Source organism: Canis aureus, chromosome 14 (genome assembly GCF_053574225.1).
Source record: "Canis aureus isolate CA01 chromosome 14, VMU_Caureus_v.1.0, whole genome shotgun sequence".
NCBI lineage: Eukaryota > Metazoa > Chordata > Mammalia > Carnivora > Canidae > Canis > Canis aureus.
The window spans coordinates 50,164,851-50,235,788 of NC_135624.1; the positions used below are offsets into that span (position 1 = coordinate 50,164,851).

A 70,938-nucleotide genomic window follows, 5' to 3' on the forward strand; every position below is an offset into this window, starting at 1 on the left:
AGGGTAAGAGCAAGAATGTAATGAAAAATGAAAATAGGAGACCAGGAGAAAGGATGGGGGAAAGGGAGCTAATTCATACCCTGTCTCTTTGAGAGTCTCCTTTTCATTACTGACTATGCAGAGACAAATAAAGTTGAATAAGCACCATGCCTGAATTGAACGTTGTAGCGCGCGCGCACACACACACACACACACACACACACACACATTTGTGCTCAGATTCCCCCCCTTTTTAAAAAGATTTTATTTATTTTTGAAAGAGAGCGCATGAGCAGAGGGAAGGGGAAGACAAGGGGTAGGGGGAGGAGCAGACTCCCTGCTGAGCAAGGAGCCCCATGTAGGACTCAATCCCAGGACCCTGAGATCATGACCTGAGCCAAAGGCAGGTGCTTAACCGGCTGAGCCACCCAGGCGCCCAGGAATACTGTCTATGTGAGCAGGGCAGCAGGGAGACATCCAAGCCTTGGTGGGCTTGATGGGGATGTCATGCAGCTGTGATGTGTTTCTGCTCTTCTATCCCCAGTTTTCATTTTGGGGCAAAGGTGATTGTGTTTGAAGTTAGAATGGACAAATACGTTCTGATTTTGTTAGCACCAAGCTGGGCTGGCAAGAACAAAAAAATTCAAAATAAGAGACTCCATGAGAATGACTAATGATTTCATTTTTTTCCAACATTTTCAAGAAGACAGTAGGTAGTCTTTCAGGGTGTTTGGAGCTTGGGAGGTCAGGGGGCCTTCCATGTATTCCACCATCGTGCATGGTTTCCATTTTCAAGGTTGCCTCACAGTCTAAGATGGTTGCTGAAGCGCCAGTCATAGGTCTGCTTTCCATCTGGCCAAAAGACCAGGTCAAGAAGGATGTGCACTTTACTATTAAGGACATTTGTTGGCAGCTGCACCCATGACTTCTGCCGATGTCCCATTGACCAGAGCTTTTTCTTTATGACCAGATCTAGCTACAAGAAAGAAAAGTTGTGTCCCAGGAAGAAAAAAAAAATCAGAGGCTTAATTACGGGGAGAAGGAAGGGAGAATGATTACTAGGGGACAATATGTAATCTTTGTCACTGAAATCTTACTTTTTTTTTTTTGTCCCTGAAAGTAAGCCCTGCCTCAATCTTTCCAGTGCATGGGTGCATGGTGAGGGGCCAGGAGTGAGGGGTAGAGAGCTAGTACTAGCGCTTGAGTATCCTTAGGACAAGGATCTGGCTTCAACCCCACTTGGGTCTTTGGGTGATTTGATTCCAAACGCGGATACAAATGTGTATTTAAGAGTGTGAATGACAGAAACAGTAATCTGGTAATAATTAAAGTTCTCATAAAGAATGTGTATCACCACTTGAATTCAAAACTACCCGATATGTCTGGCCACAGTTTATAGTGCTGAGCTTAGATGGTAAGTGTGGACAGCGCTTCACAATTAACTCCCATACAACCCATTGTATGGATTCAGAGATGACACCTGAATATTCAGGAGATAAAGATTCCTGGCTCTTCTTTCTCAGCCTCTTCTCTGTCCCCCGGGGGTGGGGGTGGGGTGGGGGTGGTGGTGGCGCAGAATGCCGCTTTACCCACAATTCTGTCCTGGATTTTCTCCTCGTTTGACTCTTGCCTTCGGAAGCGTTTTCCAACATATCATTTTAAGACCGGGCTCATCATTTTCCTCCCCAACTTTGTGTTCCTTGTGTCCCCCACCTGAGCACCAGCACCAGCGAGGGCCTGAACCTGGGACTCCATTCTCCCCGGGGGCTCCCATTCAGTCGGGAAGGGGAAGGGTGTGCACTCTACTTTCTCCTTTCAGATGCACTTTCTCCCAATCCCCCCCACCCCCGCCCCTGCTGTGAGCCCTGGGGCCATGGAGGCCTCCACCTCAGCCAGTTGAAACCAAGGTGGGGGGCCACCCTGCCTCCTGGCACCTTTCTCTAGGATCTGGCCTAAAATCCAACTCTGCCCCAGTCTTGTCCTTCCTTGAACCAATTGTGGAGCTTCCCTACAATGAAGTCCAGACTCAGCACAGCCTGGAAGGCCCCATGATCTGGCCTCCCTCTTGCTCCCCCCCATCTGGCTCTTTCCATGTTCCAGCCATTCCAAGCTTTTTTTTTCACTTCTGATGACCTTGTGGTCTCTCTCTCTCACCTCCAGGCCCCTGCACAGGAGATTCCACGCCAGCGAGACTGTTCTCTCTCTTAGGTTCAAAAAGATGTCCCTCTCCTCTAAGAAGTCCCCTGCGATGCCCAAGTTGGGTTAGGCTCCTCCTACGTGATCCACATCACTGCACCCCTCTAAAATTTGAGTATAGCACTATGTAGTGCAACTGTATGTTTAACTGATTGATTGTTTAACCCGTCTGTAAACTCTGCAGGCAGGGCTGTATCCTCACCACTTGGCACAGAGTCTTGGGCATCGTAGGTTCAGTAAGGATGCCTTGTATTGAACTGGAGCGCCTCCCAGCCCAGGCTGGAGATCCCAGTTGCACACATTCTGGAAAGTTTGGGAAGGTCCTGTGGCCCATGATTCAAGACTATGCCCGGTGTGCCTTCGCTAGCCATCTTCTTCTTAAGAGTCTCACAAAGCAATGATTGTTGCCCCAGTGGGTGCGCTCTCAGTGCTCTGCAGTGAGGCTACAATGGGGGAAACTTGGGTGGCCAGACAAGAATCTTCTAGCCACTTCCCCGAAGGCAAGGACCATATCCATTCTGCTTACTGCCGTATCACTAATGCCCATAGACAGGAGGCTTAATGAATGTTTCTTGACTCAATGAATCACTCTCCAAAGTTGAGAAGAAACTCTGATTGGCACACACCATGAGTTTTTGATGAATTAAAAAATGGCAAAAGAGGGGAAGTCTGGTGGGGGAGGGTAGCCATGCCTGAGGTGCAGGCCTGGGGACACCTTGCCCTACCAGGTGCATCCTCTCAAAGTCAGGGCGTGTGGTACACAGCCCCATAAGACAACCAAGGGGTTCCCTAACTGATCCCTACCCCAAACTCCACATGCTGAGGCCTCCTCAGCCTTCCTTCTTCCTGGCTCTTGTGTAGCCCCTCTGGCTGGTGAGGCCAGGCAGGTCTTCTCATTTTCAATTCCTTTCTTTACCCTTCCTGGCTCTCCCTCCTCCTGCCCTCTTGCCTGGGGCTCATTTTCTTTTCTTTCTTTCTTTCTTTTTTTTTTTAGAAGGGCCTGAGGCTTTGGGGAGTAATCGCTCAGAATCCTGACACCACTGCTCCCATCCTTACTTGAGAATATGAAAGAGAAAGCTAGACTGGCTTTCCCCCAGCACTTGAGGTCTGTCCAAGGGAACTGGAGATGAATGTGACAGTAACAATGTCTGTGGAAAAGCCTGAAGAAGTGAGAAAAGGATACCATTTATTTAGCTCTTTCCTGGGCTTCACATGCCTCATCTCACCTGATCCGCACAACGATCTGGGGATGCAGACATCACATCCGGGGATGCAGACATCACACGCATTCGTGTAGGTGAGGAAACAGAAGCTCAGAAACATGACCTGTCTTGACCAATCAAGCTGTACCTGGCTCCAGGACACGGTGAGGCAGATGGAGGCACTGCTCTATGCAATTTCTTAACCCCTCTGACTTTGCTCACAACCTACAGGGTTGCCTTGGGGATTAAATAACACCCCGATTAAATAATGGGGCCCCTATTCAAATTTATGTGCTATGCTTAACGCAATTGTGGAACACAGGTCCCAGTGGCTTTCCACTTCACAACGCCTCGGCTGGATTTTTTTTTTTTTTAAACATCACAGAGCCTTGCTGTACTCCTGGGACTTCCACAGGACAAGGCCCTTTCTTCAGTCAGGCTGACCTACACGCAGCCAGCCCTCCCAAGCCACAGCTGTGTGTTGGAAAGCTGGCTGCTCAGGCCCCTAATAAAGAGCAGACCTCCCAATCTCTTCATTCCCTCTCCCTCCCCTCACGTAGGTTTTCAAATTAAAAGTAACCCAAAGCTAAATCCTTAAGAGAAGGCAAGGGGGGTAAGAGGCCCCAAATTCTGGGAGATGGAGAAAGTTCGGCTCTCTCAAACAGGATCCTGAAAATCCAGACCCAGAGGGAGTGCAGTCCTACCACATTTTTTCCCAATTCTGAGGATTGTGGGCCCACCTGGGCTGGGCCGGGCCCCAAAACAGAGTTCCCAGTCTCTGGTCCTCTGGGAGGTCTGTAAGCAGGCTGCGCGGTTAGGGACCCTAGGAGACCTTGCAGCTCCGTCTCCAGCCACAGGAAACTGCTGCCTACCTCTCCCTGGACACAAGTCCGGGGAAAGAAAGACCCAAGGAACCCAGAAGAGACGCTGCCCCCTTAGCTAGCCAGCAGCCGCCAAGGAAGAGGAGGTGTGAGCGGAGTCCTGGACAGAGAACCGTCACCCCAAGTCACACACTTAGCCAGTCCGGACCCCTTTGGAGAACCCTTCCTCCTGCGCTGCCAGGACTTGGGCCTCTGCATCCTGAACGTGCACAGAGGCTCAGAGCAAGTTTCCGAGCCTGGGCTGGGGCAGACCCGCGGCAAGGGCGGAGTCCGCCCCGCTCCCCTGCCCTCTCCGCGGGGACCCCACATCTGGGCGCCACATCCACACGCCTCCTCCGAGCCTTCCCTAGGAAGGTCCCTTTGCGAGGCCCAGGGAGGCGGCTCTTCCAGGCGCAGGCAAGTACGGAAGAGGTGGGGGGGGGGGGGAAGGGTAGTTAGAGCCGCTTTCTTTCGCCAACCGCCAAACGGTTTGCATTTTCAAATTGTGAAGCTAGAGATGGGCCCCCACCCCATCAACTTCATCTTTGGGGCGGGGGGCAAAAATATCACAAGTTTGTTTCACTGCGACGTGCACAACGAAGGGCTATGGTAACCGCTGCAACCCTAAGTCTTCTAAAGCAAAAGGACCTTCTGAATTCTCCAAGGAAAGCAGAATTGGGGGTGGAGCTGTAGAGCAGGGGAGTAGGGAGAGGAAACAAAAACCCCCAGCTCAGCGGGGAACGCCCCCCCCCCCCTCGCGAGTGCCAAAGGTGTGCGGCCCGAGCTGGGGCTCAGGGTGTGGAGCAGCGGGGGCCGGCGGGGCGAGCCTTGGAGCAGGCCGGGGTGCAGGAGGGGCGGAGATTTTGTTGTTTTGGGGGGCCGTTTTGGCTTGGGTGTACAAGGCTTGCGGGGCCCGCTCTTTGATGGCTGGCTCAGCTTCAGGGCTTTGATGCCCTTGCATCCACTTTTCTGTCGCCCGCGGGCCTAGACGAGCGAGGCCACCACGCCCGAACCGCCGTGCCCCCTGCGGCTCTCCCCAGACCTCTGGGCGCAGCCCCGAACTCCGGAGTTAGGCCTCCCGCCCTGAGGGTCGCAGCCCCCAAGACTCGCGGTCTGGGGAGGAAAAAAAAAAAAATCCTCCTTTTTAACCCCGTGAGGATTGCTCAAGGGAGAAACGCAAGAGGTTAAGATACGAGGCGGGGTGCGGGCTGGGAGCTCCACGTCGGTGAAAGTCACTCCAGGGCGCGCACGGGTGGCCTGGTCCCCCGCGGTGCCAGGGGCCGGAGCCGGGGGTGGGGGTGGGGGTGCAGGGGGTGGGGGTGGGTGGGTGAAGAAAGGACCTCGCAGTCCCCTTGGCCAGCGGCGCTTCCAGCCCCTGGCGATCCAGGACCACCCAGGACCCCGGGCGCGCAGGGAGCAATCTGGAAAGATCTTAGAACAACAAGGGAAGAGCGCGGCTGCCCACCCCCCCCCCTCCCCGCCCGGGCCCGGCGCGCCGCAGACCCGTCCTCTCCCGAAGGCTCGGACCCGCGGCGGAGGGCGGACGGCAGGATTCAAACCCGCCTATGAGCCGTGGGAGGCGCGGGTGGGTGGTGGCTGCCGGGGCAGGACGGGTGTCGAGGCACGAACCGCCTCTTTCCAGGGCCTCCAGCCCCCAGGTGGCTCCCGACCACTGGGTTTATTTTGCTTTTGCAGGGGAGGCAGATGTTGACCTCGCTCCGTCTTTGCTCGGCCCAGACTCGGCGAAATCGTCCCCCGCCCCCCCAACCATTTGCTTCCCTGCGCCACCCCCCACCGGTGCGCTGTCCCGGGAGTCAGCATCCCAGTCCTTTAAACCTTCTGGAATGTCACACATGGAAACCTTTAGCAAATGTTTGTTAATGATCATAACAAAGGCATCATTCAAATTAGGCAGGTAATTACTACCAGAAGGACAACTGGGTGCGCGCTTGCTCATCCATTCTCCATGCTTCCAAGTCGAGAGGAGTTACGACCCGAAGACACCCCCCTCCAGCCCCCCCCAGCCCAGCCCAGCCTGCTTTTCAGGCCCCTTTAAGCATCTCTGAAATGAACTGTGAAGTTACCATTTGTGGGCGGGGAGCCCAGTGTTCAGGAGACCCCGGCGCGACTGGGCTGGCAGTTTCCCAGAGCAAAGCAGGCCTTCCTGGGTAGGCTTTCTACCTTGCCTCCTCGTCTTTGGGGTATTTGATATAAAAACTCAGATCTCAGCTTGTCTTTATTAATAGCATGAAAGCCAGCCCCCGCCTTTTCCTATTATTCCGCACGCTGAATTTTTTTTTTTTTTTTTTTTTGGTGGGGGGAGAGGGAGGTGCCGCGCGGGCCGGTTCATTATCTACAAGCATTACGGTATCCTGTTAGCATTCCGAACAAGAGGCTGTTCATATATTTGCCTTCAATGATTTCCTGAAGGAACATGTGGAAGTAATAGTGAGCAGTGCAGTCACCCGGACTGAAGATGCACGAGAGGCGGGCGCGCAGAAGAGCTGGGGTGGGGGGTGGGGTGGGGATGGGGCCCCGGGCCCAGCCCCGGGCGTCTTCCCGAGCCGGACACCCCAGGAGCCCATCCCGGGGCGGCACAGGACCCCACACTTTTCTGTGTGACCCTCCCCTGCCGGCTGCTCCTTGTCCCCCCTGCTGATGCGGGAGGAGCTGACGGCTGTCCGACGTTCCAGGCTCAACCTGGACGCCCTGGCCGTTCCGAGAGTGCGGAGGTGGAGAGGGGGTGGGGATCAAAAATGACCCCTTCCACCCCACCGGAGAAGGCGCTCCCCTCCCCCTCCGTCCCTCGCACGCCCCACTCGGCCTCCTAGCCCGGTTCCTGGAGCGTCAGCGCCCCCTTTCCTCCGCGAGCGGAATCGCGCCCTCCCGGTACCGTGTCTCGCCTCGCGCGGTGGGGGGGGGGGGGCGGGCAGAGGATTTGGGGTTCAGCTCAAGCCCTAGGGCGTCGGTAAGCTACGTGCTCCGTGGCGGGGGGCGGGAGGGGGGTGCGCGGAGGTGCACCTTCCCCGGGACGCCGAGGTGGCCAGGTTGGCCGCAGACGATTCCTCCCAACGCCCAACCCTGAGCCTTATTTCGTGTGCAGGATAGAAGCCAGGGCAACCTCGCCCGGGTCCCCCCGCCCCACCCCATCCCCCCAAAACAAAGACGCGACAAGGTAAGTGGCTCCGAGGGAGTAAAGGTCGTTCTGTCGGGGAACGTTCCAAACCTACGCAGACCCTCGAGTCTTTGCACCTTCTTTCAAACCCGTTTACAAAGCAACACAAAACAAAACCGAAAACAAAGACCATCATCTTCCCACTGGACCCAACAGTTTGCCTGATACCATTAAAAGAGTCAGCGACTACCCGGCACTTTCCCTTAAAAGACCCCCAAGTTGTAAAGACGCAACCGCTTGGGGAGCTCTCCGGACGGCCCCCCAACTAACTAGCAGTTTCTACGGAAGGGACATTTCTCGATTCCAGATGTACACTCCTCCCGGGCATTAACTGCAACTTCGCGAGTTGTGTTTCTTTCCAAGAGCATGCAGAGCAATAGGGCAGCGTAGGAGACTATGCCCCTAAATCAGGAGGCCGACTCCTTCTGGAAGTGATGGGCAGTTGGTATTTTCACGGACCTCTTTCCCGGCAGAGCATCAACACCTCCCCCCTTCCACCACCCCCACCCCATCTGGTCTGCTTCTCCCCGCCCCCCCCCGCCCCCCCCCAGTTGTTGTCGAAGTCTGGGGGTTGGGGCCGGACCCCCTGATTGCGTAAGAGCGAAGAGCGAAGGCGCAATCTGGATGCGTGGAGGCTCAGAGCGCACGGAGTTCGGGAGAAACTTTTATTTTGAAGAGGCCAAGGAGGGGGGCGCTTCATTTCCTGACAGCTATTTACTTAGAGCAAATGATTAGTTTTAGAAGGATGGACTATAACATTGAATCAATTACAAAACGCGGTTTTTGAGCGCATTACAGTTGGAGCTAGAGAGAGAAAAACAGAGAAGGGGACTACAGGAGAGAGGACTGGAAGCCGTGGACACTTTTTGCTCCCTATGTAGGATTTTCATTACGAATTGACATAGGAGGAGAAGGTAAGAAAGGAGAAAAAAATAATGATTTTTTTTGTTTCTAAGAGAAGTCCTTGATCAGGCCCCTTTGGGCTGGAAGTGAAGGAACTTCACTCAAACTTTGGGCGATGAGAAAAAAAAAAAAAAAAGGAGTGGAATTCCAGCTGTGTGTCCAGAGAGTCATTTATTTTGAATAAACTTCACTTGGAGGAAAGATAACCATAGAGTTAGAAAGTCTAGGGATTAAAAAAAAAAAAAGAAAAAAAGAAAAGAAAAGAAAAAGCACACATTTTCCAGGCCTATTTTTAAAAGCAGTGTTTTTCTAACAAGTCCATAGCCTCCCGAAGAAATTTGTTTTAGGCTTACATTTTTGAGGTTTCTTTTTGGGGCTGGGGGGGGGGTGGTGGTATTCGTGTATACCGGGACGGGCACCAAGTAATGCTGGGAGTGGGGGCAGAGGTGTTTGCCCTCTTCTTGGCAGTAGGTCCTGGAAGGCGACAGGTTTTTAATGAGTATTTTCATTCCTCGCCCGCGGTTTGGCGGGACAGCGCTGCAGCCGGCGGTGTGGAGCGCGGCGGGGGCCCTGGGTGGGGGGTGGGGTGGGGGGAGCGGGGCGCCGAGTGGGGCGCGCGCCGGGCGGCGAGGAGGGGAGGCGTGAAGGGCTCGGCTGGAGCGGGGCCGGACCTGGGGTGCCAGCCGGGGGCGCTTGGCGCCGGCCGAGGGCGCGTAATTACTGGACGGCGCAGCGCCGGGTGCGAGCCGGGGCCAGACACAGCACCGCGGCGGCGGCTGCGAGGCGCGCGGAGGGGGCGCGGGCGTGGGCGAGGGGTGGGGGGGGACACCCCGGCGGGGTGCGTGCCGGATCCGCGGGGCGGGAGCGCGAGCGGGCGCCGGTCCCGCAGCGCGCGGGGGTCGTGCGCCCCTGTGCGGGGGCGCGGGCGCGGGCGGCGGGCGGGCGGTCTGGAGTAATGACAAACACATTTGGCCCCGAGTGAAGGAGTCGTCGTCGCCTCGCATTCCAGCGAGTGGGATTTGAGGAATTTCGAACCGCGCTCCGAGGGGCCCTCATTGTGCGCTGGGGTCCCCACCTCCACTCGTCTCCGCGCGCGCCCCCTTTCCTCGGTGGAATCGTTTTGGTTTTTTGCTTTTTTTTTTTTTTTTCTTACACCCCCGCCCTCCCCTTTGCAAAGTCCGGGACTCCTCTGCTGCCCGGTCCCGGCCACAGGAAGGAAAGAAGGAAGATCGCCAGGAAAGTGTAGAACTTCTCTTGGGGGAAGTTAGGGACGCCTCGGAACGGAGAAACTGGGTCCCTAGGTAAGAGGAAGATGGTAGGCGAACCGTGCTCCCCACCTCCCGCCGGGCACCTGAGCCCAGGTCCGCACCCCCCCCCCCGCTCGCGTGTCCCTTTCCTCGCGGGGATGCGTGGCACTCGCCGCCCGCGCTCGCCCTGCGCTGCTGGGGCCGCAGTGCCCGGGTCTGCCCCACTCTCTGCGCCGGCCTCCTGGGCGGCTTGGGGGGGGGGTCCCCTCCTCGCGCCCCTCCCTCCTTCTCCGACCATCCCCGTGGAAATCGGCTTTTGCTCGTGAGATTAACTTCTCCCCCGGCAGCGCCGGGGTGGGGGGACCGGCGGCGTCCACTTGGCTCGGAAGCAACTGGGCTCAGCGGTCCTGGTCGGAAAGGGTCGCAGCCGGCTGGGAGCCAGAGGGACCCGAGGACGGCCGCCCTAGGGGCCGGGAGCCGGGGGCGGGGGCCGGGCCGCCGGGCCAGGTGTGCGGGAGCTGCAGCGTCCTGGCCAAGCCCTCGGAGCGGGAGAGGCGCTGGCTGCCTGTGGGTTGGCCGCGCGCCCTTCCAGCGGCCGGAGCGCCGGTCCCTCTCCCCGCTTCCCTAACCCTGCGAAGACCTCGGGCTTGCAGAGCGGGCGCCTGGGAGGGCCGGCCGCTCCCTCCACCTCCCAGGGTGAGGCCGACCCGCGCCGAGCGGGAGCCTGGATGGCCTTTAGCGGGTCCGGACTGCCCCGAGCCCGGCCCAGCTGCCTGGAAAAGCCCCGGGCTGCGCCCTGTGGGAAATGGCTTTTTGGCTCCGCAGCCGAATTGCTCAACGTTTTGGAGCGACTCGTCTCGCCGCAGTCGCTCCCGAGCAGAACTAAGGCAGCTTTTTTAGGGCCGGGGACATCCGGGGCACACGGGCACGACAGCCAGGCGCAGGGCTCCCGGGACCCACACCCCCGAGCGCGGCGCGCGTCCGGGCTGCTGGAGGGAGGGACAGGCGCTGCCGGCTGGCGCGCCTCGCCCGCACCCCTGGTGGTTCTGGTTTTAACACCCCCCACCCCTTTCCCTGCGTCTGACCCGCTCCCACTCGGACCCTGGCGCCTGTGCTTCGCATCCCTTCCCAGTTTTCCTTTCCTCCTTCCACTATCTTGGTTTTCCTCCTTCCACTCTCCGCCTGCCTCGCTCCCCGCCAGGCGAGGGCCCGTCCTTTCTCGCCTTGACACCCCGCGCTGTCCCTGCTCCGAGGCTCCCACACAGTCTGGTTTTTGGTTCGACCCAAGCGTAGCTCGAGTGAGTCCCCACAGCGGGGATGGGGGTGGGGGCGGGAGGCAGAAGGAGGAGGTCGGGGTGGGCGTAGGGGGGAGGCTCCGGGAAGGAGAGGGTGGGTGACCCTCGGCCCTCGCACCAGCCCTTAGGGGGACCGAGAGGGACCCAAAGCAGTACCCCGGCTCCCGGCCCCAGGGCTGCTTTCTTCCCGGGACGCGGACTGGGGAGGGGTGCAGGGGGAGGAGCATCGGGCCAGGCTTTCCAGCTGCAAACGCGTCTGGCGCCGAGGCGGGCCCGTCCTGTGCCTCCTGGGGACCGGCCGTGGGCGGCGCGCAGCGCCTGGACGCGTCCTGCGGACGTGGTGGCCAGCGCCTTCCTGCACACCCCGCAGGGTGGGACCCCTCTGGCCTGCGGGGAGCTGCGACCGGGTTGCATGTTGCCGATGGACGAGCGGCACTTCTGGGGGGGGAGCCAAAGCCTGCTCGGGGACCGAAAGGTGCGGCTCTCCGCGTCCCTGGAGTGTGGCCGGCGGGGCCCCCGCGCAGCACCAGCCGTCGGGGTGCGGGGGGGAGGCCCCGCGCGGTTCGCGGGCTGCGGCCAAGTGGCTGGTCCCCCCTGCGCTCCGGCCCGGGCTTTGCCGGTCCACGCCGCTGGCCGAAGCGGCTCTGCGGCGTTTCCTTTTGTTTTAACCTGAAGAGGGAACCCGGAATCGGCTGGGAAAAGAGATTGGGGTAGCTCAAGGGGACCTCGGGGTTGGGGCGCTCCCCGCCCAGCCAGCTGCAGCCCTCCCGTGCCCCGAGACACGCAGGCGAGGGGCGCGAGGGTGCGCCGGACGGCGGGGCGCAGAAGGGAGCCCCCGGCAGCGGGGGGGGGGGGGTCGCAGCCTGCGCGCCCCGGGCCTTCCCCCGCCGCCCTGCCGCTTGCGCGCCCGTAGGAGGCGCTGGCGCGCGCCTGTAACCCTAAACCCCCGGGCCCGCGTCCCTCCGCCCGGCCCGGCCCCCTCCCGGGTCTCCGCCGAAAACAATGCAAACGCGCAGCGCCGTGCCCGGGGCGCCGCGGCCGCTGCAGCCAGGCCGGGAGGGCGGCCCTAGTTAGGGACGCCACACTCCACGAGCGGGAGGCCGTGGCCGCCGAGCCCGGAGACCGAGCGGGAAGGGAAGGGCCGGCGCGGGTTCGCGCCCGGGGTGGGGGTGGGGGGCGGAGGGGGGCGCGGCGGGGCAGGAGGCGGGGCCGCGCGGACCCGCCCCCGCCGAGGTGGTGGAGCTGCGGGGCCCGGCTGCGCTGTCGGGGACCCGGAGCCGAGCGCGCGAGCCGGTAAGATCCGCGGGGCTGCCGCGCCCTCTGGCGGCCTTCGGGGGCGCGCGCCGCGGGCTCTGCGCGGGGCTGGGGCGCTGCGTGGGGCGCGGGGGACCGGCCCCGGGGTCGCCTCTGCGGCCGCCGGGGGCCTCGGGGAGACGCGAGCGGGCACGGGTGGGTGGCTCGGGAGGCGCTGGGGGGCTGCGGGGATGGACCGGGGGCGTCGTGGTGCCCGAGCGGGGGACGAGCGGAGGGGGTAGGGCCTCGGGCGCCTTTGGGGGTGGCCGCCGACCCCTGGCGAGGGTCGCCCCTGGGCTGCCTGTTGTACGAGTCTGCGCTATTGAGCAACGGAACAGTCGTTTCCAACCAGCCAGCGGTTCGCGGCGGCGCGGGTGACGCGGGGGTGACAATGGGCTGCGAACAGGTCAGGCTCCAGGTCCCCCCCCCGCCCCCCCCCGGCGCGGCCCCAGGTGGCTTCCCTCCTGCAGGTGGGCGCCGTCCCCGGGGCGGGGAGGCCGCGCGGGAAACGAAGCCCGGGGCCGACCCTCCGACCTCCTCTCCGGGGGCTCCCCCGGGGTGCGCGCGCCGCCCTCGGGGCTCCCGCAGCGGACCCGCTCGCCGCGACGGGCCTGCTGGCTGCCCCCCGCCGAGTTCTCCCGGGGTCCCCAGGACGGCTAAGCGTTTGGGGCAACAGCATCGTCGCCCTATGGCTTCCATTCCGTGGGGTCCGAACTGAGGTCACCCCGAAGCCTGAAAGTACGATCCTAGGGAGGAAGAGATTGGAAGCTAAGATTTGGGACATTTTAGCGCAGAAGGTCTGAGAGCTGCATCCGCGTCTCCGCGGACCCGGGGACGCACGTCCTTGGACCAACACTGGCACCTGCTGGCCGCGCCGGGGAACTGCAACGACCCTCCGCGGGACCGGGCTTCGCGGAGATTCTAAAAAGCGTGTCGTGGCGCGAGGAGGATGCCTTTTCTGCCCGGCAGGACCAAGTGGAGGATGATGGCAGGTTCCCTTTTTACGCTAAGGCTGCCAGGATCGTTGGGCCGATCGCATTTATTTTGTGGACCTTTGTGTCGGGTTGTGCGGCCGAGCTCGTTCTTTGCAACCGTGTAAGGAGGGAAGCGCAGACCTACCGCCCCAGTCGGGGCCCGTCTGCGTGAACCCCGGGCGGACACCTGCGGATATGGCTTTGTGAGTCCACGCTCTGCAGCTGGGGAGCTGGCCTGGTGACCTTGAGTTCAAGAGCACGCCCAGGGTTGTCTCCTTAGGAGTCACACCAGTTTGGTGACAATCCGAAAGGCAGTGTCATTTTAGTCTTCCGTGGCTAAATGTCTGGTGCAGGAAGAGCAGAAAGGTTTACGAGCTCGGATTGTCCCATAAATGCTCCCATGTTTAAAAAAAAAAAAAAAACAACAAAACTCCAGCCACCACCCATCCCTGGAATGTCTGATGGAGCTCAGGGAGAGATCAAAACAACACAGCAGCCTGTGGTGGGGGGCAGATCCTGGGAAACACACCCTCCGGGAAGTCGCCACCCGTGTAGGCCGGCGTTGGGATTGCAGGGGGGCTTAAGTTAGGAGACTGAGTGGAACGTTTTGTCACAGGGAGAAAGCAGGGTATGTAATTTTCACAGTTAGAATTAACTTCGAGCTGACATTTAACCGAACCTCGGAAATCTGAATCTTGGAGTTGTCGGTGGCTTTGGGGACTGTGAGAGAGTCTCCCGTGGCCTCTAATCAGGCCAGGGCGGGGTGAAATCCAACCTCCAGCGGCTCCGCGTGCCTGCGTCGAGCAGTTGGCAATCGAGAAGCTGGCTCCCGGCCTTCTGGGAAGGCCAGCGTGCTCCCACTTCTGCAAAAAGTGCCCAAGCTCCGTTTCCTCTCTAGCTTCCTTGCCATGTTGACTTTGGGTATGAAGTTGCCCTTCATGGCTCTTCACTTCTGGGTGCGGGGCCGGGGGTGGCAACCCATTACGAACACTGGCTGCAAACAGACTTCTTTTTCTGTTGTGCGTGACCGTAAACATTGGTTCACGTCAACAGGGCCTTGGTCATTCGTCAGGCCTTCGTTGAACCTGAGTCGAGATCTCCCTCTCCAACATGCAGGTGACGAGGGGCAGGTCGGAAGGCCTCCCCGGCTGGGCCTTGACTTTCTCGATAAGAAGTAGTTGAAGAAGTTACTCTGACATCCCCGTCATCCGAAACGTCTCAGGGGGGGCGCCTGGGTGGCTCAGTGAGTTGACCGTCGGACTCTTGATTTCGGCTCAGATCATGATCTCGGGGTTGGGAGATCGAGCCCTGCAGCGGGCTCCCTGCTGAGCACAGGGTCTGCTTGGGATTCTCTCTCCTTCTCCCTCTGCTCTCCCCCCCCTTCTCTTTCTCTCTCAAGTAAATAAAACCTTCGTAAAACATCTTAGAGTCTGCAGGGAGAGAGTCCATCTGAAAACCAGTGGCTGCGGTTTCCAAAACACTTTGGACTCAACTGTAACGCAGTCTTTATAACAATGCGGTGAGGCGAGCCAGGGAGTCAGGCGTTATTAGTCCTCCTTTCTAGAAGAAGTGGAGGTTCAGAGAGACGGACTAAGCGTCCCATAGGGCATGAGCCTCGTCCAAAGCGATTTCCATCATACTTTGGAGAGAAGGGATGAAAAAGCCAAGAAAATGCCCAGGTCACTTGCCTGGGAGTGAATGTGGCAGATATCTTTCTCCTGATTGTTTTTTTTTTTTTTAAAGATTTTGTTTATTTATTCATGATAGACACAGAGAGAAAGAGAGAGAGAGGCAGAGACACAGGCAGAGGGAGAGAAGCAGGCTCCACGCAGGGAAACCAACCTGGGACTCGATCCCGGGTCCCCAGGATCACACCCTGGGCCGAAGGCGGCGCTAAAACGCTGAGCCACCGGGGCTGCCCCCTGATTGTTTCTCTAACTCTGTTGCCGCGTTTTTTGCTTTTTGCGTTGTGGTCTTGGGGACTGAGGCTGAAAACCAGCTTGTCGCTGGCACGAGAGGACACGATCATGATTTAAAAAAAAAAAAAAGAAAACCGATTTGGATGATGTCCGTTGCTCTCCTTGCAGAGTGATTCGCTCATGCGGGCTCATGGCGTGCAGGGTGGCCCTGAACCTGTAACCTCTGTTACAGGTTTGCACATCTGACTTTTGGGATGGGGGCTACCGAGTAAGGATGAGCGGTTATGACCCCCGAGCAGAGAAGCCCCCCAGAGAAGCCGGGGCTCCTCGAGATCCCCATGACGTGGCCAACGGGCCGGGGGGGCTTCCCTCCTCCCCTGTTGTGTGATGATTCCCGAGTACATTGTCCCGAGTACATGTCCGAGTAGGGACAGGAGACCTCGCCAGCGCACCTCGGTTTCCAGCCAGGGAACTCCCCTTATCAGAGAAGGGAGCTGGACATCTCAGGCAAACACATGCTGATTCGCAGTCTCCGCATCATTATCGCTGGCTCTGAGGCCCTGTTTTCGTTGCCCACTTTGTGTGTCAGTAAATAATCCTCCCTGGCAGCAGGTCCCCCGTATCTGCGCGCACAGAAGGAAATCTGGCGGGGCTGGCCCAGGGCAGAGCGCTCCTCAGAGCCTGCCCTGTAAAAGCAGCCGAGCCCTTCTCTTAAAGCTCGGGAATGCTTTAAAGATGCATCGTTGGCAAGCCCCGCTGAAGAAATACAGGATATAAATGTGATAAAAACCCAAGACATCAAGCTGGCTCTGGAGGGCTCCTTTGAAGTTGGCTAAGTGGATTATCAGTGGGAGGCTGATATTTATATGTACAAACACACAGGCCGTTACTGCTAATTGTGGTAAATCAGGCCTGGGGCCCGCTGTGCCCGTCGCCACAGCAGTGAGGAAACCCTGCAACCCCCCCCCTCACCCCACACTCTCTCCCCGCCCCGGGGGCACATGCCAGGAGCCTCAGAAGCCCTGGCGAGCCAGCATTGTGCAAATTGCATTTGGGTTCACAGCACTGCCATTGTACTCCTCTCTCCCGGTGGTGAGCAGAGAAGGGCAGCGGGGGCCCCATTTGCATTAGGAAATAGTGCAGGGCGGGGGAGGGAGGGGGCACGCAAGGCTGAGGCCCTGACCTCCCCTTGAGGGGGACCATATGGTGAGCTGGAGGGAGCATGGCTTTTGCATCACACAGACTTCGTGTCAGAATTCTGGCTTCCTCGCCTGCTGTGTGACTTGGGTGACTTGCTAAACGTCTCTGAGCCTCGCTGGCACTGCCCCAGATCAGCTATGTCTCGGGGTGTTGGGGAACAGACGCGGGATCCATGGGGAAAACTTTGGCCTGTTAGTTCACACTGGTTTCTCATCCCTGCCTTGGAGAAAACAGAATTACCATGATCTCCCCCTTGCCCAACCCGCGCGCCTCCCTGGGGCCCCGCATTGTGCCTTCCGCTCTTTCTTCCTCCTCCCTTTTTCCTACTAGAATTCAAGGAAGCAGGAATCCGATTCGTGCATATGGGCCAACTTGCCACCTTAAAGCAAAAATGCACCACCAGGGGCGGAACACGGGCACACACACACTTTTTTGTTGCGTTTTCTTGGTGTGTTTTAGGCCAATGTACTCAGGACTCACGAACGCACATCTTAGTTTCCAAAGCTAGTGGTGAAACCAGTGAAATCCACGGATTTCTTCGCTTGCATGTGTGAAGGTTTTGAGTATGTCAGGGACCCAGGGCATCCCGGGGCCGAGGCTTAGGTGATTTTTTTTATGGGGTATCCTAAAGCTTGCACCCCTGCAAGCCAATAAAACTGGGGTGCTTAGCAGCGTCCACACCTGCAAGCCGGTGCGCGGGTCTTTCATTGACTTCAGTGAGATCACGTTGACTGAAGGGGCCTTTTCAGAGGATTGACCAGAACAGACTGTTTCGTGGCTTCGCCCTGGAGGCTCCTTGGGTCCGCCTGTATGCACCCTGTTTGTGTCTCAGGACACTCGGTTTGGGTTTTGGTCTCTCTCCCCAACTCTCTGCCCATCTTCAGATTTTGTGGCAGGAGAGTGGAGTGGAAGACTCGGTTTCTCCAGGTCTCTACTAGACCCCCCGGGTGGCCTAGGGCGTCCCTGGGACCACGGACCTGCAGGCCCACTTTCCTCCCCGTGTCCTCTCCCTGCTTTGTTCTCTGCTGCTCTGTCCACGGCCGTGCCCTGGGCTCCCCGGGCCCTGCCCAGCGCAGCCGTGGGTGCAGCGGGCCCAGGCCCAGCCTGCCGTACATTTGCAAGAGTGACTTGCCCCTAAGTGACAGTGCTTGGTGGGACTTTCAGAAACTCCAGATCAGAATGGCTTAAGGTCACTAAATAAAATCAAGAGATGGTGAAAAAAAAAAAAAAAATGAAGCTATTTGCTGTAGCCCAAGCGTCTTCGCCAAAGGTCATGGAGGATGTGAACTTGGTGTGCTCTCTGTGTGGTGAAACACAAAGCAAATGACAACCTGTTTTGGGGTGAAAACAGCTCCAGTTGAATAAGTAAAGACGCATGCTTGTTTTTCACGTTCTTAATTTCAAATGGTTTAAAAGGTAACGGTTCTCTTGTACTCTTGGATGCCTCCTGAGACCATGAAAGCCAGACTTTTTGGAATTGGAAAGCTGCATGCAATCCAAGAGGGTTTCAGCCTCACATGGCTCTGGTCAGGATCTTGGGGTCCCATTGGGCTCCGGGATTCTTTTTTTGAGGTATCTTATTGCTTGAACCCTAAATCTTCAACCGAGGTGTTTTTGACTGAAATGATGCTGTTAACATTTTCCGTATCGCGAAGCACGAGAAGAATGAGGCTCACCTGTTGCTTTATTGGCTAACATCGCTTCTGTTTGACTTTTGATTTTTCCAGTTTTCCGGAACTATGGGGACTTCCCTTCTGGCACTCCTGATCTTAGGCTGTCTCCTCGCAGGTATGGATCCCAATACCCTCTGAGTTCACTCTTCTGGGGGAAGCCTTGCCTTCTAGAACAGTTCTGTGCTCCGGTGTGTGTTCCCTGTACTCTGCAAACACAGTCTAAAGGAGTGAGAGGAACTCGGAAAACTGAGAAGTTATCTAGAATGACCACAGACCTTCCGTTCCCTTTGCCCTTTGGCACTAATTCCGACTCGAAGAAGAATGCTCACCAGCGGCATTTTTAGTGTATGTGTAATCCTGGCACTGAAATGTGGTAGGAATAATAGCCAAAGTTTACCCATCGCTCTTTTCTTTTTCCCGGGACATGGATTTCCAGAGACATTCGAGAGTGTTCGAAGGAAATAAACGGTGGAAAAAATTCATGTCCTGGGAATCATAGCTGTCGTAAGTGGAAGATGCTTAAATTGCTGGAAAACCCTAGAGCCACCTTTTCCCTTGGAATCTAGTTGATTTGACTCTTGGGTAATCTTACTAGTGTTTTTCTACCAGGAGGATACTACTTGGCCCATTTGTGGAAATATTTATTGGTATTTTTGAGTTTTCATCCAGATGTTTATATGTCTCAGATGCTCCCCAAGAACCCCGTGGTTTTCTGGTTTGAGGAGTGACTTAGGTCTGTTAGGGCTTACTTTTATGGGCATGTCAGCAAGGGCAGTGGTTTGGTAGTTCCAAAGTCCACCAAGTCTGTCCCGCCTGCAGGAGCTTAGTGACCAGACACACTTAGGACTTTGGCCTTCAGCTGCAGGAGTCGTAGCGTAGCGGGTGCATGGTAAAGTGGGCTGGGATTCCCACGTTGGGCTCCAAAGGAGATTAGAGACCCTGGATTAAAAATTAAGTTATAATATATCTCTTTTGTCGCTTTTACAGGCAGGGAAAGCTGGACTGAAATTTTAGTTTCTAAGATGATCCTGGAGGCTTCACTCTGGGGCTTTAAGGCATTCTTACTTTTAAAATTAAAATCCAGGGACACTCGGCCAGCCCAGGCGGTAGAGCACACGACTCTTAATCTCAGGGTCATGAGTTCAAGCCCCACGCTGGGTAGGGAGCCTACTTAAAAATAAATAAAGAAATTAAATTAAATTAAAATCCATTATCATCCTGCTTTGGTTTCTGGGAAGCCAGGAGAGAGAAGGCATGCCGCGGTGTTGCAAGAAATGGAAAAGATGCGATTCTTGGGCACCAGTCTGCTCTGTGCTTCATTCAGTCTCCCCGCCCCCGTTCTCATCCCATCTCTTACTGCGGGAGGCATCGGCAGAGAATGTGGGCAATAAAGAACCCACATGCGCTCGCGTCTGTGCCCTCTTGGGATATCTGATGGTCACACATGAGAGTCTGAAACATGGAATTGGATGGAATCAGGCGTCTTCTCTCCATCTGAGTGTTGGGAGGGGTGACTCTCGGGGCTTGGGGGGTGGGGGGGCTTTTGAGGCCTTTGGAACATTTGCTGCTCTCAGCAGATGCAGCCCCTGTTACAATGGGGGGCCTTTCACGGGCATCCAGGCCAACGGATTTTTGCGCAAAAACGGTCATTGTTCACGTAAGCTGCTGCTGCTGCCTCTCTCGGCTCGCTGGGTGAGACTGTCCTTTCTGGCTGCACCCTATTCAGAGCGTGTTTCTTTTTCCAGGGCCCAGCCTAATCCTCTGCCAGCTTTCATTACCCTCGATCCTTCCAAATGAAAATGAAAAGGTCGTGCAGCTGAATTCATCCTTTTCTCTGAGATGCTTTGGGGAGAGTGAAGTGAGTTGGCATTACCCCACGTCTGAAGAAGAGAACCCCAATGTGGAGATCAGAAATGAGGAGAACAACAGTGGCCTTTTTGTGACCGTGCTGGAAGTGGTCAACGCGTCGGCGGCGCACACGGGGCTGTACACTTGCTATTACAACCACACTCAGACAGACGAAAACGAGATCGAAGGCAGGCACATCTACATCTATGTGCCAGGTGAGCTGGGGGGGTCCCCTGGCCCAAGCTGATTGTACCCTCTCCCGTCGACTCTGTTACCGTTTGGAGGAATGTAAAAATAAGACGCGTGTATTGGAGAAAATGTGAGAAATATAAGAGAGGGCCCAACAGTAAATCGAGGTCGCCTGGGATCCCATTAGCAAGACCTATGTATTGGTAACGTTTTGGAGCTGTGTTATTTTTTTTTAAAGATTTTATTTATTTACTCATGAGATACACACACACACACACACACACACACACACAGAGGCAGGGACACAGGCAGAGGGAGAAGCAGGCTCCACGCAGGGAACCCAATGTGGGACTCGATCCTGGGTCCCCTGGGCCGAAGGCAGATGCTCAACCACTGAGCCCCCCGGGTGCCCCTTAGAAATCATTTTTATCATGGCACGTTTTATTGGCATTGTGCAGAAGCTCTGGAATGTACTAATTTCTGTTCAGTTCAGCCAAGTTTGACGAGTATTTGCTGTTTGCTTATTTGTGTCAGGCACTATGCTAAGTGTTGGGGACCCGAAAAATTAATTAGGTAGGTCCTATCTGGGAGCTGCTTATAGTTTATCTTAATAGGTTCCCAAATAACCATACTCTTCTTCAGATGGCATGAAATATGTATTCTTGATTAATTAGGGGGCTTTTTTTCTTTTTAATTAAAATTTGGGGGCAAGTTCCGTACTGTGTGGGAAGCAGATGCCAAGATAGGAGTAAGATAGGATGAAGCACACCAGGGTTTGATTGCGGGGGCAAGCCTGTGAGAGGACGTGGGCAGGGATCCAGCGGAACCTGGGAGCACTGGCTGCCTGGATTGTCAGTGTGACCTTGAATGGAGGAGAGAGGGATAGAAGGTGGAGTAGATGAGTCCTAGAGCTCTGTGTCAAGGAGGTCTGGGAGTCCTGCTGCCTAAGGAGCCCCAGTGTCACACAGTCCTTGGCTGGTGGCACCTCTGGAGGGTGTGGCCTTGGGGGGTGATGGATTTCAGAACCTGCCCCTAGAGGAGAGGACGGAGTGGTGCTTTCTCCCGGCAGCTCAGCTAGTCAGCTAGGCTTAGCCACCAGCTTGGGGTTCATTTGGTGTAGCACCCACCGAGCATTCCCTGCGCACTCCTTGCAATGATCTAAGTCTACATCTGTACCTATATCTATATCTGAATCTGTATCTTTGTCTATATCTGTCTCTATTTTTTTTTTTAGATTTTATTTATTTATTCATGAGAGACACAGAGAGAGAGAGAGAGAGGCAGAGACACAGGCAGAGGGAGAAGCAGGCTCCATGCAGGGAGCCTGATGTGGGACTCAATCCCAGTGCTCCAGGATCACGCCCTGGGCCGAAGGCAGGTGCTCAACCGCTGAGCCACCCAGGCGTCCCTGTCTCTCTTTGTATCTAAATCCATATCATCTCTGGGCAGCCCCAGTGGCACAGTGGTTTAGCGCCGCCTGTGGCCCGGGGCGTGATCCTGGAGACCCGGGATCGAGTCCCACGTCGGGCTCCCTGCATGGAGCCTGCTTCTCCCTCTGCCTGTGTCTCTGCCTCTCTCTGTGCCTTTATGAATAAATAAATAAAATCTTAAAAAAAAACACTTAAAAAATAAATAAATCCATATCATCTCTGTGTGTATCCATGTATATCTGTATTTATCTATATCTGTGTACATTGGTTTATACCGAGGACCCTTGTTTAACGAAGGGCCATGAAGTTATTTAAACATTGCAGAGATAGTGCTTAATGGTAGGGATGACTTGCATGTTAAAGGAAGCCCTGGCCGATGTGTGACAGATATCAAACTATATTTTAGCCTGAAGTGAATTCGTAGCTTTGTTTGCCCAAATCTTTACCAACAGAGTCCAAGGATTTGGAACTCTGAACACAAATTCAAGTAATGGCAATCTTCGTGCATAAATGGAAAAGGGCTATAGCTAGAGTACTTGGCTTAACACAAACAAGCACAGACCTCCTGATAACGCTTGCCATCCTGTTTTGGCAGCGGCGAGGTAAGGGGGTCTCTGAAGCATGTCTTCCTATCTTTCTGCCTTTTCCTTGTAAATATTTGTAAATCAGCCACTCTTCTTGTCCTCTGTAACTGTGGGTGCCCCGGGGATCTAGACCCTCTTCATTCTCTCATGACATTCTTATCTATCTGAACCCTCCTTCCTAACAATACAAGATTTTTTTTTTTTTAAAAGGGGAGGCATTTAGGGTGTCACTCCAGCTTTGTTCATACATAAATGCCTCCCGCTTTGAAGAGAACGGTAGGAATATGGGCTTGTTAAAGGTATATGAGGTCTGGTGTTTTGATTGTCTTGAGACTGTCAAAAATTCTTGTTCTTCCTCTTTTCCCAGCACAAGCATCATCGGAGTAGGCTCTGCACTGCTGTCAGAGATCTTTTTATTTGTAGCCATGGAGAGTAAGGGGCCCTTTGGGAACTGCTTCAGACTCTCTCCTCTCTCTTTTTTTTTTGAAAGATTTCATTTATTTATTCATGAGATACACAGAGAGAGGGGGAGAGAGAGGGAGAGAGAGGCAGACACACAGGCAGAGGGAGAAGCAGGCTCCATGCAGGGAGCCTGACCTGGGACTCGATCCCGGGACTCCAGGATCATGCCCTGGGCCGAAGGCAGGCGCTAAACCGCTGAGCCACCCAGGGACCCCCTGCTTGAGACTGTCAATACTGCTTACTGTGGTAGCTTCCATAGCTGGCTTTCTTTTGGAAACAAAATTCTCAGGCTATGGAACTTTGTAATTCTATTTATTACTTGACAGATTATTTTTTAATAGGTTTCTGTACTACTTTTCAGTAATATGGACTCTAGGCAATAGGAATTTTTGAAATTATGAAAATGTTATGTTTTGAAAAGATTTGATTATTGATCACGTTTTTTAGTAGTGCTTAAATTTTGATATCAGTCTCTGGCTAATACTTATATTCATCACTGGTCTTTTTTCTTCTTTTTTACTAGGGTACAGGCATTTTGGTGTTGTTCATACCTTAAAATAGCCTTCTAGTGCTTACAAAGATTAATGTCAGCATGGTGACAATTCTGGGTATCATATGTGAGGGTATCATTCATGCCTAATATGATTAATGCCCGTGTTATGCTTTTTCTGAATATATGTGTAAAGGTGAAATCAATGCATAATGTGTTTTTCTTTCTTTTCTAAACCACAGACCCAGATGTCGCCTTCGTACCTCTAGGAATGACAGATTATTTAGTCATCGTGGAGGATGATGACTCTGCCATCATACCTTGTCGTACAACTGATCCTGAGACTCCGGTCACCTTACTCAGCAATGATGGGGTGGTACATGCGTCCTATGACAGCAGACAGGGCTTTAATGGGACCTTCAGCGTTGGGCCGTATATCTGCGAAGCCACCGTCAGGGGCAAGAAGTTCCAGACCATCCCATTTAATGTTTATGCTTTAAAAGGTACTTTTGCCTTCTCTCTCCTTCTTTAAGTAAGATTTAAAGGCAAAAGAATTAGATGTACATAGAATTTTTTTTTTTAAATCCTCGCCCCTGGTGATAGGGAGACTCTGAATATTTGGGGATTTAGGACCTCACCTTTACCATACAATGTTAGGCTGCCCTCTGTGGCTTTAAAAACACTAAGCTTAGCATTACTAAAGGCAAATGCTTCTTTACCCCTGTAAGATTTCATATTTCATCAGTGGACTTCGAAATACTGTAAGGAATTCGTTTCTTGCATATAAGCCTCTTACTGTTGTACCCACATTCCTGACTACAGAGGCCCTGAAGACAAACACACACCTGTGGGGGTTGGATGCCTCAATTAACTTTAGTAACTTAAGAAAAGTGATTTTGATTTTGAGAACAGCTTGTTATAGTCCTTCCTTTGATGTGAGTGGCTAACGGGAATGGGAAAGTATAATACATGTTTGGGTCAGCAGACTTACTAAACACTCACGGGCAGGTAGGCAGCCTCAGAATGCCACTGAACACTTGGTAAGGGCTTCTTTTGTGCCAGCACTGTGCTCGGTTCTAGAAAAGCGCTGAGAATAGCTGGGTAAGAGGTGGGAGAGAGAAGGAGAGAAATAGGAGGGTAGCAGCAGAGTGCCCAGAGCAGTGCTGCTCAGTAAAGTTTGGTTAATTAAATGAATAAATCCATCCATAAAGGTGATTACAGGAGGCGAGCCATCATTAACCCACATGCTCAGGAATGTGGTGTTCTGTTGAACTGGAAGTTAGTTTCACCATTGTTGCCGTTTTGTGTGTAGATATTTGTGTGTGTGTGTGCTATTTTAGAACTATGTGCTAAATTATGTATGCCAACACAAAATCACAGTTTCTGAGACTTTACAAATTTTGTCTTGATCACAGTGGTTTGAAGATTATTTTTCTGTGGGGCAGCGTGGTGGCTCAGTTGGTGAAACATCTCGCTCTTGGCTCAGGCCGTGATCTCAGGGTTGTGAGATTGAGCCCTGTATCGGGGCTTAAGATTTTTCTCTCTCTCCATCTGCCCCCTCATCAAAACAAAACAAACAAAAAACTTAAAAAATATATATTTTTTAGGGTTTTAAAAAAGAAAGCAAACCCAAACCCTATAAGGTTCTAACTATACTATAGATATTGAGGCCTTTGTGTTTTTCTTCTTTCAAATAGCAACGTCAGAACTTGATCTAGAAATGGAAGCTCTTAAAACTGTGTATAAGTCAGGGGAGACGATTGTGGTCACCTGCGCCGTCTTTAACAACGAGGTGGTGGACCTTCAATGGACCTACCCTGGAGAGGTGGTAGGTACCTTCAAGGCTCCTGGTGGCATGGAGCGGAGCACAGCAGGGCTCAAAAGATCTGTCACTGACAGGGCGTGACACCAAGTTGCTCCAGAGCTCAGCTCCCCGTCTCTGCAGTGAGCCCATTTGCCTAGATGACTTTATGGCTCCTTGGGCAATGGGAGAGGTTGAGAGGCTAGCTGGACCAGGACCTTCAGAATGTCTAAAGCTTGGGCAGCCCAGGTGGCTCAGCGGTTTAGCGCCATCTTCAGCCCAAGGTGTGATCCTGGAGTCCCGGGATCGAGTCCTGCATTGGGCTCCCTGCATGGAGCCTGCTTCTCCCTCTGCCTGTGTCTCTGCCTCTCTCTCTGTGTCTCTTATGAATAAATAAAATCTTAAAATTTTTTTTAAAAAAAAAGAATGTCTAAAGCTTGAACAATGAGCCTTCTTTTTCAGAAGTCGGAAAGAAATAGAAAGGTTTTGTACATATGGTCTTTAAAAAATATATATATATATATTTCTAATTTTTTCCTTTCATTCCTATTTTGCAAATTTCTGCTCCCTGCTCTTTGTTGGCATCTGATAGCTTCTTTCCTTTTATCCATTTTTCTCCCCTGTGCTCTTGGTGCCCCTCTTCGTTTCTCTCTGGGGCATTGATTGGAGGTTGGGCATCTTCACACATGACCTTATAGACCTCATGCATTGAAGAGACATTCATAGTCCGACGTGTGTACATCTTCCCTGAAATATGAGGCAGTTTGGTCTTACTGTTCATATTTGATTGCCCTTAAGCCTTAAAACATAAACATTTCTTCTCATTTATTGGAGATAGACATTTTCCCCCCAAGCCACAGTATATGCTATTTGGCCCCCAAAATATATAATCAAAGTATTGTTTTATAAAACAAAGTTTCCATCAGATGACAAAAATAATGCAGGTTTATTGTCCTAATGTTATCAAATGTAAAGAAACAGAGGAAAAGTCACTTCCTAGGATATCACCGTTAATATTTCAGGAAGATAAATCCTTTCAACACTTTGTATACAAAATAAATGTGACCGCTAATAGGTATCATACTTTTAAATAGTACTTTGTCACATCCTTTTTCCTTTGTCAGTATAACACAAACACCTTATTATGTCATCGAATATCCTTTTAAAACATGACTTTCTAAGGAGTTAGCTTAAATTTTTTTTTAATTAGATTTTTAAAAAATTTATTTTAAAGATTTTATTTATTTATTCATGAGAGACACACAGAGAGAGGCAGAGACACAGGCAGAGGGAGAAGCAGGCTCCACGCAGGGAGCCTGACGTGGGACTTGATCCTGGGTCTCTAGGATCACTCCCTGGGCTGAAGGTGGCGCTAAACCACAGAACCACCCAGGCTTCCCCCAGATTTTTTTTTTTTTTAAGAGCACTTTTAGGTTCGTAGAGAAATTGAGTGGCCAGTACAGAGATTTCCCATTAGCCTCTACCCTGTGCATGCATTATCAACAGCCCCTGGGGTGGGGGTGGGGTCATTGCAATCTAGGAACCTATATTGGCACCTACTCCCCACCCACGGTCCACAGTTTATGTGAGCTTTTGCTTTTAGGAGCTAGCTTTTTCAAGTTGGTTTTCCTCCCCTTCTGCTGTAGAAAGGCAAAGGCATCACCATGTTGGAGGAAATAAAGGTCCCGTCCATCAAATTGGTGTACACTCTGAGGGTCCCCGAGGCCACGGTGAAAGATAGTGGAGATTATGAATGTGCTGCCCGCCAGGCCACCAAGGAAGTCAAAGAGATGAAGAAAGTCACCATTTCTGTCCATGGTACATTCTGCTTTCTAAAATGTCAGTCGTCCCTGCTGCTCGGGATCCACTGTGTGGCCATCATTACTTAATGGAAACTCTTCCCCGTACAGAGAAAGGGTTCATTGAAATCAAACCCAACTTCAGCCAGTTGGAAGCTGTTGACCTACACGAAGTCAAGCATTTCGTGGTGGACGTGCAGGCCTACCCACCTCCCAGGATATCCTGGCTGAAGGACAACCTGACTCTGATTGAAAATCTCACAGAGATCACCACTGACATAGAAAGGACTCAGGAAATAAGGTAAAACAAAAGACACCCTTCTCAAGTGTGCCTTTCCTTTTTACTGTGTCTCTCTAGGTGGACTGAGGTTTATGCATGTCTTACAGCACAGGCCAAGAATCAATCTAGAAAATGAGCAATCTGACACAGGGGATACTTGAAATCAGGCACCTTTAATGGTAATGTTGCCATGTAATACCATGTTGATAACTATTTCATGATAGAATAAGAAGAAAGAACTAAAGAGCTCTGTTCCCAGTGAGAGACAGTTTCCTGCATCCAGGAAGGGGTGGAGGAAAGAAAGTAAAATTGGACCCACTTGGACTAAATAGAGTCCATGACATCCACTATCTGTATGGCAAGTACACATGTATGGTGACCCCAGTTCCAAGGCAATTATCGCATAAGCCTACGTGAAACACAACCTCATTGGTTTAATTCACAACACATTTGCCCCCATGAGGCGTCCACAGGAAAGAAGAGTAGCATCTGGTTAGATGGATGTGGTTTGGAGAAAATGCACAATGAATAGTTTGGTTCCCCTTCCTCTCATGAGACCATCTGCAGCTCTCATCTCTTAACTAGGGTTGATGTAAGTTACCTCGGCCTCAGTTTCCTCATCTGTAATGTGGGGTTAATAATACCATATGTCCTTTGAAGGTAAGGAATTGGACCAGATAATATTTTGAGGTCTCTTGCAGTTTTAAGCTCTGATTAGAATCCCAGAGCAGAGAGTGCATCTTGAGCGGCTAAGTTCTCCGGGCCTGCGCCCTCATCAGAAACCGTCCCAGAGAGACATGTGTCAGTCCTCTCCTTCTTGCTTTCAAGAAAGAGGGACAGAGCCTATCTCATCAGCTCACTTAACCTTGGGATTTGCTTGCTTCTTTCTGAACTAAGTCCCGTGTGTAGTTGAGAAGTAGTATCTGAGAAAATGGAATTTTATAGTCTCTGTAGAAGAGCGGTATAAAAGGCGTCAGGTTCTGAATCTGGAAGGCTTTTCTGAAGACACGAGATGAAGGTGTGCAAAGAGGTGGGCAGTGCCAAACTTACAGTCAGGCTGTGAGGCCAGAGAGGAATGGGGTAATCCTGGCCCAGCTAACACTTCGGATGCTTGTGTGAGCCCTGTACGCAAGCCATAATCAACAGTAATGACAAGATGAAGCTCGCCAGCTGAGAGGTTCTGGAGAGCTGCCTGGGCAGGTGATTCAGGAGTTCCTCTAGCACAGATTCTTCTAGTTCCCATTGTGGGACAGGGAACATAAGGATGAATATGACGGACAAGTGGATGTGGCTTCTTGAAGCTTAGAACTAGTGGATCTGCCACTTTTTTTGGCTGAGCAAGTGTAGACAATGAGTGGCAGAGGGTCGTTTGGTGACCAGTAGCTGAGGGTGCCTGTGGGGACTGGCTAAGAAAGCCCGGGCCTGAAGCACGTGCAGTGTGGTGCAGCAGAGGAGAAAGCAGCCCCCTGCCCTCTCATTACACGGGCCGGTACCTGGCATGTTGGGCTAGAAGACTCTACATTTCCAGGGTACTTTTGAGCCTTCAAAATGCTTTCACAGAAGTCAATTGGAGAAGGACAAACATATGGTCTCATTCATTTGGGGAATATAAAAAGTAGTGAAAGGGAGTAAAGGGGAAAGGAGAAAAAATGAGTGGGAAATATCAGAAAGGGAGACAGAACATGAGAGACTCCTAACTCTGGGAAACGAACCAGGGGTGGTGGAAGGGGAGGTGGGCGGGAGGTGGGGGTGACTGGGTGACGGGCAATGAGGGGGGCACTTGATGGGATGAGCACTGGGTGTTATTCTATATGTTGGCAAATTGAACACCAATAAAAAAAATAAATTTGTAAGTAAAAAATAAATAAATGAATATAAAAAAACCAAACAAAAAACCCAAAATGCTTTCACACTTATAATTTCATTTAGTTAATTTCTGAAAAGGACACTGTGCTATTGCATTTGGTTATCCCACGCGAGATATAAGAAAGCTGAGGCGTGGAGAAATGCAGTCACGCCCAAGCTCTTCCCTTCCATCCCATTGCTTTTCGGCGCTATGGTGATTTTTTTTTTTAATAAAGAAGGGCAATCAAATGGGCAAATACCTTATTGGTGGACCCACACAAACACCCAGAGCCAAATGCCATGTATAATCCCTGGAAGAAATATTTAGGGGAGATTTAATAAAGTATGAAGAAATAGATTTTTCTAATTTATTTTATTATTTTTTTAAAAAAGATCTTATTTATTTATTTGAGACTGAGAGAGAGAAAAAGAGCAAGAGAGAGATCATGAGCAGGGAGGAGAGGGAGAGGGAGAAGCAGACTTCCCCCTGAGTAGGGAGCCCATGCAGGACTTGATCCCAGGACCCTGAGATCATGACCTGAGCTGAGGGCAGATGCTTAACCGACCGAGCCACCCAGGTGCCCTGACTTATTTTTTTTTAATAGGTGATGGAATCTTATGCTTTATAAATATTTAAGCATCAAGAGGGTGTGTTGTAAGAAGCCTCGCTTGATTCCTGCCACCGTTTACCCCAATCTCCCTGCCTCCTCAGGTGGAAGGAAATACTTTTATTAGTTTCATTAGATTCTTCTGAAACCTTCCAGAATTTCTTTAAGCAAATACCAACAAGTAGGATTGTTAACATCCTGGCGACCTCTCCGTGTCAGTTTGTAGACTGTGTCTTCATTCTTTCTAACAATGGTGTCCCATCCTTTGGCTGAACCACCTAAATGGTGCATATTTAGGAGAAACAAGTATTTTTAGAAAGGGAAAAACCAAGATTTTTTTTTTTTAAAGGAAGGTTGGTGAGATGTATCTGCTTTCATTCAGAAGTCAGTCCTTACTAGACCCATTGCTGTTCTGGCCACATAAGCTGTCTCGTCTCGAGATGTCTGGTCTTCTGTTTAAGAATTAAGTATTTAGGGACACCTGTGGGGCTCAGCGATTGAGCCTCTGCTTTCGGCTCAGGGCATGATCCTGGGTCCTGGGATCGAGTCCCACGTCGGGCTCCCTGTGAGGAGCCTGCTTCTCCCTCTGCCTGTGTCTCTCATGAATAAATAAAATCTTAAAAAAGAAAGAATTAAATGTTTACAAGTCAGACCTTCAACATGTAGAAAGTGCGTTGCAAATCTCAGAAAAGTGATGGTATGGACAAGAAAAAGGTGTTTCTACTTTTTACAAAAACAATTAAAAAAAAAACAAAATTTAAAGTGAACACGGTAACAGCTTGAACGATTGGCATCCCTTGGGCTACGACTTGCTGAAACAAAGGCCTGTTCTTTTCAGGTATCGAAGCAAATTAAAGCTGATCCGTGCTAAGGAGGAGGACAGTGGCCATTACACTATCGTCGTTCAAAATGAGGATGACGTCAAGAGCTATACTTTCGAACTCTTAACTCAAGGTGTGTAAGGGAGTATAAAGGTAATGTCAGCTCGGTGATGAAGTGAAGGAGTGTCCCCCAAGGAGAGCCTGGCACTTTTCTCCCAGGGCTTGGAGAGAAAAGCAACACTTTATGGGGAGAAGCAGTGGGTGTCGATGTCACGCATCAGGGAGAACTTTGTTAATAAATTCACATCATTCTGGGAAGTTCCAGGTTGCTCTGAAGCATTCTGGGGAATTCCTAGGTTACAACACCACCTGCTTCTCAGTCTGGCACCTCCAGTTCTTGGAAGAGTAAAGTGATGGTTTTTTGGTCCAGATGACCTTAGGTTGTTCCAGAAAGTTTTGGCCTTTTTTCCTTAGCTTCCCTCATAGGCTTTGGACAGCGGCCCTTACCCTTACCAGGAGCGGGTGCCCCAGTCTGTCTGCATTCAGGTCCAGCACCTGTTCCCTGGGTACCCACCATGCGCCCGGGACTGTGTTAGGTGGACCCATTTGACCCTCACAGTAAATCTGTGTGATACAAGTATTAGCATATTTCTAACTTATTTGATCATGGATTTAAAATAAAAATCTTTAAAACCTAGTCGCATTCCGCAGATGCACTTTGGTAAATGCTGCTTTAGATTATACTCTAGCTGAATCCATTAGTTGAACCCCAAGCTGCAATACAATTTTAAGAGCCTCCTTGCCTTTCAAGCCAAATAACCACAGGGGCTTTTTGCTTTTCTCGCTCCAGATTTAGAACACCACAGGATACAAATCCCTAAACACTGAAACTGTGAAAATGCTCTTAACCAAGTGGGTCTGCCCAAACTGGAGCATTATTATTATGCACATAATTGCTCTCGACCCCTCCTGGGGAGATTACTTGCTCGGAAGGTCCGAATGCTACGTGGACATGTTCTGAGCTTGTAGTTCACAGGAGTTCTGGGACACAGACCCTTCAGTTCTGATTTCTTTCACCTCTGACAGTTCCCTCGTCTATTCTGGACTTGGTCGATGACCACCACGGCTCTACTGGGGGACAGACCGTGAGATGCATCGCTGAAGGGACACCTCTTCCTGATATCGAATGGATGATTTGCAAGGATATTAAGAAGTATGGAAACGAGAGTTTTCTTTTTCATTCGTGGTCAGAATGTTTCTTCCTTGGTACAAAGAACTTCAAGTGCATTTTCTTTCTTTTGCTGGCCCTTCTTTTGTATTTGTGATTCTCATGGGGCCAAAGTCTCATAAACTATGGGTGAGGGTTCTAAACACGGGCCTGCTGTGCATGCGTGCATGGTATGTGTGCATGAGCACTTGTGTGGTCATGAAGAGTTGTAAGGAGAAGGTCCATGGCTCTTGCCAGATTCAAAGGACTGCAGCTATAAGAGGATTTTCACTACCCTGGCCCACTTGACCTTATATTTCTTACACAGTGAGCTTTATTTGGTAGTGAGACTGGCATGTGAACATAAATGACAATATTGCCCACGTGACCCTTTGTCTCACTTGCCTACCTGCTGTTTGGAGGGAGTTAACTCACCAGTCCTCCTTTACCCCCCATTTGTCAACCTTCTCTGGTGGGCACTTGAGTGACACGCTCATGCTTCCACCCCTGTGTTCAGAAGCCTCAGTTGTTTCTCCTAGAGGCTGAGAGTCCCAGACCTTCCCCTTCTTGGGGCTGAAGGACCAGACCTGGATCTTGACAGGAGCTGGAGTCTAGGTCTCGTAACTCAGCCAGGAGATCACTCCAACCCTAGTGACACCTTAAGGGCTCTCGACAGACAGTGCAGGTGGGGAGAAAAGGAGGGAGCCAGGCTTTTCCAAGGGTGGGAACTTGGGATAGTTAAACATTCTTGAAGCGGATCTGTTCAAGGCTTGGCATTGGCAGTTATATTTGATTGAACTTCTTTCTACCTTGCTTGCTTCATAAACAGTTAACTTTCAATTATCTACATACAGTTATGCCCTATGGAGTGTGTACAAGCAGGTTTCAATGTTAATATGCACAGAAAGTCAACCTGTAGCACCCCCAAGATGTAGGCAAGGCCAGAACTGCTTGCCACCATAGATGATTCTCACTGCTTCGCTCACCTCCGTTATCCCGATAACTGGCTCTATATTTCTGTCCTCTTTCTCTCCAGATGTAATAATGAAACCTCCTGGGCGATTTTGGCCAACAATATCTCAAACATTATCACGGAGGTCCACCCCCGAGACAGGAGTACTGTGGAGGGCCGGGTGACCTTCACCAGAGTGGAGGAGACCATCGCCGTTCGATGTCTGGCCAAGAATCTCCTTGGGGCCGAGAGCCGAGAGCTGAAGCTGGTGGCTCCCAGTGAGTTGCTCCTAGCCATCGGCCAAGCCCTTCCTCTCACAGGCAGAACCTTGAGTCCCGGATGGGGTCCCAGAGGCAGAAACTTGGCTCTGAATGCTCTTGAAGGGCCTTCTCGGGGCATCCACGTGGGAGCCCTTTCTTTCAGATTCTGACCCCGAGCTGCACCTTGCACAGGCATCCTAGGCAGTTTGCTTGTCTAACAGGATAGCTACTCAGTCTCTTTAGTGTGAGAGTGGGGATGGATGATGGGGAAGGAGGATCTTCGGCCTTGTTGCTCTTTACAACTGTCGAGACAGGCTGGCTTTTTTTAAAAAAAATTAATGAAGCCCAAAGTAATATAAACAAAATGCAACCTTTCAAAATAAACTGAACCCCTGTGGCTCTCAACCTCCTTTATCAATCTTTACATTCCAGTCCACGTTCTGTCTAGAAGGTTAATGTTGCAGCACCGTTAGGGCCAGTATTGCATTCCCCTGATTGAGTTTTGTCCCTTTCTCTTCTAAGGGAAGAGCTGGAGTAGTTTCGCGTATGTAGATGATTGAGAGGTGGAATTGCCCATCCTTAAAACAAGCCAGGCAGCCTTGCTGCTTTTCCACCAGCAGTGAGAGATTTCCGACCCAGACACAACTACGTGGCCTTCTGGGCCTCCTGCATGTCTGAGCAAATTCCTCATCAGGCCTCTTTCTCCTTCAGCGCTGCGTTCTGAGCTCACGGTGGCAGCTGCAGTCCTGGTGCTATTGGTGATTGTGATCATCTCACTTATCGTCCTGGTTGTCATTTGGAAACAGGTAGGTCTTTTCCTCAAAGAACTAAAAATCTTCGAGGCCAATAAGAAGAAGAAGAGCAAGCAACCCAGTTCAGTGCTTGGGCAGAGAGAAGGCGCTCAGTAATTCTGTGCTGAATGAATGTGTCGATGCGACTGTGTCTGGTCACTTTGCTGGGGTCAAGCTTTGGTGCGTCTGGGCTTTGATAATTCACCAGTTACCTGTCCTGGTCATTTATAGAAACCGAGGTATGAAATTCGTTGGAGGGTCATTGAATCCATCAGCCCTGATGGACATGAATATATTTACGTGGACCCGATGCAGCTGCCTTATGACTCAAGATGGGAGTTTCCAAGAGATGGACTTGTGCTTGGTAAGCGCCTACTGGGGTGATCTCCCAAGACTCCCCTTTGATTTGTACATAACTTAACTTTTTATAACCTTGTGCAGGAATAAGGGATCTGAGATTGTGTTTGGTTAAGAGCTAGGCAATAGAAATTGGCTTTCAGAAATATTTTTCTGTCTTGAAATGGAAGTTAATTGCATCACTGCAATGGTTTTTTTAAAAAATCTCGTTACAGGGGTGCTTGGGCAGCTTAGTCGGTTAAACATCTGATTTCGACTCCGGTCATGATCTTGGGGTCCTGGAATCGAGCCACGTGTCAGGCTCCGCCCTCAGCCTACTTGTCCCTCTGCCCCTCTCCCCCTTGTGCTCTCTCTTAAATAAATAAATAAAAATAAATAAATAAATAAATAAATAAATAAATAAATAAATAAATAAAATCTTTAAAAAAAAAATCTCGTTCCATAACCTTTCCTTTAAGGTTAAGGAAAATTTTGTAAGAGAAGAGAATGTGAGGAGGTCCTGCCAAAGATACTCATTGAAATGGCTTTGCTTTGGGAGTGACACAAATTGATGAGATGAATTTCTGTGACTCAAAAGGAACCGAATGACGACAGCCACAAATGGTATTTTAATCCAGTGCATTCTGAGGATGTATTAGATGCTTCTTAAAATACGTATATTTAGAATATAAAAATACAGGTACTTTTCAAAGCAAAACATGTAAAAATAATATCCGGCCAATTTATCACAAACTTTTAAAATATTTCAATCTTGGGTGGAGACTCAGTACATGAGTCCAAGGAATTTTTTTAAAAATCATATTCTGAATGAATGAAAACAGGACAAAGACCCAAAACAGATGAATGTAGGGGAAGGGAAGGAAAAATAAAATAAGGCGAACATAGAGAGGGAGGCAAACCGTCAGAGACTTTTAACTCTAGGAAACAAACTGAGGGTCGCTGGAGTAGAGGTGGCTGGGGCACGGGGTAACTGGGTGATGGGCATTAAGCAGGGTGTGTGATGTAATGAATGCGGGGTGTCGTATGCAAATGATGAATCCCTGAACTCTACCTCTGAAGCTAATAATACGCTATATGTTAACTAAATTGAATTTAAATTAAAAAAATTTTTTTAAAAAAGACAAACGAAAGAGCTAGGGGTTGTGTCACTGGGCATATGCCAACGGTGTGTCCTTTGCAGGATGCCAGTTTAATTATCCACTTGTCTCATTCCAAGGTTAGGTCTTAAAGAGTTACATAAACTGGCAAGATGTCCTAGCTACTTCCAACTTCAACTACTTTTATCTCTCACCCCCCTCACCAGTCCCACCCACCCTTACCCCCACCCCTGATTTTACAAAAAGGGATGAGGAACTTAAAGTGGGAAGATGTGGGGGGGGCGAATCCCTAATGGGCTAAGCAGCATTTGTGTGTCTCTGGGCTCCCGTGTGCCGAGCTGCTAGGGCAGCAGCACCTTCGCAGGTAGAGCTTCCCACAGTGCACACATGCACTCAGAGGCAGTGCTGGCCGCTAGCCCCTTAGTAGCTGAGTCGTTCCCCGGCTTGCCTCGGCCTGGTGAGACTGATATGCTGGGAAGCATCCCTTTGACATTGTGAGCTGTCTAAAGTGGGGTCAACAGCTTCCACTTCCTTCTGTGGCTTCCAGCTGAGAGCAAAGCGTGTGCTCCCCAGGGCGCAGTTAGCCTTTGGTGTTGCTGGTCCTTCCGACAAGCGCGCAGCAAGGACACCGGCCCGGGGCTCCCTTCATCACTCCTTGGAATCCGGGATGTCTCGAATACCAAAGCATTTCCAGTAGATAAGGACTTATTGATGCAAAAGATGCCTCTGCTTGCATGTGGAGAACTGAAGGGTAGAGAACCAGGGGGTTTGGGGTGAGAACCACAGGAAGCAAGTGCCTGGGAGCCTGCTGGCGCTTGAGCTGGGAGACAGCTCACACCAGGGAGGGATGCACCCTCCTTACCCCTGCCAGGGTTTTCCTTCCCACTTGCAAATGATATTTGACAAAAGCAATTGTCCTAATTTCCTTCCCTGTGGGCTCAGTTCTGGTTCTTGACGTGATGAGTTGGAGGAGTTATTAGGCTTACTCCATTCTGGGAGAACAGCCCCGCTGTGTCCCCGCCAGTGCTGGCTGTGGTCAATAAAACCAAGGGGACACCACTGTCTGCCTGTGTTAATGGCTCTGATTGCTCACAGGTCGGATCCTGGGATCTGGTGCGTTTGGGAAAGTGGTTGAAGGAACTGCCTATGGATTAAGCCGCTCCCAGCCGGTCATGAAAGTCGCAGTGAAGATGCTGAAACGTAAGTGCCCCAACCCCCCCGGGATTTTTTTGAAAACAGAGGTTATGAGCACTGGGTGTTATTCTGTATGTTGGCAAATTGAACACCAATAAAAAATAAATTTATTATTAAAAAACAAAAACAAACAAACAAATAAAAAAAGAAAACAGAGGTTAGTAGAGTGAATTGCTCAAAATCACACGGCCAGTAAATGCCAAGTTGAGGACCACATCTTGGTTCTTTCGATTCTAGGTTTTAGGTGGATTTAGACTCTTCTCTCAGTTGGATTATTTCGATTCTTTTTTGCGGCCTGTATGTTGGAACATGAAAAGTTGTCATTTTTTGGTGACTTCTTTTTACCCTGAAGACTAGGCATTCGTTATTAGAGCCTAGACCAAGTCACTATGTGTTTCGCTTTTGGACTCTTGGTAAATAAAATGATACCCAATCAGAGGGTGAGCCATGTTATTGGCTTTTCCTGGGAAAGAAATCACTTGAACTGATGCGTGATTTATTTCTTCAACAGCCACAGCCAGATCCAGTGAAAAACAAGCTCTCATGTCGGAACTGAAGATAATGACTCACCTGGGGCCGCATTTAAACATTGTGAACTTGCTGGGAGCCTGTACCAAGTCAGGTAGGCTTCCTGCCCTGGGAGTGAGGATTTTTATAGAAGACCTATCGTTGTGAGGACTGTCCAGGCTCTTTAAAATTCTTACTCTCAACCTCCAAACATGCCAGCAAATAGAAGTCCCTTGAACGGAGTTGCCCGGATGCTGCTGAATTGATGGAAGCTCCTTGTTTTTGAGCAACATCTCCTGCCGGTGCAAACATAGCATTTCATGGCTTTTCTGTTCTTGATTCTCATACCCATTTCTTCACTGGTTTTGGTTCCCACAGGCCCCATTTACATCATCACCGAGTACTGCTTCTATGGGGATTTGGTCAACTATTTGCATAAGAATAGAGATAGCTTCCTGAGCCGCCACCCGGAGAAGCCAAAGAAAGAGTTGGACATTTTTGGATTGAACCCTGCTGATGACAGCACACGGAGGTGGGTGCAAGGGGACACGTTGCTGCGAATCATTGGCTTACAAGCCTCACCAGTGGAGAGCACCCATGTCTTGGTGGAACCCATGTCTGCAGATCCAGGGCCAGTAGGCAGCAAGATTTAGCATCTAGCCACCCTGCCCGTCATCCCCTGACACCACCAATTCATACCTGTCTGCAGGTGTTTTGGACCAGATATCATGGCGGGGTGGGGGGGGGGGTGTGTGCGGCGCTTGCTGAAAGGTTGGAGTAGAAGCAAGAGTTGGAATCATCCTGGGAGCCATTTTGCTGTTAAAATGTGGTCCACTTAAGACCTGCAAAATACGGCTCTGGCCAGGGATGCCCCAGTGCTGCTATCTTGTGAGAAACTGAGGATCTCCAAGTTTGAGATTCTGGTCTTTGCTGAGCCTGGGCCTATAAATCAGGCCAGCGGTGGTAGTCCCAACTGCAGGAACCTATATGTGGCTGTGAAGGTCTGTGTGGATATAAAGTTCTGTAGGATCAGAAAGTACAAGTCCACTTTATATTGAATTACTCGATGGACACCACCAAACTGGCCCTAAGTTTACTGAGTAGCAGGAAACGTCTGCCCAAGCCGCGTGGTCCTGTGGCCCAGGTTTGTGGCCTGTGAATTGAAAAGCAGAGAAGAATAAGGAAGGCCCACCTGAGTTGAGATGAGCCATGTATTTCTGCGATTATTGGTTAATGCTCATCTCAGCTCGACTACCCCACACGAAGGACACCCCTTGGTTGTGCCTTTGCTCACCCTCTGCTGCCACCATACCTATGGCACCGCCTTGGACACTGTGGGCACCCGGTCGTCGTCTACTGAATGTGAAATGGCCACTCCGGAGGGGCGCCCTGAATCAGGTTTCTTCTGTTTTTTTACAGTTACGTTATTTTGTCTTTTGAAAACAACGGTGACTACATGGACATGAAGCAAGCTGACACCACACAGTATGTCCCCATGCTGGAAAGGAAAGAGGTTTCTAAGTACTCGGACATTCAGAGATCGCTGTATGATCGTCCAGCCTCGTACAAGAAGAAATCTATGTTAGGTAAAAACGTCAGTGTCCACTCTTTGCATCTTCCAGGGGTTTAATAGGATACAGATTTCCCCTGCTACCTGGAAGTTTGGTTTATGCCACTCTGCTTTTAGGAAACACCTACATAAGTACTGGTTTTCACTCATGAAAGAAGTCCAAAAAGGATTTTTTTTTTCCCAATAGTAATTGCTTTCCTTGCTTTACATCATTTTGGCTTACAAAGGGTTTTATAGGAATGCTCTACTTTCAGACAGTGGTGGGAACCTATATCTAAAATACTCAGAGGAAGGGGCGCCTGGGTAGCTCCATCAGTTAAACATCTGACTCTTGATCTCAGCCCAGGTCTCGATCTCAGGGTCCTGAGTTTAAGCCCCGTGTTGGGCTCCATTCTGGGCATGGAGCCTCCTTTAAAAAAAAATACACTCAGAGGAAGGTGAGCGGGCATGCTGAGCAGGACGGGCATGCTGAGCAGGACTGCCAGGCCGTGGTTCCTGAATGCATGTCTGCACAACTGGGTCTGTGACATGTTTTCAGAAGTTTGTGGCCTGTGAATTGAAAAGAGAAAAAAGAATAAAGACCTAATAATGCAATGTATTTTCATATTTTAAATGTAATCCTTTTAAAGGATTATTTACCCTGATATAATTATCTTCCCTTTTCGGTGTTAACATGCCTTTTTTTTTTTTTTTTTCCAAAGGAAGTGTGGTGATCATTGATTTTTTTTCCCCGCTCAGTGCCCTTATTGGCAAAATAAAAAGATGGCTGCCTTATATTGGTTTCTGATACTATTCTTAAGATTTTAATTATATAAGTCTTTGGTATCTATGAGTTCAGTAGCCCTTGCTTTTAGCTTTGTTAATATCTACTTCGTGATAGAAACTGGGAAGTAGACAATTTGAGGTTCTATTTTTCTGACAAGAGTGTTGGGTGTTTCTATTGAATGTTTGGAGGAAGGTCTGTCTGGTTTTTCAAAACAGATGAACATGTGGCAGGGTTGCATTGATTTATAAACTCCAGGGAGCCTCGCTGATGCCCATAGCAGATGGACCACCCCTCTTCTGAGGGGGCGGGGGTGGCCCTTCCAGGTTCTCATCTGATCCCAGACTCGGATTGAGGAAGGGGTCTGACGTTGACGCGTCTTGTGGTTTTGTGTTATTGGGCCTGGGTCTGATGTTGACGCGTCTTGTGGTTTTGTGTTATTGGGCCTGAGCCCTCCCATTAGTCAATGCAAAAAAAGTGTTGGGCTGCCATGGAAATTATTTTAGAAATCACTGATATGCTCAGAATGCTTGCGAGGTTCTTAAGTGAAAGGTACAATCTGTTAAAAAAGAATGTGCTTGTTTTGCAAAGCTCGGGACACAAGAATATTTTCCATTGCTGCACTTCCAAGTTCCATTCACTTCTCATTGCCAAATGGGTAAACTTCCAAGCCCTTTTAAAAGAGTAGCCAATGAGAGCTGTCGGAACCAGTGCTTCCTCTCCCCTCCCGCATTGTTAAAAATAGTTTACATCGCTTCCCAGGCTGGACCTGGCTCCAGATGTCAGGGGAACCTGATTCATGCTCAGCCTGGGCCCTGTTGGCAGGCAGACCACTGCTTTCTGGCCTTCTCCTAGCTGGCTGGAAAAATGTGAATGGCTGCAGCTACTCTTCACTTGCCTGAAAATTTTTAAAAAGAAATGAGAAGTGCTGGCCTAGATTACCTCCTTCCTCGAAAACCCTGGGACCTTTCCAGGCGGGACTAACTAGGGAAAGTGGACAAGTTACAAAAGGAACTAAATGCAAAGTCATTGGCACTGACCTTTAAGATGGCTACCTCTAGTCTGACTGGGGCTTGATTTTATTCAGGAAATGAGCCAAACACCATGAAGGTGGCTATAAAAAGAAAAAAGAAAAAAAAAAAAAAAAGGAATTCCTAGAAGCTACTTTTTCAAAGGGAACCTCATGTATATTCATCATGGAAGATTGTGTGTATGTGTGTGTGTTAGGGAGGTGGCCGAGGTAACTTGCTAACTAGGGCTGAAAAAAGAAATTTGGGAGGCAAACAACAAAACATGTGTGAGAACCCACTAGACTGGTGCTTGTGGATGTATATGTGTATAAGCCAGATACGTATTTCCGCGGATAGATTTCTTTTTAATGGTAGCACGTCTGCATGGCTGACGCACCCACCCGTGAGGTCTGGAATCACCATCATCTTAGACCAGTTCTTTGGACGAGCCTGTGCAACCTGACAAGTGGCCCGGTGGGGCATGTTTCACACCATCCTCCAGGGCCAACACGCTTAATTCCTTTTCTGCAGACTCCGAAGTCAAAAACCTCCTTTCGGATGATAACTCAGAAGGCCTTACTTTGTTGGATTTGTTGAGCTTCACCTATCAAGTTGCGCGAGGAATGGAGTTTTTGGCTTCGAAAAATGTAAGTGTGTTCACGGAACAGAGTTCTCTGTAGACGCGGGCCCCAGGCCCGAGTGAGGGGGGCGTGCAAAGTCTCCAAGAGGCCAGTAGCCATGGTTGCTTCTCTCTTCCTTTTCCCCAGAGCGTAGTGGGGAGGCTGAGGTCTTCAAGTGTCTGCTCTAGAGCTGTTTTCTTTTTTCTTTTTTTTTTTTTTTAGATATGCTATGTTTTTATTTATGTTTCAGCGGATGAACATTCAAGTTGTTTACACTCTTAAGCTCTTATGAATAATGATGTCAGGTCTACAAAATTGGTACATGAATGGCCATAAGTTTTCATATATCTTGGGTTCTCCCTCTGGGTTGGGAGGAGAGCCTGGAGGAGGTGAGCTCACAAAGGTGCCAGGACAGCCTCCCTAAGGGGGCCCCACAGCTCCCAGCACCATGATGAAGTGGCCAACCCTGCAGGGCTGACTTGATCTAGCGGCAGATGGACAGACTCTGTTGTTCCTTCCCTTTCCATGCAGTGTGTCCACCGGGACCTGGCTGCTCGAAACGTCCTCCTGGCACAAGGGAAAATCGTGAAGATCTGCGACTTCGGCCTGGCCAGAGACATCATGCACGATTCAAACTATGTGTCTAAAGGCAGTGTAGGTGTTCTCTCCCCTCACCTGACAAGCCCACCTTTCCTCACTGAGTCTCCCAAACTAGGTGTTGCTTCTGGCCATTCAGTGTCCCTATTTTTAATGTGGAGTCCATGAAATTCATGAATGGGCTCCAGGGAGCCAGTAGGAAAAGCACAGGCTTGGGGGCCAGACCGCTTGGCTGTGAGTACTGGCTCCAGCCCTTACGAGTGTGGAGATTTGGGGCAAGTGGCTTGACCATTCTGTACCTCAGTTTCCCTATCAGCAGCCAGCACTGATAATCTCCTGGATGGCCATGGGTGACTCAGTGACTTTAACGTGAAGTGCTTAGAACAGGGCCTGGAACCTACAAGCACTCGGCAAGCGTTAGCTCTTAATCGTATGTGCCCGTGTGTGCGCCTTCATTTCCAAAGAGAGCATCTCTAACTTTATCAACTTTGCAAATGGCATCTCTGAGCCCTAACGCATCGAGAGCATTTGCATGAATAGATATTAGAGGCACAATTTCCTGGGAGACAGTCATTCTAAATTAACACGCGAGCTCTGCTCCCCACCCCTTCCCCCTCTGAGCGGATGCGGTAACTCGGAATACATTTGCCACCTGTAGGTACGATTCCAAATCACCCCACTGCACTGGCCGTGACGCCTCTCAGGGTTGCTGCGTCCACCCCCAGAAGGCCACTGGTCTGTGTCCAGCCTCCCTGGGTTTCGTGTGCTGTGCGGCCGCGGCCTGTAGCTTTAGGCACCTCGAACAGATCAGTGGACTTTGGTGGAGACACACTGTCACCTGCTCAGGCAGCCGATGACTGTGATCTCACCAGCCCTCCCAGAGGCCCGAAGGATGCGCATGTGGTCACTTCACGTGTTGGCCTCACGTAGGGTTTCCACCGCGGCTGGCACCAGCCTCGCGAAAGAGGCTGCAAAATTATGAAATGACTATTTCTTAAAGTTCGAAAATGTGGTTGGTTCTCGGATCCCTGGGTGTGCTTTTAATCTTGTTCCTGGGAACACCTGCAAATAGGAGAGAGGCCCATGCAGGGCTCTCGCTTTTTGGGTAAAACACTCAGGATTAAATATTTTTGGATGTTAGTCCTTGCGAGGACATAAGAGGCAGCGTCGCCCATCTCATTCATCAGGCATTGATTGAGCACCCACTAGGTGCCAGACACTCTTCTGAGTGCGGAGAGGGTAGCACCGAACCAGAAACACCAAGATTTCGTGGGCAGGGTTCTTTTTTTTTTTAATTAATTTTTTTATTGGTGTTCAATTTGCCAACATATAGAATAACACCCAGGGCTCATCCCGTCAAGCGTGGGCAGGGTTCTTAGTGCAAGTTATTATTGGTCCAAAGAGAACCCCCACTATTTCTGCGGCTGTAGCTCAGCCGTGGGTATGCCGGGATTCATGTCCTCCCTCTTTCCATGCAGACCTTTCTCCCCGTGAAGTGGATGGCTCCCGAGAGCATCTTCGACAACCTCTACACCACGCTGAGTGACGTCTGGTCCTACGGCATCCTGCTCTGGGAGATCTTTTCCCTTGGTACGGGCCTGACATCTCTGCTCATGTGGGTTGTTCTGGAACAATACTGGAAGGAAAACACTGTTTTCGAAGCTCCGGGGTATAAATGATGTTAAGATCTGAGCTCTGAGTCGGGTGTTCTGCAGCTGATTGAAACCACTTGCTGCTTTTTCACCTGGGGCTTTGGGTTAAGTAGGGTTCCCCAGTGGAGAGCTGCCTCCCCCTTGCTTCGTGGGGATCGATGCTCAGGTGAAAAGTAGTATGGCGAGGGACAGGACATGGCTGGCCCTCCTGGCCATTGTTCGGGAGGAGAGGAACCTTCTGGTCATCCAGTTATACTCAGTCACCAGGGCCCGAAGGGCACAGGTACCCCTGTGTGCCACGTGAGGGCCCTGAGGCAGGATCCATTCATGACCCTGACCTCAGATAGTTCGGCTGGTGGGGGACCACCTCCATGTAGCAGTGAACTGTGGGGTGCTGATTTAAAAGTGAGCGAGAAAGGAGAAAAGGGTCCTGTGGTTTTGGAAGGCTTTAGAGAGGAACCTAAGCTTGATTTGGCCTTGGCCATAGAAATCGAAATGTTTCGTGAATTCTGTTGCCTTAATGTGGTAGGAAAGGCTTTCTTCCCTGCCTCCCCTCCTTTTTCGATTCTAGTTCTCTCTGCTGCTTGGACGTCACTGTGGATCATCTCAGTGTGAGACTTGACTGAGTCTCGCAGTCTATTAAAAGCAGAGAATTATCAGGGCGCCTGGGTGGCTCAGTTGGTTTAAGCATCTGCCTTCAGCTCAGGTCATGGTCTTGGGGTCCTGGGATCGATCCCTGCATCAGGCTCTCTGATCAGCAGGGAATCGGCTTCTCCCTCTCGCTCTATGTGTGCACACTCTCTCTTTCTCCCAAATAAATAGATTTTTTTTTTTTTTTTTTTTTAAGGCAGAGCATTATCTAGATCTTTCAAGCCCCAACTTGGACTTTTGCTCTAGTTATTTGAACACTTTTGGTGAAAATGATTTTTCTTTTTTGCCTTCAATGGTTCAGAATTTCTCCTGCTCTTCTATTTTGCTTTCTGTATGCGGATCCAATAGTCAGAAACATTGAAAAAAACCACTTTTGTGCTTTTTCCTAAAGATGTAGAAGTTTAGCCTAGGGTGTCGGGACTTGACCAACATTAAGCCTTAGTTACATTGAAGACTTAGGGGAATCCTGTGAAGTCAAGGAGATAATACTTAATTTTCTCGAAAGAACCGGAACTTCAGGTGGGGATCCCCAAATGTTTTCTATAGGTTCACCCTGAGCGTTTCCTCAGTGTACCACAGGCTTGTAAATCCTGGTGGTTTTCTCTGGTTTTCAGGCGGCACACCCTACCCTGGCATGATGGTGGATTCTACGTTCTACAATAAGATCAAGAGTGGATACCGGATGGCCAAGCCTGACCACGCCACCAGTGAAGTGTGAGCCCCCTCCCCACCTCATGGGCCTTGTGTTCATGCCCAGCGGGTCCCTGGCTTGGGTGGGGGGTGCTTGATACTCCTCCCTGTGCCCACTCTCATCTCTGTGCCCCTGCAGCTATGAGATCATGGTGAAGTGCTGGCACAGTGAACCGGAGAAGAGACCCTCCTTTTACCACCTGAGCGAGATCGTGGAGAATCTGCTGCCTGGACAATATAAGAAGGTTTGTCCGGGCCCCTCAAAGATGGGTGGAGAGGAATGGGCAAAGGGGGAGGAGTCAACAGCTGGTAGTTATGCAAGTGAGCAGCGTCCTTCAACACTGTTTTGAAGGAACATTTTCAGAGGAGGAGAAAGAGTGATCCAGGGGCCAAGGCTTCATGGAGCGCTCCCCAGGCCCCTGGTAGCAGTGATGTATGAAAACCCTCCCCTTTCTGCAGGGCTCCCCTTTCATCTCAAGTGTGCAACACCTGTAAGCACTTTATTCTCCAGATGTTTGAGTATGTGAAGCTACTGTGCGGTTAAAAGTCTCAGGGCATCCACAGCCATTAAATCGCTAATTTGAATGCACTTAAATCCATGTGAAATTGGCTTTTACCAGCTGACTGGAAGGAACAACCTCAGCTGTTATCTGTGGCTCCAGCTGGTTTTTTTTTTTGTGGAATAGGAAGCATTGTTCAAAGGAACAAATGTAATTTCATGGAACCAAGCAGGATATGTTAATGAGTGAAACAACTTTCTGCTGAGATGCTGTGCAGGAACCCCAGACATAGTTGTATAATAAACCCAATTTCTGAGGTTCAGATTAGTCACTCTGTAGAGTCTTCGTATTTATTGCTTCTCCTTCTTCTCAAAGAGAAGGTCGCGTGCTGAACTGGGAGTTAAATACTTGTGTCTATTGGTTATTTCACTGCCCATTACAGCTCCTGTAAGTGAGGCAATGAGGAAGCAGAAGGAAATTATGGCAGGTCAGTCAGACACTCTGGCTGGGTTAAGTAAGACGTGTTGGTGGCTGGAGCCTGGACCTGTTGTTGAAAATGGGGTCTTTTTAGATCAAAGCTCTCTAAGTTTTGAGTTAGATTTCCCCAAGATTTAGGGATCAGGCAGGTTTTAGGGATGGTGCTCCCAGTGGAAGTCCTTGTCACCCCTTATTGGGATCCATCCAAGCCCTGGAGAGACTATTGAATGGGGACCAGAAGGGTCCATGCTAGTCCCAGAGAAGGGAGTGGGTGTGTGTGTGAGGGGGAGTGGGGGGCATAGTCCTAGCTACTGACTCAGAGAAGGGGCTCATTGAATCTTAAGGTGAATGAGAGAGCTCATTGGCAGGATGGCATCGGTGGCCCTTTCCTAGGTCAGAGGCCTCTGGGGACATTTGACCTCTGAGCCTCCTTCAGTTGTCTAAGCCCCTTTGTCTGGGAGGCTGTGTGGAGACACAGGTGGTTAAATGGTCGTCGGTTCTGAGCGTCCCTTTCGCAGTTCGGGTGACCATGTGACGTGCATGTCTGCAGAGTTACGAGAAGATTCACCTGGACTTCCTGAAGAGCGACCACCCCGCCGTGGCGCGTATGCGCGTGGACTCAGACAACGCCTACATCGGCGTCACCTACAAAAACGAGGAGGACAAGCTGAAGGACTGGGAGGGCAGCCTGGACGAGCAGAGGCTGAGCGCCGACAGCGGCTACATCATCCCCCTGCCCGACATCGACCCGGTGCCCGAGGAGGAAGACCTGGGCAAGAGGAACAGACACAGGTAGGGCTGCCTGCTGAGCTGCCCCCCACTTCCCAGCACCCTGGTGGTGAGGCCCCAAGGCTGGTCCCCCCACTGCATCTGTGCAGGGCAGCCAGTCGCAGAGGCCCCGAGCTCGCCCCCTAGGTGCATCTGTACAGGGCAGCCAGTCCCAGAGGCCCCGAGGCTGGTCCCCAGGTGCATCTGTGCAGGGCACCCAGTTGCAGAGGCCCCGAGGCGGGCCCCCAGGTGCATCTGTGCAGGGCGGCCAGTCGCAGAGGCCCCGAGGCGGGCCCCCAGGTGCATCTGTGCAGGGTGGCCAGTTGCAGAGGTCCTGAGGGGTCTGTTTCCCAAAGGATCCTAATGCGGGCCCCTGGGGCTGGGGGGGTGGAGTGCTGTAGAACAGTCAGGGACATGCTTCCCTGATAGAGGATCTTTGACCTGAGTCCTCAGGGAGTTTGATCAAACCGCCACAGCAGCCCTGAATATTGAGATACCCTAAGCCTCTGTCGTTGTTTTCTATATGAGTCCTGGAACCGAGGAGAAGGCCGAGAGAGAGTCTAAACTGGGCTTTTCCATGCTGCACCAGTAGCTCTGAACCCCAAGTTCAGATCACCTGGGGAGGCTTGAGAGCTGGTCTACAAACTTCATCCAGACCAACAAGTTAGGATCTCTGGGAATGGATCCCAGGCGCCTTCTGCTGATTTGTTCCTTCTTTTTATCTCTGTATAATGGAAGGTTTCACACATGTCTGGTTCAGGTCGAATAGTGAACTGTCAATTAATCTGTCACCCAACTTGAGCATTTAGGAGCTCAGGGACAGACTGCATGAATAGCGTACCTACTCGGCTACTACTCTCCTTGGATTATTTTGAAGCAAATCCTAGACATCATATCATTTCATCCATAAATACTCCATTATTGTGCTTCTAAAAGATAAAGCCTCTATTTAAAAAAGTAACTGGAGTTATTAGGTTATTAAAAATAACTACAATACTGTTATCTTCCCCCACCAGTTGACAATAAATCATTAGGAGCATCAGATATTCGGTGCTCTGATTTCCCTATCTCATAAATATGGTTTTGCATTTGTTTTGTTCTAATTGGGACCCAAGCAGGAGTCTCACATGGCATTTAATTGCTGTGTCCCTATACATTTGTCCTGAACCTTCGTACCCCTTTGCATAGTATTTGTGAAGAAACCGGGACATTTGCCCGTAATGTTCCCACGTTCAGAATCTTGCTGATTGCACCCTGTCGTGTGTCTTACCACGTGCTTTGTCTCCTGTATTGGCTGTAAGCTGGGAGGCTAGAGGCTTGCTGTGGCTCAGGTTAGATTTTTGGCAAGTGTGCTTCAAAGATGGTGCTGTGTGTGTCCATCGGAAATTACACACTGTCCAGTTGACTCTGCCTCTGTGACATTAACAGCCATTGGCGACCATTGCCTGGATTCATTAATTTATTACCAAGGTGATGCTAACATCCAGCTAGGACCAGAGCCATGAGCTCCCACAGTCTCCTCATGAAAGGGGCATCCCAGGCTCCCACCATCTTTGCGTAGGCCTTGAACAGAGGCAGGGGAAAGTGATCATAGTGGTCCTTGGTTCCAGGTCCAAGATGCACAGGAGTCTCCGTCTCTCTTTTTTTCCCTTCTTCGTTCAGGATACTCTGGTCCCTTCTTCCTCAGTCATTTGGTTAGCTACATATCGTTATTTAGGCAAAAGCACATGGCATTATCAATTTGGAGCCTTGTGATTGTGACATCCCTTTGCTGTTGGTATGAACCAGGTATGAATTGGTATGAATTTAAAAAGTATAATTGTGGGTTTTTTTTGTTTTTTTTTTTTTTTTGCGTGTGTTTGGAATGTGTGATGAGAATTGGAGGTTGGGCAGAGTGCCCTGACTTAACTCTTGCTCAGGATGATTTCAAAAATATGTTTATATTCTTTTGGCAAAATGTTTCTCTGAGCTTTGGGTATGTGTGGTCGCCCTCTACCCCAGATCTGCCATCCAGTTTGGTTATTTTGTTTGTGGGGGCTCTGAATAATAGAGCAGTTATAAAAAGGTTTTGCTTCTAAGTTAAGTTAGAAAGTTGTATTGATGAACAACATAAGAAAGGTGCCCAGAACTTTTTTGGGGGTACACGAAGCTAAGCTGCAGAATTTGACATCTGTTACATGGAGAGAACCATTCTAGCTGATAGATAGTTGTTGTATTAGATAATTAAAACTTCTGCCAGGGTGATAATGTTAATTTTCAAATTGTACAAAGTATGTCCCAAATGACTATCCCAGGTCAGGTGAGACTGTGGCCCTGACAGGTGGGCTGAACGTGGTGAGCGTCTTGATCAGCTTGGGCTGCTGTTACACAGTATCATAGATTTGGGGGTATAAACAGTAGAAATCTATTTGCTCGCAGTTCTGAAGGCTGGAAGTCCAAGATCAAGGTGTCGGCAGGTTTGATTTTTTTTCCTGAGGCCTCTTTCCTTGGCTTGCAGATGGCCATCTTCTTAATGTGTCCTCACATGGTCTTTTTCTGTGTGTGCATCACAGATGTCTCTTCCTTTTACAAGAACACCAGTCCGATTGGGTAAGAGCCCCACTTTAACGACCTCACTTAACTTTAATTACCTCCTAAAAGGCCCTGTCTTCAAATATAATCACAATGGGGATTACGGCTTCAACATGGGAATTTTAGGGGGTGGGGTGGGATACAGTTCAGTCCATCACAGAGGTGGGTGGATCCCAGAGTTGGGATGCTCTGGGTCTAGGAAGTGGTAGTGGTCCCATGGAATCCTCTCTTTGGGCTCAGGAGGCTTGGCCTTGGGAGGGAGTGGGCATGAGAAAGACCTGGCCTTGCTTACTATAGACAGTTTGGGGGTGCTAGGTCAGTGACTATTGGAAGCCAGGCCCTGGGTCACAAGATGGCCATGGTAGTTTGGGAATCAGAGGTAAGCCTAGTCATCAGCTCCAGGACCACCATGAAGCCTGGCAAGCAGCAAGGATGATCTGGTGCTGAGTCTCCGTGAAGTTAGCTTCCCCCATGCCCACACCCCGGCCTTCTCTCTGAGGGAGACTGGCAGAGAGGAGCATGCCAGGCCCAGGAGGGTCAGTGCAAGGGGGCAACTGCCTCGTAGGACTCAGCCATTCGTCCGAATCACAGTGGCCAAAGAAGTCTCCTAAATGCAGGTCCTAGCTGGCTTGGGGTCCATACCCAAGGGTCGACTCAGGCCTCCAGCTACTGGCCAGGGCCCGAGGAACCAGGTATGGTATGTCTGGCCTCCCAGGGAGAGGGCTTGTCAGGACCACATGGTTCTCAAGACCAGTCCAGTGGACTGCGGTTCGCAGTGAGATTCCAGGACCAGGGTGTAAGTCGGGGGGCAGGGTGGAGTACAAAGCAGGAAGGGAGACAAAAGCTCGGTCACAGGGAAGGGCCCAGTCTGTGGGGTTGGGAAAGGAAACCCCAGTGTGGTAACCCTACAGGTTCTAAGAGCTCTCCAGGCCGCAGGATGGCAGCAGACTGTTTCCCATGGGCATCTACCTGTCGCGCTCAGTCCCCTGGCTGGCCCTCCGGGAGGAAAACAGCTGGCAGGGTTGACAGCCCCCTGTTGGGCATGCATGTGAGCCTCCTTCTCCGGCTGGCCAGCCGGACGGTGGGTTACCTGTTAGGTCAGCAGCCTCGTGGTGAGGACAGACTGTCCTGCCTGTCAGCAGATACCCTGCTGGGAGCAAAGAGATAGATGCAGACATCTTGCAGTCTGCAGGATGAGGTTAAGACCGTTCAGAGATGGGAAGACGGACAGGGAATCCTTACAGGCTAGAGACCAGGGAAAATTATTTTTCTAAAACTCTTTGTGAGAAATTTTAAGTGTCCAGAAAATGGAGAGACTACTCCATCTACCATTTAGATTTAGTAGTTGCTAACATTTTGCCACATTTGGTTTACCTGACCGTGTAATGTCTGGTTATGCCTATTTTATATACGTACGCAACACATACTACGTATTTAATAACGTGTAACGTGTAGGAGTGTGTATGTACCACACACATACACACTCATACTTTTTTTTTCTTGCTAAAACATTTGAAACTCCTGGGCACCTCGGTGGCTCAGTCAGTTGAACGTCTGCCTTCAGCTTGGGTCGTGATCCCAGCGATCTGGGCTGGCTCCCTGCTCAGTGCGGAGTCTGCTTCTCCTTGTCCCTCAGCCCCTCCCTCTGCTCATGTTCTCTCTCTCTCTCTCTCTCTCTTATTGTCAAATAAATAAATAAGTCTTTAAAAAATGTTTTTGAAACTCCAGCAAACATCTCCTAAGAACAAGGATACTCTGGGTGCCTGGGTGGCTCAGTCGGTTGAGTGTCTACCTTTGGCTCTGGTCATGATCCTCAGGGTCCAGGGATCCAGCCCCACATCGGGCTCTCTGCTCAGCAGGGAATCTGCTTCTCCCTCTTTTTTGGCACCCCCTTCCCTCGCACGCACTGTCAAATAAATAAATCTTTAATAAGAAAACGATAAGGATACTCTCCTATATAATCATAATGGCATGATCACATGTAAGAACATTAGCACCTACTTCCTGTTATTGTCTGCTATCTGGACCCTAGTCAAGTAGTTGACTAATAATAATAATAATGATAGCTAATATTTATTGGGCACTTAGTATGTTCTAGGCACTGTGCTCAGTGCTTTATGATTATTACCTTATTTGATCAGCCTGACAAATGGGAATATTGTCACACACTATTGTCATCCCAATTCTGTAGGGCAGGGAACAAGTTCAGTGGGGGTTAAGGTACTTGTGTGACTCCCACAGCTGCTCAGTGGTGGATGATTCCAGACCCCAGGCTTTCCGACTCTAGAACGTTGTTCCTTTCAGCCTCTGCTCTAGTGGGTAAGAGCCTTCACCGGGTGTTCAGGAGCAAGGCTGGGGGAGTTGGGGGGGTGTTGTATGTAAAGAGGAGGGTGAGGACGGCATTCCCGGGGAGTGGGCTCAGATCCTGAGAACACTGTTTGGACACTCAGGGGTTTCACGGACAGCAGGTGACTGCTCAGTTGTAGTCACAGCTGATTTCAGCCCTCTGTGCTCTTCCTTCCCCCATTGTCTCCCCATCAGGCTCTGGTTACTCTCTTTTCCACTAGGACCAAGTAGGGACAGTAGAAATTGTCCCAGCTTGTTAGCAACTCTGCTGGAAGATTTGAGAGAAGAGAAGGGAGACCAAGGTGTGGAGATGACCTGTGGATCTTGAGTTTGCATGGGGTCTACTGTGACATGACACCTGATGAGTAGCTGCCTGGCTTGGAGGCAGTCTTGCCAGATTGGGTGGCTTTAGGTCGAATGCCAAAGGGTCTCGCAGGAAGAGCTCCTTCGCCTTTGGATGGATGGGTGGGGGCCACCCTTGCCACCCAACCACAGTCTTGCTGGTCTGTACCTGGGCTTACCCTTTCTTATCCTCTCCCTCCTCCAGCTCGCAGACCTCAGAAGAAAGCGCTATCGAGACAGGTTCCAGCAGCTCTACCTTCATCAAGAGAGAGGACGAAACCATCGAGGACATCGACATGATGGACGACATTGGCATAGACTCCTCAGACCTGGTAGAGGACAGCTTCCTGTGACTGCCAGATGTGAGGGGGGGAGGTACCTTCCACTCTTGGAGCCACCTTGGATCCCTTTAAGAAAACCACTTTATTGCAATGCAAAGTTTGGGAGGAGGATTTGGGTGAGGTGTAAAGAGAAGTTCCCAGCCAAGGGCCTCAGGGAGCCTGCGAACTGTGGATGGATGGCATGTTTCAAAATGAACTTTTTCAGTGTTGCCTCTTGCAATGCTTCCGTAGCATCTCAGCAGCGTGTGAAGTTTGGAGACAGATGGACAAGGAGGTGATAGGCCACACAGAAGGTGAACTTTGTGTTTCAAGGGCATTGGTGAGATTCCAACATACACGACTTCTATTGTGAGAAAACTCCATTGTAATTATGTAAATAACTCTAACTGAGGATGTGTTTAGATTTGTATTAACTGTCTTCTCTGGACTTCTAAAGAGACCACTCAACCCATCCATGTACTTCCTGCTTGAAACCTGGTATCAGCTGCTGCTGAACTCCTCTATGAAGTACATGCAAAACCACTTTTGAACCTTAAAAGGTACTGGTACTATAGCATTTTCCTTTTTTTTTTTTGTGTGTGTGTGTTAAAGAGAAAAAGAATAATAATTAACCAACCTTGTTTATTAGATTTGGGTCCTTTAGAAGCCCACCAACTCATTTTCATATTGTAATCTACGTGTATAATACTACTGTTATCAGTAATGCTAAATGTGTAATGTGTAACACGTTTTCCCTACAGAGAAAGCACAATTTAAAAAAAAAAAATTCTTACTAAGTAGGCGACAAGTTTGACAGTTTTTGACATTTATATCAAATAACCGATGTTTCTCTATAAAATATGGTAATAGCTTTAGTGGATTAAATTTAGTCGAACATAGAGAACAAAGTAAAGGTAGTGTCTTCCAGGAAGTCAGTGTTTTTAACTGTGTACTGACTAGGTTCACTAATCCGTTGTACTAAAAACAATTAACTGCCCTCTGAAGTGATGGGATTTGAAAGAAACAAAAACCCCTAAATCCTAAATGTTCTCAGTGTAAAGGCGTAAGCCTATGCCTAATGTGACTTCTCGTGTTATTACCCAGTGGAAAAAATAATCAGCAGCAAAAAGATTGAATTTGCAGAGGTCATTTTCATGCCTGGTGATGACTCTGGTGTAGCTCAACATCTATATTTTTAAAATTTTATGACCCCTAGAAGAGTCCGAAGGATGCCTTGACCATCTCCCCCTTTCTTTCATCTCCTACCCCACAGAGAATTAGTTTGAAACTGTGAGAACATACAGGCATTGTTTAGTGAAGGCTGCATCTGCGTTAGCCTGGATCCTTGGTTCCCAAATGTAATCGTAGCCAGGATCACCAAATTCTAGGTCCCCATCCTAGAGCTTCTGAATTACTGAGTCTGGCCAGGAGCAGGAACCTGTATTTTTATAAACTCCTTGGCTGTTGTGATTAGCCACGTTTGGGGAACACCAGCTTAGGTTACAGGAAGTTGCCATGGGAAACAGATAATTGGAAATTTGGAACTGGGCTAGAAGTCAACCATGCAGGAAGCCTACTATTTAAATCTTTGGCTTTGGGTCAGTGACATTTAATGCCCTATACCTAGCAATTGTTGCCCTTAATTTAACTTTCCAGCCTTAGCTGAGGCTGGAAAAGCTAAATCTTGGTTTGGCAGAGCTTCCAAAATAAAGACACCGCTTCCCACTGCATGGGGCAACTGAACTTGCCCCCCACCCCACCCCCACCCATGGCATGTACGAAAATGAGGCAATTCAGTGTCCCATGTCTCTGTATAACCAGGTCGATATTTGGGTGAAAAAAAGATTTGAAAGTTTTGCTGAAATTTTGGGGTGAGATGGCAGGACAGATTGTCACATTCATCCAAACCGTCAAACTGATTGGTGTGGGTTCATTGGCATTCTTTGCAATACCGCTTAATTGCTGACACCGAATGAAAGAAACATGGGCTGTGATTACTGCAATCACTGTACGTGCTCCTGGCAGGTGATGCGTTGGAGGATGTAGCAGCAGTAACAAGGTACTTGACTACCTACTGGTGCCATCTCAATGCAAGCCCCAACTTTCTTATCCCCCTTTTTCATACTAAGTGTGAAGACTGAGCCAGATTGGCCAATTAAAAAAGAAAATCTGACTAGGTTCTGTAGAGCCAATTAGACTTGAAATACATTTGTGTTTCTAGAATCACAGCTCAAGCATTCTGTTTGTCGCTCACTGTCTCTTGTATAAGACTTCTTATGTCGGTGCTTTGCATTTTTGATGTTCCTTTGAGTTTTGCGTGACATCATGAAGCTGGATGAAAATTCTCAAACAAGCAGGTCCCAGTCCTAATGAATACAACCACCTGAGTTTGTGTGTGACTACAATTTTTTTTTTTAAACAGTGTTTTCAGTGTATCATAGATTTGTTTCCTTTTTGGCCTCCTGCAAAGTCCCCAGATGAAAATTTGCCAATCCTTCCTGCTTTCTATTTTTATGAAGACAATCAAAGCTGGCCTGAGAAACACAATTTGTGACTTTTTTTAAACGGTCAATGATGTCCTTAAAATGTGGTCTGCCAATCTGTACAAATGGTCCTATTTTTGTGAAGAGGGACGTGAGATAAAATGATGTTATACATCAATATGTATATATGTATTTCTATATAGACTTGGAGAATACTGCCAAAACATTTATGACAAGCTGTATCACTGCCTTTGTTTATATTTTTTTGACTGTGATATTCCCCACAGGCACATTAACTGTTGCACTTTTGAATGTCCAAAATTTATATTTTAGAAAAATAAAGAGAAAAATACGTTAAGTGTTTCCAAAACAGTGGTGTGGTGAATGTGTGAGAAGTAACTCAATAGGTAGGGTCTACTGATAAAAAAAAAAATGTATTACAAAATGCCCCGTTCGTGTTTTTGTTTTAAAACGTGTAAATGAAGATCTTTATATTTCAATAAATGATATATATAATTTAAAGTTATGCTAAGGTTCCAGCACTTTTGTTTTTAGCTGAATCACATACACTAAAGCCATTCGATTCAATTTGCTTTCTTAGCAACATTTCAGTAGGACTCTTGATCATGGTTTTGATGAAACCAATAGGAAATTTAAGATTTAAACATTATTTGAGCTAGTTACGTTTTCAGGCACAGTATTTGGCTTAAAGATGACTGGCGTGTGGCTCATCTTTGATCCTACTGTTTGTTTTAGTAGCATTGTATTGCATGGGAAGCATTTACTGTCTACAACATTCAAACCCTGTAGATGTGCATAATATAAAAGATTCCAGTCTTTTTTTCACTCTCTCTTCTTCCCTTGTCTCTGTGCTGATTCTCAGAGGGAGGACTATCTTACAGTTCCTTTTCTGTGCCTCTGCTTCTATACATATTTATACATCTCTGTTTTTGCTTCGTATTTTAGCTAAATGGGTAAACATGTTGGATGTTGAATCATCTCTGTTTTTGCTTCATATTTTACCTAAATGGGGTTCACTTTTTTAAATTAAGATTTTATTATTTTTTTTATTTTATTTTAGGAAGAGAGTATGAGAGAGAGCATGCATGCATGAGCGGTGTGGGAGGGGGGCAAGAGGGAGAGAGAATCTCCAGCAGACTGTCTGCTGGGTGCTGAGCCCGATCCCATAGCCCTGAGATCATGACCTGAGCCAACATCAAGAGTCAGATGCTTAACCCATTGAGCCACCCAGGTGCCTCCATAATGCTTTGTAAAGTACCTACCCTTTTTTCCTTTTTTAGAAATAGACTTTTATGTCCTAGAGTAGTTTCAGGTTCACAGCAAAATTGGATGGAGGGTACGGAGGTTTCTTCTCTACTCCCTGCCCCCACACATGAACACCCCCCTCTCCCAACCAACTCCATTATAAGCATCTCCTAGAGTGGCACTTTGTTACAATTGATGAACCTATACTGACACCTCATTCTCAGAGTCTATGTTGCTTTTCTCTTTTAATGCTGTATTTGAGAGATCTCTGTGAGAAGTACCTATAGACAGACCTCCCCCATTTCTTAATGAGCTGTATAGCTTCACCTTATGGAGGGTACCAGAATTAATGCAATCATGTTCCTCTAGGTGCATTTATAGTTTCCCATGCTTTGCCACTGGAATGACTGCATGAACCTCCTTGCACATAATCCATGTGCACACACAGTAGTGTTTCATCAGGATAGAATCCTAGAAATAAAATTGTGAGGCCAAAAAGTGTGCACAGAAATAGGGCGATGGTAAGCCCAAGTCTTCCCGTACGATTGTCCCAGTAAATTTTTGAATCGCCTGCTTTGTAGATGATTTATGAGCCCTAGTTTTCTAGGGTTCCCTCTGCCTCTCATTGCTTGCCGTGACGTGGGAAGTGCTGGGAGGATGTTTGGTTTTTGTGTTCTGAGGCATGTCGAATCAAACGTCTTGAGGATTTAAAAAACCAAAATGACACAGTTCAACTTTCCATGGATAATGGAAATTGATATGGAAATTAATTAGAATATAGCAATTCCCTATTCCAACATAACTCCTTATTATCCATATTCGATTAGCCTGTGGATCAAAGCATACTTCCTTGGAGTAAGTTGGAAGATGCTGACTGCAGGCTGGATATTGGCTCTGCTTCTCTTCTAGCCCCAGGAAGGCGATAGAACATGGGGAACAATAATCCCACTGATTAAGCAATAGCTGCTTGATCTAGCATCCACGCAAGGCGCTAAGCCTGCAGAGTGATCTTTCTGTTCTCCTTTTTAATGTATAATTCTACCTCTTAGTAGGATACAGACAACGTGGCCTCCTTTATCTCCTCCTGACGATAAAAATGACTTTTACTAATGGAGCATTTTAAAACTCAAAGATCCTTTTCACGTTTACTTCTTTTGATTCTTCAGATAGCACTTTGAGGCAGGGAAGGCATTTTCTAGATGAGGAAACCAAGTGACTTCTAAAAAATCATACAGCTGGGCAATGAGAGCACCAGGGTTAGAAATTGTAAATATACGGATTCCAGTGCCGTTTGCATCACACCAGACCGTGGGAAAGCAAGAGAGATCGAGAAATGTCCGTGTTCAGAAGAAGGTTTTGCTTTGCTTCTGGAGAGATTTCCAAAGACAAGTGATGGACTAGTTGGCCTGTAGAAGTATTTCACACGTTCATAATAAGAACAATTTCTTTTTAGGCTATACTATAACAGCTCTAATAATGGAATTTATGATCCTAATAGTTATATGCTTCATAAAATGCAGCTCAGGAAAATGACTTAGAATATCTGAATCCGTCATCAACAAGGCAGTTTCCCCCAGGATAGTAGCGATAGAAATGCTTCATTATCTCTGACTCCAAATACATATAAGGATTAAATCCAACCACGTTGTTACAGCAAAATTAATATACTGTGCTTGTCACAGACACAAATTTTTCACCCCTGCAATTAAATATATGTGAAAATACATATGTGGCCTTAATTAGCAGATTATAGGTTCTGTTCCACCCAGCTACATAAATAGCACCTGTCCTAAAGAATAATGAATGCATCCTCCCAAATCTCTTCTTACATGGGTAATGTTTCCATCACCCACATTTTAGTCTACATATAAAGCAATGGAGATATCAAGGACACACGGCTTCACATGGCAGGGGGAGCATATTTGCTCCCTGTTTCTGGTTTAAAGGCTAATTGGAATTTTAAAAAGATTTGCCACATTATCCTGGCAGATGGTATTTTGCTTTATCATTATTCATGGGTATTAATGACTTCCCTCTGGAGCATGTGTATCCTGTCTATTTTGAATTTCATTACATTTCATGCTGACTGCTCCAAACAGAATTGGAGCTAGTATTTTCTGTGGGGTGCTCAAGCTGCAGATTGTTGGGTTGGTCAAAGTTTTAGACTTGATTAGGAATTAAGTTAACTCTTTGAAATGAAGAAAACCTTTTCCTCCTCTCACTCGAGTATTCCATTGTATTCTTCACTTTGTTGAGCTTGGTATTCCACAGGGTTGCGGTTAATATCTGGTGTACAGGAAGACAATTCCAAAGTGGATGCTTCCTTCGTTAGCCTGAGATTGTTAGACACCCATTCTCTTTCCCTACAAGGGTTGGGGTTGGTTTCCTAAGTGCAGAAAATGCACGAGGACGTGATGTAATGATTTGGCTACAGAAAGTAATTTTTTAATTAATCTCTTCAACAAATATTTATCAGAGAACAGCCTCTCCTTTGTTTAGTTGATCTCTAGAATATTTAAGCCTCAGCGAGGCAGCTGGCAGGGTTGATTCCAAATGGCTAATTACCTGAGGGAGACATTACATCACAGAGCAGAGCAGCGTGGAGCAGAAAACTGTGATGAGTGGAAGGCCACAGTCACTACTTGGGAGTAACAAAAAGTGGAGGAGCATATTGTGTATATTCTGTACGATATGGAGTATAGCTTAATGGAAACTTCTGATAAAACTGAAGCCTTCCTGCAACCAGAGGACACAAGGTATTGTCAGAACATGTGAGAATGGGATGATAGGGTTGGGGTAGCCAGACCTGGTGGACTTGCTTCCTGTAGCCCCTTGCCAACTTTGATTCCAGACGCTTTGTGGCCACCTTCACGTCCATCCTCCCCAAATGTTATTCCCCTATTCTTAGATGTTATTGAGTTAGGCACTGTTTTAGGCCCTGGGATTCGGGAATTAATACGAATAGACAAGATATCTCCTATCATGGAAGATAGAAGTAGTGTCTCTCGAGAGCAGAAAGATTTGTTTGATGGCGGGTATAGTAAAGAAGATGTCCCCTTTTGGGACAAATGTTGGTCAAGTGTGCTTGCAGCCCATTATAAAACACTGGTGTTTCCCAAGCTTAGGGTTCTTGAGCTGTGACCCAAAGCCACTGCCTGTAGAGCACCCACCCAGGCCACTTTGCATTACCACCATAGGGCTCGGGATGCAGGGAGAGCTGATGTAAATATCAAGTTCATGCTGTTTCCTGGATTGTGAGTAGTAAAGTCCTTTGTTTCTGACCCAGGAGTCTCTTGTGTTTTCTGGCAGCCTCCAAGAAACTGGTAGGCTAACTTGTAAGCTTGCAAGTAGGGTAAAATCTCAGACCCTTCATAGTTCTTGACACTAACTCAGCACAGTACCAGCCAAGTAAGACTCTGTCTTCTCGCTTCTTCCCCCAAATGATACCCACCCCCCCTTAACTTTGAAGGGACTGAACTGTGAGTTACGAAGAAGCTAAAAAGCTCTAGTTGGGGAAAATAGAGAAAAAACTGGCCATATTCATCTTTTTTGCCTCTGTAGCCTTTCCTTTGCCTTCTTCAGTAGGTACAAGGTGGGGAAATAGAAATTAAAACTCCACATGAAGTTCAGAGTTTATAGTTACTATGCTGGAGGTGGCAGAGAACATTTCATTATCAAGCATGACAAGATAATGCCAATGGGTTGATTCTACATTTCATCCAAAGCGACAGAAAGAATGAACTCTGCAGAATAGGTATGTCGGGGAAAGTATGGGATAGTAATTAATTACGGTTACTTTCTATTCTTATGCATGTTCAACCCAACCACTACACCTCAACTCTACAGAAAACAGGAAGCAAATAGCAATTTCCCTGCTTCTTGCAAGAACGATGTGTTTTGGTGCAGCCATTCAGCTCCTATCATAACCCCTTTTGCAACCAGAGTGAGGCTCTAGTGGTGGTAGGGTCTAAGAGTTGTCCATGGTGAGGGTAAGGTCGTAACACTCTAGTATGATTTGGGAAACAATCCTTTCAAATTGAAGCATAAAGTGATATTTTGGCACACTCTTCTAAAAAGGCGTTTATTTAGTCATTATTCAACAACCATTTCTCATCTATTACGTTAAGTCCTAGGGATACTGATATCACTAATGTTCAGTGGCTTCAGAACTGTGTCCTTCCCCCTCATCTTCATAGGAGGAGTAGATATTCTCACTTCATTGATGTTAGACTTGACCATGTAACTCTCTTTGACTAATGGGATGTTAACAAACCTGTTACAGTGGATGCGTGAAATTTGTTGTATTAAGGACTTATGCTCTTGACATCTTAGCAGTATTGAGTCTTCCAACCTGTGAACATGATATACCTCTCTAGTTAGTTAGGTCGTCTTTGTTTATAATAATATCTCAAAAACATTTTATAGTTTTATGTATTGATCTACATTTTGCTATTTTTAAAAAATATTTCTTTCTTTGATGCCATAAACAGCATTTTTTTTCTATTTCTATTTCTAGCTAGTGTTAGAAATGTGATTGACCTTACATTCTGCAGCTCTGTAGGTTCCTAAAGATTTCATTTAACATAGAAAATAATGTTATCTGTAAGTAAAGAAAATTTTACTTCTTCCTTCCCAATTTGAATGCCTTTTATTTGTTATACTTGTCATATTGCACTGTCTAGGAATTCTACTACAAAGAAGAATGGAAACGGTTGATTAGGAAGGATTTTTCTGCATCTATTGAGATTATCATATAGTTTTTCTTTCTTCATTCGTTAGTGTGGTGAGTTATTTTGACCAATTTCTAAAGCTAAGCATTCTTGCATTCCTGGGTTAAAATACCCTTAGTTATGATTTATTGTCCTTTCTATATATTGCTGGATTCAATGTGCTAATACTTTGTTAAGGATGCTTTTTTTTTTTTTGGAGCAGCTTTATTGATTACCAACTTTATTTTACTCCACAAGATTCTTAGCCAGAACAGTAAAGTTATTAATCTAATGTCCTTGTTGTTTACAGTATCCTAAGGTATCTTTATCAAAATTTTTCCTCCTCAGATGCTTAGTGGCTGGGGTCTGTTTTCTCTTCTAGTCATGTCTTTGCCCTGGTTTGTACAAACATAATAAATGGCCTTATATAATGAGTTGGACATGTTTTCTCCTCTTTTATATTCTGGAAGAGTTTGTGTAGAATTGGTATTATTTCTCCCTTAAATGTTTGGTATAAATCACTGTTGAAGCCACCTGAGCCTGGAAGTTTCTTTGTTGGAAGTTTACAAATTATGTATTCAATTTTCTTAATAAATTTAGAGCTCTTCAAGCTATCTAATTCTTTTTGAGTAAGTTGGGTAGTTTGTGTTTTTGAAGGAATTTGTCCATATCAATTATGAACGTATTAGTAGAAAGTTTTTTACTTTATTAGCATGAAGTTGTTGATAACATTCCTTATTATTCTTTAAAATTATAAGATCCGTAGTGCTGTCTCCTTGTTCATTCATGACATTGATAATTTGTGTCTTTTTTTTTTCTTTTGAGGATATTTACTAGAGGTTTATAAATTTTAGGAATAATCTCAAAAAAATCAGCTTTGTTTCATTGTTTATCTATTCTCTATCATATGTCCTATTTCTATTTTATTGATTTCTGCTCCTTATTACTTCTTTCCTTCTGTTTACTTTAGGTTAAATTTGTTCTTTCTAGTTTTTAAGATAGAAGCTTAGATAATTTATGTGAGATCTTAATACTTCCTAATATATGGATTTAATGCTATAAGCTTCCTTCTAAGAGATATTTTAGGTGTATCCTACAAATTTTGGTTAAGTGCAGTATGATATATAATTCAAAATATTATCAGGGTGCAGAGAAAAAGCCTTTACTCAATGAAGGAGATGTTGCAGAGAAGTGTATGAGCTGGCCTTTGAAAGACTTTTTTTTCCAGACAGAGGGAAGGTAAGAGCATTCTAAGCCAAAATGATAATAAACCAGGATTCATGAATTGACATTTCCCTGATAAAGCGAGCTCATGAATATTTAATAACCATGGTCCATAGATAGAACATCTTTGAAGAGCAGGGACAGAGCCAGTCATTCCCATAAACCAAAAGTGATGTTAAGGCTGAAAGTTGGTTTTGGGTCTTGAAGTCATCCTTTTAGCTGATACTATTTCAAATGAGAATAGTATTGGTCTAACAGAGTGAAAAAAAAAAAGTACTATCGTGTGAAATTCTTGGGTAGTGAACAGAACAAAGGCAAAATGAGATGCAAATGGAAGCAATAGATCAGTGTCTGGTTATATCTCTTAGATATGGCTCATCAGGAAACATTCATTTATCAGAGAGATACTGCCTTGGAAACTCCCAACTTTTCATCTACTTCTACATCCATAAGATCTTTATCTCTGCATGATTTCTTACTCTTTGCAGCAGATACTATAAATGGGCTCACTCAATGTCCTTCTGTATGTTTTTACTGCTTTTTAAAAATACAAATATTGGAAAGCAAAATACCCAAATTCTCTTGCAGCTAGAATTTGGCCATGTGATATGATTCTGGCCAATAAGATGTGGGTATAATTTCTTGGGAACACTTTTGATTGTATTAAAAAGGCAAAGATGAAAAAAAGGTTTTGTCTTTCTCACATTGTCCTTCCCATTTATTTCCTTTCTGCAACTTGAAGACACTTCCTAGAGTTGCAGCCATCTTTTGACCATGACATTAAAAATCACATCTGAAAGATGGCAGTCTAGGAGACTGCAACAGGTTTCCTGATGACATTCTTGCACAGGTGCATTAGCTCTGACCTATCTAATTCTACATTCTTTTTTTTTTTTTTTGCATTAAAAAAATCACATATTTAAGTGACTATTTTCATGCTTTCCATCATTTGCAATAAATGCATTCATAAGTGATACAACTTGTGACAATTTAAAACGTTGTATGAGGATGTTTGTAATTCCAACCTTTAACATAACTTTCTTAACTGGGTTTCCAAGACATTGACCTCTCTTGGTTTCAATCCTGCACTACTGGTTGATTATAATCTGTCTCTTTGCTGATCCTTCTCTTCTCTGAGCCTCTATTTATATTGGAGTGCCCCAGGCAAATTCTGAACACCTTTTTTTTCTGGTCTGATTCAAGCTCATGGCTTCAAATACCATCCATATGCTGGCAATTTCTAAATCCATATTTCCAACCCAGTCCTCTCTTCTGAGCTACAGATTCAGGTGTCCAACTATGTCCTCAGCATCTTCATTTGGATGTCAAATAGTTGACCTCTTAACTTCAAAACTTGACTCTCACTTTTCCCTCAAGCTTGACCTATCTTTAATCTCCGTCATCTCAGTTGATGGCAACTCTAATCTTCCAATTGCTTTTGCTCCAAATCATGGAGTCATTCTTGACAGCTCTCTTTCTTTTCTATTGCACTCTGCAATTAATCTGTCAAGACTTTGGTTATACCTTAAGCTTATCCAAATGTATTCAGAAACTGTCCACTTCTCACTACCTCTATTGCTATCACCATGGACCAAGTCACCATCACCTTTTGCTTGGATTACTCTTAGGTCTACCTTGCTTTGCTCTCTTCCCTCCCACAGTAGACTATTTTTGATACCACAGCCAGAGGGATCCTTTTAAAATGAAGTCAGATCGTCGTTACCCCCCTTGGCTGAATACCCTGCAATGGTTTTCTGTTTTACTCAGAGTAGAATGTAAAGTGTTGAAATTAGGTGTCAAGGCCCTTCAAGGTCTGGCCTCTGTCAGCTTTCCAACTTCTCTTCTCCCCTTTGTTCACTCCCTTCCAACCTCACTGGCCCCATTGCTGTTGCTGGAACACAAGTACACACTCATGGTATATATAGTCTTTAAATTGGAATCCTCTTCCCCAGCTAGCTTGGATAATTCCCTCCTTTCCTTCATGTGTCTGCTGAATTTCACTTTTCCAATGAGGCCAGACCTGACCTCCTATTAAATATTGACATTGGTCCCATACACCACCTTACCCCACACTGGTCCTTACTTCCAGCACTTCCTTTTCCTCTAACCCTGCTCTACTTTTTCTTTTTTCCTCCACTTGTGAGCATCTAACTTACTGTTAATGTACTGTCTAACTCATTGATGTGTTCATGGTTATTTTCTCCGCTAGAAAGTAAGCTACATGATTATAGGCTTTATATCGGTTTTCTTTACTAATATATCCTTGGTACCTAGAACAGTGCCTGGTTCAGAGTAAGTGCCTAGTAAATATTTATTGCAGGATTGAATAAATCAGCTATCCACGGAGGGAGGAGTTAAAGGAGGCTTCAGGGCAGCAGAATAATTGAGAAAGCAATACTTTAGTCTCTAGTGATTCTGGAGGTCAAATTCAATGTCAATCCCAAAGCTCCTGCCCATGAACTAATCTAAAATGCCTGTTACATAGTGATTGTGCTTTTCTCCAGTGAAAAAAGGAAAAATAATCATTATAGTGATTGCACGGGAGGTTTTTAGTAGGACACATTTGCAAAGTACTGAAAAGTGTTTAAATAGAGCATCTCTTAAATCCCCCAAAAATCAAACCTTCTGTCGAATGCCCTCATTTAACCATCACAACATCCCATTTAGACTTATGGGAAGAATTACATTCCTTATTTTGACTGAAACCCCCAATTTTTTAAATAATTGAAATATAATTGACAATGTTATATTAGTTTCAGATGTACAACAGTGACTCAGTCTTTGTATTCATTATAAAATGATCACCTCAATAAGTCTAGTTACTATCCATCTCCATACAAAGTTACTACAATATTACTGACTACATCCCCCATGCTATACATCACATTCACATAACTTACTTATTTTAGAACTGAAGGTTTATATTTCTTTGCTCATTTCAGTTGTATCCCCTTTGCTCATTTTACTCCCTCCCAACTCCCCTTCCTTCTGGTAACCACCAGTCTATTCTCTGGATCTGTGAATCAGAGTTTGTTAATTTTGAAATCATGTGGCATTTGTCTTTGTCTGTCTCACTTATTTCACTTAGCATAATACCTTCAAGGTCCATCCATGCTGTCACAAACAGCAAGATTTCATTCATTTTATGGCTGAATGTGTGTGTGTGTGTGTGTGTGTGTATTCCATATACTGAGTTTAGAACATATTTTATATATATATAAAATGTGATATATATATATATATTATATATATATATACCACATCTTAATCTATTCATCCATCAATGGATACTTAAGTGTTTCTTATCTCAGCTATTATAAATAATGCTATAATGAACCTAAGGGTGCATATATCCTTTTGAGTTAGTGTTTTGTTTTCTTTGGATAGATACCCAGAAATGGAATTGTTTTATCATGTGGTATTTCTACTTTTAATTTTTTTGTGGAACCTCCATACTGTTTTCCATGCTGGCTGCACCTTCACATTTCCACCAATGGTGCATAGAGAGTTTCCTTTTTATCTTTACCAACATTTGTTATTTCTTATTTGTTTGTTGGTAATGGTATTCTAACAGGTATGAAGGAGATCTCATAGTGATATTGACTTTTGTGTTCTTGATGATTACTGATATTGAGCATCTTTTTGTGTGCTTGTTGGCCATCTGGATGTCTTCTTAGATGTCTATACAGATACTCTATTTTTAAATCAGATTTTGTTATTGTTATTGAGTTGTATGAGTTCTTTGTATATTTTGTATATTAACTCTTTACCAGATATATGATTTGTAAATGACTTCTCCCATTCAGTAGATTTCTTTTTCATTTTGTTGCTGGTTTCTGTTCATGTGCAGAAACTTTTTAGTTTGTAGTCTCATTTATTTTTGGTTTTTTGCCCTTGCCTTTCAAGTCAGATTAAAAAAAAAAATCACTAAGACCTAAGCCAAAGAGCTTACTGCCTATGTTTTCTCTAGTTTTCTAGTTTTAGGTCTTGTATTCAAGTTTTAAATCCATTTTGAGTTAATTTTTGTGTAAGGTGTAAGCTAGTGGTTCAGTTTTATTCTTTTGCATATCTGTCCAGTTTTCCCAGCACCATGTATTGAAGAGATTGTCCTTTTCCCATTGTATATTCTTGCTGCCTTTGTTGTAAATTAATTGACCATATATGCATGGGTTAAATTAAAAAAAAAATGCTGGCAATCTGTCCAAGCTTGGAGTGGAGCAAAAGGAAAAAAAAAAAAAAAAACTGAGGCAAAATCCTGACACTATTGGAATTAAGTACATGGGTGGGGTTGGGTGGTGGCTACTTTCATAAGAAGCACTCATTTGTATTTGTAGAAGTTGAGGTGAATTTCTCAGAAACATTGACATTTACCTCACTAAGATTGAGAATTTGTTCCACTTCTGGTATGAATAAGCAAACATTGTTTAGTCTCAATTCCTCTTCAAATTCAGGACTCTCGTTAGATTTTGATGGAAGCTACTTGGCAAAGAACCCAGTCTATCCATAGAGGCATGCTTCAGTGTGGAGTATAGCACACAATAGTCTGCATTATGATTATGCTACAGCTGAGGGCTAGCCACTTGATAGAACTTCTCTATGTTAATTAGATGCTAGAAAGGAAATTCTTTATCCTTGTAGCTGTACTGCAGGGTGGGGATGGGGGGCACTCACAGTCAGAAATCTCAAGTGCCTCCTTAAACTTTGCACCCTTGGCATCTCACTTATCTCACCCTGGTCATTGGTCCTGCTATGATCTGTTCTTATTCTGAACCAAGTGGAATTAGCATTAAATGCTCCGGGAAATCTAGAATTTCCTCATGCTGTGTTCCCTTGAATAGAGTCGCCATCTTGATTGTGATACCCTGACTAGTCTTGGACAAGCCCTTCCCTGTTAGCATCTTGAAGCTATGGAGGGCTCTCTGTGGAACATTTGTTATTTCTTGGAATAACAATAATGCCATTTTACTTATGGAAAAGACTATTTTCTTTCTATTTACTCCCATTCCCCCTATAGATTGTCATTCCTTTCTCCCTGAAACATCATTTATTCCATTTACTGAGTTTAGAACAACAATAATTAAGAATCTGATGGGAAGTATTTATAAACTAGCAATTGGGTTTAATGAAGGCTTAATGACCATATTAGGGGAGCACTTTTTACTGCTTTCCTCCCATTTTAAAAGATTTTATTTATTTATTTGACAGAGAGAGAGAGAGAGAGAGAGAGAGAGAGAGAATAAGCAAGGGGAGGGGCAGAGGGAGGGAGAAGCAGGTTCCCTACTAAGCAGGAGCCCAATGTGGGTGGGGCTCCATCCCAGGACCCTGGGATCATTACCTATGCAGAAGGCAGATGCTTAACTGAATGAGCCACCCAGGTGCCCCTGATTTCCCCCTCCCCACCTTTTTAAAAAATATTTTATTTATTTATTCATGAGAGACACAGAGAGAGAGAGAGAGAGAGAGGCAGAGACACAGGCAGAGGGAGAAGCAGGCTCCATGCAGGGATCCCTATGTGGGTCTCCAGGATCATGCCCTGGGCTGAAAGGGGCACTAAACCACTGAGCCACCTGGGCTGCCCTCGATTTTCCCTTTTTAAATGCAGAGTTTTGCATGAAATACTGCATCAGGTAAGTCCAAACAATTCGACTCCTCATAGTTCTGTACCTGTTGCTTGAATTTACTTGGTTCTGATAAGATATTTCACCTGGACAGGGATGAAGTTTCATGAATATGATTTGTTGACTATATTGTCAGGAAAGATAGTGAGAAGCTGATTTTTCTGGGAAAAGGCACTAGCAGATTAGTTTTTTGAGGGCTAATTATAATAATGAATATGTTCATAAAGTGCAAAGACTGTTATCACATATTTGAAGTAAGTCTCCTGACAATCATAGGAACTAACTCATTATTGTTATTCCTATATTTTAGATAAGCAAAAGAAAGTTCAAAGAAAGTAGCATGTCTAGACTTATAAAGGAAGAGGTGTGATTATTTTTTTCCCTTTCATTTATAAATAAGAAGGGGGCTGAGTGATAACATGGAGAAGTCAATGCCATTGAAAGAAGATTCTTATTTCTTCCATTTCCCAAGAGGAGGGGACACACGCTATGCAAGGCCACGTGGGAAGTACCAGAGTCAGTCAGGAGGCGGATAAAAAGGAGAAAATACAAGTAGAATAGGTGTAGCCTTATTGGGATTTCTGCCAGAAAGGCAAGGCAGGGCAGGATAGATGTCATAGGACTCACTAATTTGAATAATTCCAACAGTCTTGGGGCTTAGGGGTTGTCTCTGGTTGTTTGGGTTGCTTTACAATGGGGGAAATTGCCATGGTGTGTGTGAGTTGGATAAAGGAGGGACCGGGGGTATGGACTTGGGACTGGTTGGAGGGTTTGTAATGTGATTTTTGTGAAATTTGGATTGCAGGGAAAATATAGATGACTTTGGTCATTAGTTTGTGATTAATGGATGTCAAATAGATGAATACAGTCTAAGAACATATAGTTACAACCTATAAGGAGCCTGACACCAGATGCAAAGCTCTTTCCATGTAAACGATTTAAAGTCCTCATCAAATTCTCCCTCTTGGGGGACTGAGTGGGAAAAATTAGAGAGGGAGACCAATCATGAGAGACTCCTAACTATGGGAAACAAAGTGTTGCAGAAGGGGAGGTGGGCAAGGGAATGGGGTAACTGGGTGACGTGCACTGAGGAGGGCCCTTGATGGGATGAGCACTGGGTGTTAAGCTATGTGTTGGCAAATCAAACTTAAATAAAAACAAATGTAAAAAAAAAAATCTCTCTCTTGCAATTTCTACACCCCCTTCTCTTCTCCAAACCTCCTATGTTTGTAGCATCAGGTACTGGTGCCACCAGTGCTTGTTTGCTTTAGTTAAAAGCTAAGCCATCTGCTAAGTTCTTCATTTCTACTCCTACTTATCTCTTTAGTGTGTCCTCTTCTCTCTTTTTGTCTACTACCGTTTCCTTGGGTCAGACTCTCTTGGCTTTGCTTTCTCCTAATCCATCATTCTCCCCTATACCCATGTCCAACCCAGCTTCACCTTGTTTCCAGAATGAGCATTGGTAAATGACACATTTGATGACATCACATCCTTGCTGACATACTGCATGCCTCCCTATCTCCTTCAAATTTCTCAGCAGAATAGAGTCTTTCATGGTTTGACCCTTGGCTATCTGCTAGCTCTCTGCCTTACAAAAGGATGATATTGTTGTGTGCATCTTTTTACCTAAGCCACAGTCATAGGGTTGGTACACAGTAGGAGCTTCTTAAATGTTTGGAGAATGAAGAGATAGAGCAAAAGAGCTGGAGAGCTAGAGATGAAGATGAGGAGAGAGATTCTTAACAGAACTGGTTCTCTTACAGAATTGAGTTTCACTGGTCTGTAGGAAATAGACTCACTTCTAGTTTTATTTTGGTTACTGTTAAGTTTTTCTTGCAAGATCTTTAAGATTCCTGTGCCCAGGACAAGGATCCTAAGGCCTTCAAGGTCAAGAGTTGGGCAAGAGGCCTGGAACACAGGCACTGAACTGTAGATTGTTTCAAGTACCACAAGGGGTTGCTAGAGAGCAATGGAAGCTCTAAAGAAACCTAAATTTCCCCTTTTGGCCACATCCTCATTTCCTTAGTCTTGGTAGGAAGTGAGATTTTTTTTTTCCATTTAGGATTATATTTATTTAGCGGATATGACTCTGTCTGGATTACCCATATTTATCTGCTTGTAATACCAGTTTTCTTTATTTCAATCCATCCAAGTGCTTCATCTGTCTTCTCTGCTATTTAGAGGGACTGCTAAGATGCTTTCCTGTTCCTCAACTTCTTGAATGCCATCTAAATCAATGCAGCGTTCAGAGGAAAGGCATAAGGTGGGCCCATGTATCCACCAGGGAACCAATTAGTGCATCAAACATCTTTGTGTCGATTTCTAAAGGAAGCCTCTTATGGGTGAACAAATGGGAAAAAGTGCCATTGCTTCTAGGCTGACCCGGCCTGATCCCAGGGCAGTCTTTAGGATTTAAATTCAAGCTGGATTTCAGCCCTCACTCACTCCTTTGGCCAGGGAACCTGGGGACAGAATTCTAGAAGACTTGAAAAACCAAAGGGAACTGAAAATAGCATGAGCTTTAAATATATATTTAAAACAATTCTTTTCCAGAAATTTTGTGAGGGTACTTGGTACAGAATGAGTGTGCATCCTGTGCAGCTGAGACATTGCACTTTCTAAATTGCCTGAAATATTCTAAACTTCGCAATTATTCAATTATAGTTGTTAGATCTTAATCACAATGAGTACTATTTTTGTATTTCTTTTCAGTATGCAGAATTAACATTCCCGTGTGATTCCAAGATGCTCAATTGCTAATAGACTCCCAAGGGGAGGTATTTGCGATGATCTACTTTGGCTCTTGCACTGCCAGTTCAAGGCGTTGCAAGAAATGTGGAAAATTTCCCTGATGACATATGAAAGATCATTTTGTTCCTTCATGCACCAGCCTAACCTGCTTTATTCTTTCCGGTGCATTCCTACCTGGTCTTGAATTCACTGTCTTGTCTGATTATCACATGCAAGATCTACCAGTTAGATTACATTTGACTGCATAAACCACAAAATCTGAGTATCCGTAGCTTATACAATATAGAGGTTCATTTTTTTATTTCATATCAAAGAAGCCTGGAAATCACCTAGGCTGGCGTGGTAGCTCCATAGTCGTCAGAGACCCAGGAACTATTTTTTCTGTCCATCTCTCCACCCTTTATGTGTGTGGCTTCTATCTTCAAGATTACCTCATGGTCTAAGATGGCCACTGGAGCCCCGGCCATCAGGCCCACGTTCCAGGGAGAAAATAAAGGAAGGTAGAAGAGCAAAAGGACACATTGCCTTCTTGCTGAGTCAGCCCCCTTTGGAGGGCTTTTTAAGAAGTCTCATTCAGCAGCTTCCATTTGTATCCCATTAGCCATCCCTACTGCAAAAAATACTGGGAAATACAGTTTTCTAGTTGGGCACACGGAGTCTTTTGACAATGCTGGAGTTTGTTATTAAGGCCGAAGGGAGAGCCGACGTGGAGCAGGGAACTAGCTGCCTCTACTACACATGAGAATTCAATTCTCTGATGCCCAGAAGTAGATAGAGATTAGAAAATAAAACGCAAGAGGAATCGCCACATAGAGAATTGCCACACTGTCTTAATACACTCACTGAATGCCTATCCATCCCGTGGCTGTTAGGTGGAGTCTCTTGGCCTCTCTTACCTTGAACTCATGTGCCTCTATTTACCATCGATATGTTCTCTATTTCCGGTGAGAACTCTTGGGCTCCAGACTCACATAGCCAATTACTGACTTGTTAGCTCTTCACGGAGGACACACAAGATCCTCAAATTCAAGAAGTGCCTCAAAGAGCCCAGAGACCTGCTCCTCTTCTAGAGTCCTTGCACCAGCTGCTCAAGCCCCAGAGCTGGAAGTTCCCTTGGACATCTTCTCCTGGCTCCTTATCCTCGCCAAGTTCTGCTTCCTGAGTCACTAGCGAATCTTCCTGCTACTCTACCTATAGGATCACCACCATGGTCAGCCCCATATCACCTCTCATCTGCTCAGCCATGGCTGCCTCTTATCTAGTCTAGCCTTGCCAACTCTTCCCTTCCGCCAATCCATGCTCTCCACCCAGCAGCCAGACAGATGATTTTTTTTTAAAAAACACAAACCCCATTATGTCACTCCACAGCTTCTTACCAATCAATGCTTTCTTCTTGCCCTTAGGGAGAAGTCCAACTCAATAACAAGGACTAAAAGCCACTGAGTGATCTGGCCCCTGCCCACATCACTTGGTATCACACTCTCCTTTGCTCTGGTTCTCACGATGGTCTTGCTAATGAGCTAGGTTCTTCCCCTTCTCAGACCTTGGCATACTCAGTTCCCACCAGCCTGG

General features: G+C 47.5%; 1 protein-coding gene across 3 annotated transcripts; it reads left to right on the forward strand.

The window, feature by feature from the left end:
* Nucleotides 1-8,067: 8,067 nt before the first annotated feature.
* Nucleotides 8,068-54,324, forward strand: PDGFRA (platelet derived growth factor receptor alpha). 3 transcript variants are annotated; one of them, XM_077848040.1, is made up of 23 exons: nt 8,068-8,326; nt 17,971-18,031; nt 19,662-19,979; nt 23,162-23,422; nt 24,617-24,747; nt 26,367-26,538; nt 26,631-26,820; nt 30,091-30,206; nt 31,160-31,286; nt 32,317-32,510; nt 33,204-33,298; nt 33,515-33,647; nt 35,833-35,937; nt 36,443-36,553; nt 36,817-36,970; nt 37,858-38,024; nt 40,313-40,428; nt 40,933-41,055; nt 42,477-42,588; nt 43,916-44,015; nt 44,131-44,236; nt 45,519-45,760; nt 51,201-54,324. In XM_077848040.1, the coding sequence occupies exons 2-23, from the start codon at nt 17,983-17,985 to the stop codon at nt 51,346-51,348; spliced, it is 3,270 nt and encodes a 1,089-aa protein (XP_077704166.1). In that variant the 5' UTR covers nt 8,068-8,326; nt 17,971-17,982; the 3' UTR covers nt 51,349-54,324. The 3 variants fall into 3 exon arrangements, with proteins under 3 accessions (XP_077704166.1, XP_077704168.1, XP_077704167.1); XM_077848042.1 differs by lacking the exon at nt 8,068-8,326 and adding an exon at nt 9,594-9,616; XM_077848041.1 differs by lacking the exon at nt 8,068-8,326 and adding an exon at nt 12,092-12,150.
* Nucleotides 54,325-70,938: the final 16,614 nt, after the last annotated feature.

Bases quoted from the DNA above. Each gene is read 5' to 3' on its own strand.
- PDGFRA (XM_077848040.1), top strand. From the start codon at position 17,983: ATGGGGACTTCCCTTCTGGCACTCCTGATCTTAGGCTGTCTCCTCGCA. The intron at 23,423-24,616 runs GTACTTTTGCCT...TCTTTCAAATAG, and splicing joins TAATGTTTATGCTTTAAAAG to CAACGTCAGAACTTGATCTA. The intron at 38,025-40,312 runs GTAAAAACGTCA...CCTTTTCTGCAG, and splicing joins CAAGAAGAAATCTATGTTAG to ACTCCGAAGTCAAAAACCTC.